The sequence below is a fragment of the Taurulus bubalis genome (genome assembly GCF_910589615.1).
Source record: "Taurulus bubalis genome assembly, chromosome: 6".
Classification (NCBI taxonomy): domain Eukaryota; kingdom Metazoa; phylum Chordata; class Actinopteri; order Perciformes; family Cottidae; genus Taurulus; species Taurulus bubalis.
In genome coordinates, this window is record NC_136594.1 from 23,088,953 (window position 1) to 23,161,041 (window position 72,089).

Below are 72,089 nucleotides of genomic sequence, written 5' to 3' on the forward strand. Positions count from 1 at the left end.
CCCTGCTGCTCCTGCGCCGCTGGCTGAAGAGGGTGTGTTTGTGTATGCATGTCCTGATTTATGCATGTCCTGATTTATGCATATCCTGATGTATGCACATCCTGATTGCTTATCGAAACAGGGTTAAAATATTGCAACTTTCGTCATGACAGGTCGACACTGGCTGCAATAAGGCGTAACCGTGTCATGCATGTCAATAAGTCTACATCACCAACCACATCATAAATCTTTTTCCTGTGAATGGGATCGTTCGTTTTAACCCTCCCACAGAAGGCAGAAGGTAAACATTAGTAATTTCCTCTGAGTGCTTCTCTTAGACTGAAGTCCAGAGGAGTGTCAAAGTGTGAGAATAAACCACCACTGTGACCCAGTTCTTTCTTCAAAACAAAAGAGGGAAAGCGTGGCTTCTTGTGAAGTTTACAGGGACGTTAAGGAACGAATGTTACAGGACTACATATTATACATACTTTCTCGAGGTACCTCATGCAGGTTAACAGTGATTTATAATGGACGCTTTGTAGTTATATTCCAGTTTCGGGTTATAGGTGTGATAAGATTAAAGTCTCGAGGTTCAATTAAATGGCCTCTGCAGTGATACTGAAAAGCATGAGCAGACAGCTGTCAGCGCTGCTCAGGAATGTGTAGTGTTGAAACTGTGCTGTGTTTCAACTTGTTAATGTGGATTCCTGCTCTGGAGTCTCCTGGAGGAACACACAGAAAGTCCTTCTCTCAGCTAACTGTGGAATCTGAATCAAAGATTAACCCAAGATTATATATTATAATTTAATTCTATCTACAGTATGTTTCGATTTACTTCTTCACTGTAGCGTCAAGTCAGTTGTCTGGTAATGTTCATATTAGGTTGACATTACATTTTCATTTTTAAATCATAACACAAGGCAATTATGATCTATTATTTTCTATAACTGATAGAAAACAAGGCTGTCCATTCAATCCTATGTCATATCAGGCTCATAAATGAGACACAGCAAAGTTCAACTCTGTGATGTACTCACCTTTCCAGCTTTGTATGGTTGGAGGTAAACCTTCCCTGATTTGGTCTGAGAGTCCATTTAGAAAGCAAATCTCTCCGGCTTCAGAAAGAAGAATGAGCTTTTCTTTCCTTTCTTTTTTTATCCTTTGGTGAACTGTAGAGTTGGGGCGTGGCCCACAGTGAGACATTCTTGAAATTTGATCCTCACCTGGTACATAAAGGTGACATGTGTGGAGGTGCAGCCGTGATTCCAAAAGTGAGGAGAACAGAAAAGTTTAAGGGGAATTCAATGTTTTAATTCACACTATGGCACCTGTATGCATCCATATCTACATATACATAGTTTGGACTAATCATTCTAATGAACAAACACATTTAACAAACACATAGTAAGGATTTGTACTTCATAGAACAGAAAAAAATAACGCCATACAATATAATTACAAACACAGCCTCAAACCCTCAATTAGGAACAATTATATACTCATTTCTGAAGTACTGGAAAAACTTGCTCCAGAGCAACTCCTTCAAGTTATTGAAGGGAATAATGTGTTTATTTAAATTTCACTCTGACTTTTTGCCAAAAACACAGAAACTGGATTAAGAGTCACGAATGTCAACCTTATGCAGGTTGACAGAGAGAACACTCCATCTTAGTCTTACTTAATATCAGCACTGCCTTTGATAATATTGATTACATCATTCTCATTGCTCTATGGTTTCTGTATTCTTTAGTGCATTGCACTTGTATGTATTCCTTCACGCTTAGTATAGTTTTTCTGTAGTGACGTTACTGGAAAGTGGGACGGGGATATTGACGAGAGAAAACAATCTAATATTTGAAAAAATGCTAAAGTTTATTAGCGGGGTCTTGCAAAACTTGTTCATGTGACGTATCTGTGCTACAGAGGAACTCCAGAGGCTCATAAAAGCAGAGGAGTCATGTCGGGGAATTCAAAATGTCCTGCAGTCAAGAGACACCATACACATGCAAAGAGACATTCAATAACGTAGTAACTTAAAAACACAGATCCTAGGATAGTGAAAAATGTATCTAATGTTTCGCTAGCTGTTGCTAAAATTAGCGCTCATCACTTCACTGTTTTGTTGTCGGTTAAGCCAGTCCCACTATAGATATTAGTTATATATCTATGAATCCAACAACCGTACGTAGTTAAGTTTAGAAATTAGTAGGTACATTAGGAACAAGGAAAATGACATCATCGACAAAAAGAATGATTGTGTTCCAAAAGCCAGCTGAAGGGTTGGAAACGCTATGCAGGAGAAAAGACTTCCAGGAAGATTGAAATTGGATGGCTTCATTTTATCATTTTTCCCAGAAGGGCACTCCACAAAAGGGCGAGCTGAAGACTTTCCCTTTGATGTCTGTGATTTCAAAAGAAACCAGATTGCTTCAGATGACCCTGTTGGGAGACTTCACCGGGAAACCAATCTGAAGCTAATTTAATTTTACATGAAAGAAGAAGTACCTTTAACACATCAAACCTCATCTGAAGTGGATCTATGTGTGCAGATGACTGGATGAAAGATCTGACGGTGACTTCAGCGAACAGGTTTGAGGTCATAGGAAACATATTTGTTATGAATGACAGGCCAGGTGGAAAGAGCTGGTGCTTAAAGATTAAACTTAAAGAAGGATCAAAACATAAGCACATGTATATCATAAAGCATCCATTGACTGTCACCCTAGTGTGTGTCAAAAACCTTCTATCTATATACTGTGGAAAACCAGGGGGCACTGGGGGCGGATCCCCAAACTCAGGTTGGGGGAGGGGATGAGGGAGTGTACTTCCCAGTGCAGGTGCTGCAGCCAATTGGCACATGACATTGGACACACCTGCAGCCCATCAAATAATTAGAGGGAGTATATCTTCTCAGAGCTGGGAAGCAGCAAGGGGGAGGGACTAATATGCACCGAGGCAGTGTCAGGCCTAGCAAGCGTAAGATCTATTCGTGCATGCAGTCTTCAAGACTATGAAGTCCTTCAGTCAGTCACACGAATAACCAGCCAGGGAGGTCAGGTTAGATGTATGTGGGTTCTAGCACATGTTGGGGTGAGTGGGAATGAGAGGGCGGACAAGATGGCAAAGAGGGCTTTAAAGAAAGGAAACATATAAATGAAGTATCAGTAAGGCGGAGGTCAAGTGTTTTAACTGGGAAAATGTCAACCAAATGTGGCAAAATAGGTGGGACAGAGAGAAGAAAGGGAGACATTTGTACCATATTCAAAAGAGCGTCAAAGTTAACAGGGTAGGAAGTTGGAACAACCTCTCTCCTCTGCTCTGCCCACACAGGAGCAAGGAACTGCCTCACGCCAGGCGAGAGACAGAGGCCAAAGACCCCCGACCGGGAGGAATCTTTCGTTGAGTTTGACCCCATCCCCCTTTACCCTAAACCTATTTATTAAAGGACACTTTTTGTTATAGTACTACTGTCTCTTGAGTCTCCTGTTTTATTGCTGGATCTTGCCACAACACCTATACTCATGTCTGTTGGTTTGAACCCCACCAGCTTCCAGGACCAGCTTGAGATTGTGTTGTTGCTCAAAATGATTAGGGAGCTGGTGGAAGTGTTCATTAATTGTTGGTGTTTCGGTTTTATGGAGTCATGCCTTTTTGATTACTATGGGAGTTAATAGTTTTCAAATTAATGTTCAAGTTACATATATGAGAACATGTTTACAAAATCTACAAGTTGATGTGTGGCCAGCTTCTCAGGCCACATATAAATGAAAGAATGTCATGTTTTATATTTAAATGTCTCAGTTGGTCTTAAATAAGTAGTTGAGTAAAGTACATTCTAATTTGAATCAGGTTTGCAAGTCAGGGTCACAATGAATAACAATACAGAATACATTTTTAATTCAAATATATAAGTGATTGTGTTATTGTCTCCCCCTCTCTGACATCACAGTACTTGGCAACACAGGTCATTCACTTGATGCGCTCGGTTCTGAAAGTAAAAGACTTACAAAGACAGGTTTTGTGTCCCAGTTTTAAAGCATATGCCATCACATGCTCCCCAAAGGGAGGCGTGAGGTTGTCACTAAACCAAAAAAATAAATAAACAAAAAATTGTATCTTTTTCACATTCATTTCTTTGCTGCACATTGATTACAGCTGCTTTTGAGCATGAGTTATGCAAAATGATCAGGATTATGAAACCGGCTGGAGGAAGGTCACTGCGAGACATAATAAGCATCCTGAGTGTACATGCAGAGCAACAAACTCTGGAGCGATATTCACGCTTCACCAAGGATGATTCCTCTTCTCTGAGAAGATTTATACTGAACAGCTGCTGAGGTAGATGATGGTGATGAAGCAGAAACCAATTATACAATGCATTGCAACTCAATACAACATGCCTGTAATAAATATACCTTCTTTAAAACGTGCCATGATGTGGTGTTGTTGGCAAAATAGGAATTCAACTATATGGCTGTATTCAGGACAGCCATATAGTTGCATTGGACTTCAATAAATCGTAATCAGTTTAAAATGTTCTGTTCAACTCGTGTGCAGGGACAAGATACAAGAAAGACCTCGGCAACATTTTTCTGTGTAGTGTGTGATGTGGGCGTGCGCTGTATGACAATAGAGAGCTAAAGAAGGGCGAAGGATCCAAATAACTTTAAAATCTTTTAATTATGTAATTGTTTTTAAGCATTTGGCCAAATCTTTTTAAATGTAATGACTAAATACACTGCTTGTCCGTGACCTCTAGAACAGTGGTTATCAAATGGGGGTACTTTGTAGTATTTTTTTAACCGGGAAACAAACACCTGTCTCCTGTGTTAAAATGTAAAATTCGGCATGTCATTTACTACGTCTCCTAGACGAGGCATTTGCTGAAACGACGCAGTTGTTCATCTTTGAAGGACAGCCTCGGTTTGGCCCACGATGAAAATACAAAACGCAAACCAAATCAACCTGAGAAGGTGAAGAACCGGGGCTCTGGCATGACAACTGTGATACAAATGTTTTGTAGTTTAGACTGGCCATTGACTATCCGGTGAAATAATAATCAATTGAATTAAACATATTGGTCCAGTCCTCCATTACTCAGTGTGGAGGCTACCAATCAGGGTCTCCACAGGGTCTCCACTCGTTGAGGGTTGTTCACACTAACCCTAAATATTGAGCTGGAAAAGAGAGAGGCTATCAAATCAGTCTCTCTCTTTTCCAGTTCAATATTTCGGGTTAGTGTGAACAACCCTCAACGGTTAAGAGGTCAACAAGCTGTTCCCAGGCTGAAGCGTTCACGTTCTTTTCTGCAGAACCACAACACTCCTCTTGATATGAAGACTGGCCGTGCTGCAGTAAAATGAGACTACAGAAGAATGTATTCTTTAAATGTACGACAAAAATATCTCAGCCATTTTCCCACTGCTTTGTCTTTTAAGGATGTATTACTAATTACATTTCCTGTGACTCAATTTGGATACTTCATTTAGTACACTTCCATAAAGTTTGTACATTGCTTTCTTACGTAGGACATGGATTTCGACAGGATAGTGTTCTCTCAAATCGAACATGGCGGTTGTGCACCTACCCAGAAATGCAGATTGCGTGACTGCTGCTGCCTCCGGATGGTGCATTACCGCCAACATTTGACCGCTAGAATATCTGCCGGCTTACTTGGAAACATGAGGATCATATTAAAGTTTAAAAAAAAATGTTATGCCAAAGTTAGCTGGCTAGCTAGCCACCATTTTGACGAGTTTGCTGGTACCTCCTTTTCCGCTACGTGGCCAAGATGGAAACCATTGAGGTGAGGAGTGTCGGGCGTTCCACACTCAACGTTTTGACAATTCGTACACCATCCGGGTATTCAGAGTGCACTGCTTTTCGTCATACTTGTCAGCTTGAACACACTCATGCACACAAGATAGGTTACGGGTGGCTACAGAAGAACAAAAATTGAGACACATAAAAATAATTAATAATTAATAGATGAATCCAGTGTATTCCTGTTGTGGTTGATGTCTAAGTAAAGCTTGAAGTTGTTCATAATTCAGCTTTTTATTCTCCGTCATCCAAACGCAGGTGAGGGACACAATAGTATGTCCCACCTATGAAGAAACATTACTTACTGACTTTTTTACACAAAATTCCACTGCATATAAATAAATTATATTTATAACTTAGTAGAAATCTTAAGGACGGTCAAATATTTGTGGCGATCTTGATTTCCTGTTCTGCCTGCCTGTCCCTATTTAAACCACCATTTTTGTTTCAACTTTGTATTGACCCATGACATTGATCCCTCTACAGTATATTGGGCTTCCTACCTATAGAGCCCTGGCTTCAAAATGTTAGTTTTTATTATGTTCCTCCACATTGAGCCAATTTGGCATGTCTACCCTTTGGGGCAAACATATGGTAGTTTCCTGGTGTGTGTGTGTGTGTGTGTGTGTGTGTGTGTGTGTGTGTGTGTGTGTGTGTGTGTGTGTGTGTCACAACCCCCCGTCTCTCTCCCTCTTTCTGTCTCTCATATTCACCCACCAACCCTCTCACTGACAGCTCTGCCTGTGTTTTCACCAGATTGAGCTGTTTTCTCGTGTTTGCCCTCTGGGGCAAATACAAGCTATTTCAGAAGCATTGCTGCTGTAGGCCAACGTAGCAAATGAATGCGCACAAGGTGTGTACTTGTGTGCCTACATGCTAGTGTATGTGATTGCATATGAGCCAAGAGCGAGTGTCTCTCATGGCTGTTCAAGGTGATTTTGTAGCCTTTTTTTCTAGAGGAAAGAAATCCCCTGTATATATATATTTTATAAATCCACATTCCTTTTGGCTTTAAGATACGCCTTCCATGTTACTCACACTGTAGTCATTTAATCCATTGTTAATATAAAAACATAAATAAGTGCAGCTTCAAAGAGAGATGGATGACATGTACAGGAAAGGGAATATTCTGCTTAATAATCAACATTAAATCCCATTTATACTTTTTAAGATATATTCAACCTTCTCTGGACTTAATAAAAATGCCCTTCTTACATGTTTACATTGATGTATATTGAAATAAAGGTTCAGAGCTAGAGTAGCCATCTGTGAGCTTTAAAATCTTCACAAAATTCCCACAATTTCTACGTACATGAATTCAAGTCAAAATATAGAGACATGTTAGGTCTGTCATCCAGTATTGCTGTGGTAGCAAACAGACTAACACTTTTGGACATAGGAGCCTGAGAGTGAGAGTATTTATATTCCTTTACTTTACTTTCCAAAATATGTAACCCAGCAATGTTGCAGCAATGTGTTGTTTCGTCATCTAGCATTCACACTGCAATTTCTTCAGAACCTGCTTGTCCAGTTGCTGATAAATCTTGACCCTGCACATGTTCTCATTGACAAATTGACTTGTTCTATTCTTGGGACTCTTAATGCACACAGGGGAATCTATGCCCAATTAAATTGTTCTGCATCAGGATAATTGGGGTCACTTTACCTTATGGCATTCTTTGTTTGTGTTACCTTTGGGTGACCTCTTTATAACATATGTATCCAGCTTAATTGCAAAGGCATATCATCATATACAGTTCTATAGGAAGCACATTTGTGAAAGAGCAGTTTCTCTCCAGTTAACTCTCTCTGGCACGAAGGAGGAGGCGGATTAGGCTTCACCTTAATTATATTGGGCAATTCAGCTTGAACTAAACAGTCTCTTTTATCAACATCCCATTAAAACAAAAACAAAAAGGTTAATTCAGTGTCTGGTTGACGAATGTGCTAGTTTTGCTTATACGCAAGATTTGACACCATGAGACTAATAAAGTGTTTTATTCTTCTTGCTTGCTGACTATTTAGAGATCAGAGCAGAACGTATTATAGTGCCACTGAATAGCCTCACTAATTGAAGAGGAGACAGGAAACAAGTTGGTTAAACTGTTTGTTTGGTGTGGCAGATCCTTCTCAATTGATTAGTAAAACAAAAGTAACTGAGGTTCTATTTCCTGAAAATACATTTAGAACTAATAGGAAACTGGTTCCCAAACCTTCCGGGTGCTTCTTCTCTCATCTTTGAACACAATTGAATGGATAAAAGTCAAACAATTAATTAAATTGATGAACAAGCTGATGCTAACTGGTCATATGCAATTATTTTCATTCATCCATGATACATCAGCATTAATTGTACTCATTTATTTACATGATACATGTTCTTCATTCATTTTATTCATAATGTATTAATTTGTCTGTTTGTCTGAGGTTTGTCCTTTTTTTCCCAAATTTGGCGGCCTGCTAAATTGAATCCAATTCCATGAAACATATAATAAATGACGTCGCTTCAAGTAATTGTGTCTGATAGCTGCAGCAGAGTTCCATCACTTCCCTTCACCTTTTACACTAATTCATGGGTGTACCGTTCATCATTTTGAGTTATGAATTATCATTATTATATTTAGTTATCAATTCATCACTCATTATTACATCCGTTCCCAGCAATAACGCAACACCCTTCTGCTGACACTGAGCTCCCCACCACCGCCAATGCACTGTAATACCCAGAAGCTAATCTCTAATTTATACCCCGCACATTAGTGGGCGGATGGGGGCTGAATGACAGCGGTGCAGAGTGCAGGCATCTCTAACGCTGAGTGTCACGCCGCCGCCTGCAGCCTCACACTCTCCTCCCCGGCCTCGTTCTCTCTGTGCAGACCTTTGTATGCCGTTCATGTTCATGTTCATGCTCTACACCCATGACTGCAACCCCGACTGTGAAGAGAACTCTGTTGTGACGTCTGCGCCTCATAGGCCGGATTAGCAAGGACGTCGGGACTTCATAGCGAGAGGAAATCCACAATCTTACAAAGGGAGGCTCAGAGAACGACCCACTGCTCCACATCAGCAAAAGCCAATAAGCTGATCCTTGGTTTAAGAAAAGAACAAGATGAAGGCACACGCCCCATGCCGACATCAATGGAGCTGATGAGCAGTTTTAGGCAGCAATAAGAACCTAGCATGGTCACATCTCAGGCGGTTCTCTCATATCCTGTTCACTACTGTCATAGACAGTATAAAATATGGACACAGTCTCCGTGACGTCACTCACAGTGTTCTAATGAGCCTTTGTGAAGCTCAAAGAGGGTAAACCAGCTGATCCAAACGTGGGCAAGAGAGGTGGATCGTGGACGGGTGGTGGTCAGCCTGACCTTCGACCTGGCCTGAGACTCAATGCAGCCAGGCCCTTAATTTTAACTTTGAGCCTCAATAGTGAGTTATTTAAGTATCTCTGGGTATTGTCTTTTGCCTTTTACAGCACTTCTTGCCATTTTTGGATCTTCCTCGTTGGTCTAATTTGTTTAGCACCATGGTTTCCATTTGTTTGTAGCTACACCTACAAAAAGTGATGCACTCATTTGTATGAAGCTCGTGGAATCAGAGTGACGAGCACCATGTAGGGAGGAGGTTGACTTGGCTGGGCGACTCCAAAAAACAATGTATTTTCTCCCATAGACTTCTATACAATCGGAGTTCTCATTGCAACGACGTGAGTCGCCCCCTGCTGGCTAAGAGAAAGGAGGCTAGTTGGCTTCACTTTTTAGAACTGGAGGTTGCCGCCTGATAAATTAACATCATTAATATTTTCAATCATCTTTTAAAGGTAAGTTCTGCCCAAAAACCTTAAAACACTGAAAGCAACAATGTTGTAGAAATCACATAAAAGATTTGTGTATAATTGTCAATTCATGCAGCTGATGAATTACAGCAGGCTCGTGTGGATTGTTTGGACGGGATGTAAGCAAAATGAGGCCGTGCAAAATGAAATAGCTGAGAATAGATCAATGAGCATAAATATGCACAATGTATATATAGAAATATTCAAAGACGTTGTTGAGCGTACTTAACACAGCATGTAAGTACTCAAACAGCTCTGTGTGCGTGCTGTGCTCCAGTTCTTTGCATCTGAAATGTAAACACTAAGACTAAGAAGGTGAAGAGAAGCCTGTCAGCTGTATCTTCAGGCTGTTTGCATCCACGTCTGATAAACCATGTAGAAAGTGGAGCTCTTTTTTTTTTAAATTCATTCTCCCATAGGGTAAAAACCACAACGAATATCACACTGTTCAACCAACACGAATGCCAGTGGTGGGAAGGCGCCACAATGTAGCACGACACTCCCCAAGCACTCACAGACCACAGTCACGGCCCTTTACCCAGCACTGAGGTCTCCGGGGTCTGGACCGGTGCTTTCTGACTACAAATACGTGGAATACAGTACACCAAAGATATTGTATACCGCCAAGATTACCGACATGTTCCCCATCTTTGCTTGAGTGCTTGTTTGAGTGTGTGGCAGCACTGGCGTGGTGAAGTGGATGATCTTTTCCTGTTCCTACAGAATATTTACTCAACAGCTTGAGGGAAGCGGACATGCAAAGCCTGTTTCCGATGTATGAATAGTTTAACTATTTTACTGCTTGTAGTTCAATGCCGATCATCCCCAGAAATACTGTATATCATCTCAGACATACTCTGACCGATAGCTTCTGTGTGGCCGCTCGATGCTGTTTAGCCCAGTCATTAGTTTCACTTTCAGGCTTTATAGCATGTAGATGAAGGGACTGAGAGAAAAAGAAAGAAAAAAGAAAGAGACTCAGTGATGAGATGGAGATGAGAGAGGAAATGCAGGTACTGAACATTAAAAGCTCACCTGATCCAACTCAGACTGTCATTACCACAGAAATATAGATGTGTTCTTTGTGTTAAACAGTGGAACCAACACACACACCTGGCATGATTCTATGCATTAACCTAGCGTTATTGTGTACACATCATTTTGTAAAAACATACATTTTGCTCACGTTTATGCGCCGTTTGAGACGTGTTTTAAAAAATATATTTAAATCCCTTCCTAAATTCCTTCACTAAAATATGAATTAAAGAAGGTGTTTTGTCAATAATTTTGAATACACTTTGGCAAACGAGGCAATTGAAGAAAAACGGACGGGCAGTGAACTGTATCGTGTGAATTAGCTTTCACTTAAACACTTGAATACAACACTGTCAACATTCATGTGCACGTTTGGAGATCATTTTAGCCTCTTCTGCATTATCCGATCATAGTGTGGGTCATTCATTGCAACACTTGATCTGATTTCATTTAGTACTGATGGATCATTTATACCAATTAACTTGTTAGCGGATTTTTGCTCTCCAAACATCTTCACAGTCACGTATGAAGATCAGGAAAATAATAAATGAAATGCCAATGGACATGCCCCCAATACCTCTACAGATAGGCCACGACTGTTTATCTGTTTATCCATCCTTGCCTTAGGGTGCTCTTGATGTAAATCTGATCTTGAACCCCCGCCTCTACAAGCCTACTTTGGCCACATATGGCAAACTGTCATCGACATAGGCTACTTTACAGCCATGAATCACAAACACATGTGACTCTGCGATGCTGCCTAACAGAGCAGAATAACAGACAGAGAGCATTACACAGATGGAGAAAGAACCCGAGAAGAAGAAGGGAAAGAATGTGAAAGGTTGACAGGATGGTGAGATACAGGGACACGCACACGGACAGAGAGAGAGAGAGAGAGAGAGAGAGAGAGAGAGAGAGAGAGAGAGAGAGAGAGAGAGAGAGAGAGCATGCGTAATAATGCATGGGTGGGTGTTAAATTATATCCAGCTCGATGGGCTTCTAATTTCAGATGCGATTCAACTGGAAAAATTAACAAGGCTGCAGCTGATTGGCCGAGCCGGCTGCCAGTCTTTGCCAATCCAGAGTGGGGGGCGGGTCTTCTCTCCATCCGAGCGCGCGGCGCTTCACGAGGGCAAGGATCGAGCTCAGAGCAGGAGTCTGAACAGCTGGCCTCCTCTTTTTTTATTTTGTTTTTTTTTATGTAACTGGTCTATTCTGTTGCTCTCTTGTTGTAGTTTTTTTCCCTTTCTGCTGATGGGAATGACGCGGACGCTCTGAGTTTGAGTGGACTTCCCGGTAAGGTATGTTTGGAGAGTCCTTCGCGGCGCTGGGAGCTTGAAGAGCTGCGAGGAGAGCAGAGGATCCGGAGCCTCTGCGGGGAGACATGAGGAGAAAGAGGCTCTCTGTCGCGGGCTTTTTACTCGCCTGGAAACTGATACTGTTACACGGGTAAGTAAAGTGCACTGCTGCGCTCATACCACAACGCGCGCGCGTGTTATTATGTATCTTATTTTTTGGGGGTCTAAATTGTGCAGTGACCTGCACCTGCTGGGACCGGTTGTGTCGTACAAGGGGCCAGAAGCCCCGACCGATATTGTCTTTGTTATGTGCCAAAATCAGCTTTAACTACATTGTTGTAACATCTAATTTCATTGCATTATTATCTTAAAGTTGAAAACAAACATTGTTTTTTTTGTGTGTGTTTGTATTCATCTGTAACCCTATTTAATTACCAGTGAAATACTCATTCAATTTACTTTATCTTTTCATCTTCTATTTTGTATGTTCTTCTGTAAAATCTTAGTTGCATTATTTTATTGGAAATGTTGTAATTTCAGGCTGCCATGAAACAATCTGGCCAGGGACAGCAGATGGAAATTAGCCTGTCTGGCTAACTCTGGCTCACTTACAGTTTAACTGTTGATAAGTGTGCATTGTCCCTGCAAAATAAACAAATAAAAACAAATAAAATACAATAACTCCATATAAACATATAACATTGTCCAAACATCCCTCCCAAAAATGCGTACATACTGTATATATATATATATATATATATATATATATATATATATATATATATATATATATATATATATATATATATATTGTAATATTACACATTTAGTTCCGGTCTAACATTCCAAATGGCTCAAAGGATGAGACAGCAGGGCGAGACCAATCGTACAAATGGGGTTAAGCGCTCACCCTCTCTCTATGTGGGCGTTCGTGTCTGGAAGAAGGGACAACATCTGCCCGCCAAAACCCACAAACAACAACCCATCACACTCATTCCAACAAGAACAACACATCTGCTCACGTTAAGGCAACAGCAGCAGCGATCTAATTACCAAGAAGGTTTTGTCTGTGGCTCAATTTGTCTGTTTGTACACGCAATATTTTATAAGTCATATAGGGCATTTCATTATTGCCACATTCATGTATTGTCTGAATAATTGGAAAATGAAGTTCCGGGCTGGGAAAATTCCTGCCAACTTGAGGGGGGCTCAAGTCAAAAACAGCTAAGAAGTGGTTTACGCAATAAAATACAACACATCTTCTTTGTAGTCGGAAGAACACGACAAAGTTGTAAGGACGACCTCCCAACTCAGGAAATGGGACCATCCAGTATTCTTGTGATCTGTCATTATGTTCGTGCCCAGCACAGACCTGTGGGTTTTTTAATCCGTGCTTGCATACCTTTCCAAAACTGTTGTGTCAGCCTGCTGCTGTTAGACATCAACCTCTGCTACAGCTGACTGTCTGATGGGTTTCGTGAAAGGTGCGCTGCTTAATGATGTTCAGTTTTATTCTGAAATCACGTAACAACGTTCACAAATAATTCTATGTCACCATACATAATGTTTTGTGTGTCTAAGTTCTTTCATTCTGAAAAATGCAATGCGTGTGTTCAGGGACGCATGACGCCGGGGATGGGAGGAGACGATAGGAAGCGATGAAAGTTGGGGGAATAATACCGACAAGAATTTTTAATCTACTTTCACTCCCAGCCTCCAAACCTATTTGTTCTGAACCGTTGATTGTCGGGGTCAGGTGAAGCACAACCGACACACGCTCCACCCTTTTCACCTGTCCTGTGTCCTGAAAAGTACCAAAAGTAAAAGCGTACTCATGGCCCATGAGTATGAACCATTTCACATAGTATAGGTAGGCATAGATCAATGAATTATATTCATTGATGCATAAATGTGTTCATCACTTTATACTTTAAATGTTCCTCCCAGTCCCTCGCATAGGGTGGAAGACAAAACTCATCCAGCTGTATAACCCTCGACCTGAAAGAACTCCTTTAGTTCTTGAGAACGAGGTCTGAGTGTCGCCCCATTGCCGTCACCAAGTAGCAACACGACTTGTGTGCAGCAACAGTTCAGATGGACGTGTAGCTGTCTGAGTCGGATAATATTGTGTTACCTTGTGTTACCTTATTATCACAATGTGGGAAATGTGTCTCCTTTGGACAGGAGGACTGCACAAGCCCCATTATTTCTTTGATTTAGATCAATGTTAATATCTCTGCCTGGGAGGAGATTGTGTTTTTCGTCGGATGTGTGTGTGTGTCTGTGCGTCCGCCACGACTAATCTCACACACCAATGGACCCATCAGCCTAATATCTTTTCTTTTCATTAATGACTGTATGCTAAAAGACCTCTCGTGTTTGCCGAGATTCAATACTGAAGTGTGTGTGCGTGTGTGTGTGTGTGTGTGTGTGTGTGTAGACAGGAAGTTGTGTCGTGGCAGGACATGTACCTGTGGGTTTACAGTGTGTCCATGAACACTGCAGCTCCTCATATCAAGGAGTTTGAGTCTTGTTTCCCAGCAGCTCGGCAAGAGTGAAAGGAGAACTTGTGGGATTATGAACCGGTCTGAGAGCAGCACGCTCTGCTCCACATAGTTACATGTAGATAAATATATTTATTCAGTGCCTTTTTATCTGGCGGTGGCCTCACTTTTCCCCGCGTACTGTGGTTAGTTTTCAATCAAACATGACGTTGCTGGTCGCTGCAGACACACCTGGCAGAGATCTGCACTCTAACTGAGTGTGCCATTATTTTTTTATCTTAAAAGGGGCTGCTTGAAAACCAAGGAGAGACTTAATTGCACCACAGTCTTTTTGGCTCCAGTAACACACAAACAGTGCAAGACACGCTCAGGAGAGAGAGTGTGGGGCGAGTCTCAATGCTCAGGGTATCCTCCATGTTGAAGTGGCCGTCGGTTTGACCGTCCTCACTGACAACGGACACGGCGCCTATTCTTTCCAGGTCGGCCTGTTGGACATCATGCTCCACACCTGCAGAAACAAAATGCCGATTTGAGTTTGTCGACTGTACTGAACTGAAACCCAAACAAGTTCTGAGCATTTTGAGAAATGGATTTGAAAAGACTCAACTTTCATTGGGGATTATATCTGACACTAATACTTTTATAATGTGTCATGGGATGGTGCACCTGCCTCCATACTGTACACTGTTACAGCTGTAATAGCTCCTAATGGATTTCTATTCACAGTTTGGAATAGAGTCACTGTAACTTTGGACCCATCAGGTTTTCATCTTCTTATCACTGGTGTCTGCCTCGGGTCATGTGAACTTGTCCGTATATTTATTATTTATTCATTTATTGTCTGTTGCAGATGTTATTTAGTGTGTGTTTTGATTATTATTATTATATTATTCATCCTACTTATGACATTTGGTTAAAAAGCTTCATAGCGAGCCGCTCTGTGTGTCAGCCACCCTTTGATAATGATATCCCTTTGAAGCTGTCAATGTTTGCACACACACACACACACATAAAATCACACGCAAAAGCTCAAAATTAAGTGTGACACATTTGGCTCTGGCCAACCCACACAACATGCGTAATGTGCCAGCACAAAAGAAAGCACAACCTGCTATCTTTGTGTTTTGGATTAAAAAATATAATGGTCTGTTTGAATGTCTTTAACAAATTCGGGTGGGATTAAACAATGCTGTGCTCAGTGTGTCTCGAGTCAGAAACATGGCCCATTAAATATAAGGCCGCAACCAGTCACATGTTTTACATTAAGTGGTATTAGTTGACCTGCAAACATGCAATGTCTTTTTAACTATTCTTAATATGTTGGTTATCATAAGATGTTGATGACACCTGTATCATTTATTTTGTGAGAGAGACCCAGCAGTTCTAGGTCAACAGTTAATCCATTATTGATCAGATGTTATGTGGCGTCTCTCTACATTACTTAACAATTGCTCCCTGATGTTTTAGAGGAGGAGAGCACAGAATAGAAAAAGGGAGGGACAGGAAGAAGGAGGAAATCATGGGCAGAGGTAGCGCAACAGCAACATAAGCGGCTTAGCAGCTGATCGGAGATGCTCTGAGCCGGCAATGCTGTGTGAGCGTGACTGTTCACTGTGCCGTCCACAGAAAGGTGGAACCAAAGGGACGGCACGGAAAGACTTGACCTATTAACTGATGAGAGGTTTGATGGAGGTGTCTCTGAGTGTTATCTGCAGCCACACGCAGCAGCAGCGGTCAGGGTAACCGAACATGTGGGGCTAATTAAGTGCAACACGTTGCATGGTGGGCCGCGTATTGCTCGTATACACGATTGATATTGCATACCATTCGCAGTTGCATCCACGGACAACTTCAAATTTAAGATTTTGTTTCCCCCTTCATCTGAAGATGATGACGGAGCTTGGGTCTTTGTGAGAAGAAATAAGCCTGTGGTGCACTTTCCATATTCTAAGCCAAATCTGCATCCACGACAGCACTTTCTGAAATTAATATTTTGTACAATGCTTATTACTTTGTGAGCACAGAAAAAGGCTACAGCTCCCAATACAATGTAGAAGGTATTTGTGCACGGTTGCTTGGTTTAATATTTCTAAAATTGTTTCACCATAATAACTGCCGTCTAAAACCTCTGTCTTGCTTTTATTACAAACACATCTGAGCTAATAAAAGAGCTCGACCGTGCACTCGCGTCTTTTGTTGAGTAATGGCATTAAGCCCGCGAAGGTTTTATGGGAAATGGTGTTTAAAGGCCACTAAAAACTGAATTAAATTAAATGAACTGATGTGAAGCACTAACTAGACATACTGTTGACACCGATGTTGCACACGGGACTTTGAGTGAGGATTTATTTCTTCTTTATTTATTGGCTCTCGATGATAGGAGACTAACAACTAGGTGGTTTATGTTTAGTTTCAGGATCACAAAGGTTACTGCTGCGTGTTCGTACTGTACGAATACCCCGGGGTTGTGTACATGCTTGTGTCATTGCCACTGCCACGTGTTGGTCAACCACGCTGCTGCAACTGGGGTCCAGCTTCATTCACATAGTGAACAAGCACTGGTTCGGACTAGTACCATTGTAATGTGTAGCGATTAAAAAAACAAAGTTGTGTATTCGTCTTCTCAACCAGGAAGTCTGTCTCAAACTCTCTCTCGTCTCCACACTTCCTCAGATGCAGTGAAAGCACAAAGAGGAATGCACAGAAAGGGTTTTTCATTACAGATGTGAGAAGACGTGGCTATAGATTATGTTCTTTAAATCGATAATGTTTAATGGCATGACGTATGACCTGACACTGAAGGAGTAGTGAGATGGGCCACCAAAATCATTAGCAATCTAATTTATTTGATTTATTGGGCTGTTGACACACACGTCATTATGAATCCCACTACTCTCCTTAGCAAAACCCGCCCTGCGTAGCTGATTGAGGACTATTGGTTCAGATTAGGCTTTGACCTTGAGTAGTTCGGGTCAAGATAGCCTCTTGGTCATGGGGTTAGGGCTCGAACAAACTGGGTTGCCAGTAGCTCGCCGAGAGGAGCGGCGGGGTTCTTAATAAACGCACACACACACACACACACACACACATGATGTTGTACATGACTCACACTGCCAGCACACACGTACACGTCCACGGGGAGACTCACACAGGGAGGAGATGGAGAGCGAGCGGGCGGTGCACCAACCAGGAAGCAGCTCTGCACTCCGGCTCCCAGCTGCGTGACTCCGTGTCTCTGCGACAGCAGGACAGAAGAGTGCGTGCACTCCCGAGCTGGATGACGTCAGACATTGACCATGACAACAGGTTTATTTCTGACGTTATATTTGATGAATAATAACAACATGGATTTGTTCTCGGCAGGGCCAGTGTTCTGAGATCTGAGGGCATATGAGATGTCAAGTTTGACTTATATTGGATTTGATGGGAACTGACTAATTGTAGGAGAAAGGGAATGGGATTTATTTTTTTGTACAAGCAGAACACATTGACCTTTTTATTTGGCATGCACTGTAGTTAAACTCAGCTCGACTCCAAGTCACCAGATCCCTCCTCCAGCTGTGTCTCTGCTCGCTGTCACTCCCGTCCTCCCAAAGCTCAATGCATATTAATGAGTACCGGCCGACTTGTCCTTTGTCGTCACCGCCAGTCACTGTGAGTGTGTGTTTAGAGAAGGTTAAATGAGGGAACTCACTGATGGTCTGGTCTCCGGATTGTATAAGGTTATTCTTCACTGCTGGGGGTAAATGGTGGCTGCTCGCAAATGTCAAAGTAAAGGTTGATGAGCCTGAAACTACGCTTGGATGTGCTGAATAATGTGTGTGTGTGTGTGTGTGTGTGTGTGTGTGTGTGTGTGTGTGTGTGTGTGTGTGTGTGTGTGTGTGTGTGTGTGTTCAACAGTGTGATCTTTGCAGTGAGCAGAGCTATTTTAGGACATTTATTCCAACTGACAAACAAACACACACACACACACACACACGCACACACACACACGCGCGCAAACGCACACACACGCACACACATACATAAATACATACATACATACATACATACATACATACATACATACATACATACACAAGCTTTACCTTAGCATTTAGAAGCTACTACCCAGTCACCCCAGATTAGATGTTTGTTTCTTTATTTACACATATAACATAAAAAAATATACCATATATAATTTACAAGGTAATGTGAAGGAGAAAAGCCTTCAAGCCTAAAACCCTCCAAAGTGGCACTCAGAGGCAGCATATTACTCCATAGCTAGTCCTCCACTTTGGACATGTCTTATTATTATATTATTATAATGTCTTATTCCTAGAAAGGTCAGCAAGGTCAAGACTCTTGAGTCAAAAGTGGCAAATGTGGTTTGTCCATTTTGTTGTGGTTGAGCTCAGAGTGACTGAGTTGCCTATATAAAAAGCAGAGTTCCTACTTTCCTAAATCATTCAACTCCTTGGATGAAAAACTTTAGATTCAAGAGATGCACCAATTGCAATGTTCTTGGCCAATTCTGATTTCCAATTTGGTTAAGTCTTACCTGCCGATTCTGAATTTCGCCAATCCCAATTTTCTTTCTAAGTACTATAATTGACAGCAGGGCTCCAGACTTGCCAACTGTGCCAAAACATAATTGTAACTGTCCCAAAGTCAGAATAAACCATCAAAAGTTTATATGTTAACCTTTTATTTTGTTATAGTAATCTGCAATGGTTATTTGAAGAAAGGCCCATCATTTACCTCCTTCTGCTTCATGGTTATCTGGATCATGGACCATGCCTACTACTCATTATATGAATAATTTCATATTCATTGAATGTGCTGTAACTCCGTTGCGTTATTCATTCTGGTCACATGACTATTGCTTCTGTCCATCTGGGGAGAGGGGTCCTCCTCTGTTGCTCTCCTGAAGGTTTCTTCCCCTTTTTTCCCTGTGAAAGGGTTTTTACTCTCTTTTTTTGGGAAGTTTTTCCTGATCCGATGTGAGGTCCCGGGACAGGATGTCATGTGTACAGATTGTAAAGCCCTCCGAGGCAAACGTGATGTTGGGCTATATCAAATAAACTGAATTGAATTGAATTTAAATGATTAGGAAATTCCTTATTATATTTATATTTAAATATTTGCTTAGATTTTTTTTTATATCGGCATTAGCAGTTTAACTATACATTATAAGCCGCTTAGAGCTAATGTCATTGTTAGGAAGTTAAACAGGTCATAATTCCATCTCTCACATCTATTTTATATTGCTGTGAAAAAAATCTCTGTGTTTATTACATTTTCTCATCAAAATATACATTTTACATGATAAGATTCGAGCACATTACAATTACCTATAATGTGTCATACCCGTTGTTACTGAATAGATGCCATGCAGCTCAAAGCAACCTCACGCTAGTTGTTTAGCTCTGTGCTGTGAACGCAGACGATCACGTGCGCTATCTGCTTTGTTTCTATCAGTGTGGGTCAGTGTAAGGAGCTGGACAATGTTCCGAGGACACGGCAGGCCCCGATGTCTCCCTCGGACTTTCTGGACAAACTGATGGGCCGGACGTCGGGATACGATGCCAGGATAAGACCGAACTTTAAAGGTACCTCGCTATCTATGGCTGTCTGTATTTCTTTCAGAAGAAGGAAGAACCTCTACTTCCTACAACGCCGTCGGCACGTCGAGAAACTCCCCGAACATTTTCAGAAAAGCCCTGAATTGTATTTTAATTGTTCGCCTGCGAATCTCGACATAAAACGCTTGATGCTGTAATACAAGAAAGAGCCTGTCAAAAATAAATACAGGGGCTCAAGTCTAGCTGAGACATAAGCAACAGGTCTTTATCGACCTCTGTGTTCACAAACAGAAGCTGTGTGAGTAGTTCAGTCGGACTGGACTGTGAAGCTACGTTCAGCTGGTTAAATGTCTGCTCTCTCCAGGTTACTGCACTGCATGACGAGGCCTTTCCCGTGTGCAATTGTTGACATCGTTGCCTTCAGCACAGCGTCGTTAGGAATGAGCGACGGTGAGATCCCATTCCTAACAGTGACACGATGACATCACTGGTCACAGGCTTTGGAGGATGTTGAATAGCCTCAATGCGTTTGATTGAGAGGGATTTGCCCTCTGCTGTGATCACATGACCCAGAAATGTGACTTTTCTCACTCACAGACTGTCAGCTGTGCTATCTGGAGCTCGGAGTCCATTTTCTCCTTTTCTCTCTCTTCTCTTTGATCACTTTCGTGTCGCCATTCGTGTCCCAAGCGATGCAGGTGTGCTGCATATCAGCAATGTCCTGTTTTATGCCATGGTCTAGTCTAGAGTCTCAGGTTCTCACCTCTCAACTCGTCTTTGCGCCGAGGTGGAATGCTGTATGCTCAGAGGCAGACAGCTAAGAAGGGAAGAGCACGGTTAGTGAAAGGTTAAAGATAAGTGAGAGCTGCAGGGAGTATATCCTGTAGTTAGCAGACTCATCTAAGGCCACAGGAAACGGTGTCAGGGTCCATAGGGCACACAGAGAGGAACGATTACCCTTTCCTTCACACCTCATTACAGAAACTTCTTATCTCCATTTAGGATGACGTTCAAGGTTTTGGTATGACAGACACCTTTCAGGAAAAAAATCTTATCTTAGGATATACGTGTAGCTTTTACAGAACCGTAATAGTTCAGTTAGGAATCCTAAATTAGGATGGCATAAACCTGTTCCTAAATCTAAATGACAGTGAAGATGTGGAACAACATGAACACATGAATGTAGCCATTGAATGGCTCCCCAAACCGCATGACGATGCTTTCAATGTCCCAGACAACGCATTATTTTATTTATATCTATTGCTAAGAGGATTAACTCAGGGTGTGATCAGACGAAGCTTATTTTGCAGGCGGAAAATGTGAGCTGCCTTTTGTTACCGGAACAGCATCTTTTCCACCTAAGGAGTGCATTAAAAAACAAAATGGCGATCTGTACGCTTCCTTTAGTAAATGGCACATCTTTCCCAAAGATATGAATGAAAACCACTCATTTGCCTCCAGGCCTGCTGCTGTGTGTTCTGATCATGGTAACTGAGGTCTGTAAAGTCCTCATAGCTCCAGGTATCAAGTGAAAGTCATCCCAATGAGGGAAACACTAATGCCATCAGGCACCTCTTCTCCCTTGAGTTTATTTTTTTTTTCAGCTCGAGGCATTCAGGGCTCATCTGCAAAGCACATTTCTCTTCAGCACAATGATTGGTTCCCGTTGTGTAGCTGGCAGGCCAAGCTCTTCTCATCCCACTGCATATATTTCATTTCATTTCATTTACACAGGAAATGGTTTCCTTATTTGTTCGGTGGAGGTCAAAACTTTGATGAGAGAGAGAGAGAGAGAGAGAGAGAGAGAGAGAGAGAGAGAGAGATCCTGGTTCTGTTGTCTCTTACTAAACAAGGATGACAACAACAGCTGGACACAGGAGAAAAGCACTGTCTGAACTGGGCCATGTCAGTAAATATGAAGAAACTGATGTCACGGTTAACGCCCCAGATGTCCAGAGAACAAACAGCAGGCTTCAAACTGTCGGCTCTGCTTGTGTGTGTGTGTGTGTGTGTGTGTGTGTGTGTGTGTGTGTGTGTGTGTGTGTGTGTGTGTGTGTGTGTGTGTGTGTGTGTGTGGCAAACAGACAAAGGCTCTCTGCACACAGCGGGGGGAAAGCGAGGCGATGGCACAATCCCTTCTCATCCGTCAGATACGACCGCTTTGCATCCGACAGAGCTTCAGCGGGCCTGGTGCCAATTGGTGTAATGCCAAGGGGCATCCCTTGGCATTACACCCTGTATGGGTTGCATAGCCTGAACACTGTCATTGGCATAGGCTGACGGACAGGATGGCTGGACCACAGCAAAGTTAGAAGAGTTATAAAAGTTATAAATATATGTTTTATATTTTATTTAACACCTTTAATTGATTCAATATAATGCACTACACCACCACTAAAATGTCCTCTTGTGTAACCTATCTGTGCAGAACGGTTTACTGAATACAGACGTTTATTTCAGTCATTAAATAGATTTAGCTCCCTCAAACTTCACAATATATCAGCTTTCTTTCCCCAGCTCTGACATTTTCATTTGCGATCGTATTCTTATTTTCATAAGAGATACTTTGAGAAAATAATCCCATTTCAGGGCTCCTGCCCTCTTGTGAAACTCACAGTGCCACATACTTCGTACTGTAAATTACTCAAGTTAGAGTGAAAATTGATTTTCTTAACTATGAATTTGAGTTAATTAATACCATTGATTTTTGGCCCAGCTCTAGTCGTTGCATTTGTTTACATAAATGATGCTTGGTGATCATAGTGTCATGATGATGGACAATGTTTCCCCGGCCAGCCAGACTTTCTGCCCAGAGAATTCATGCGAGCATTACATTTTGTTGCTGCTCATTCCTCTTGGTGCGAATAAAATGCACTACAGGAATTGTATGAGGACATCAGCACTTTTAGCACATACCCCCACCAGGGGAAACAACACTCTGAACTATGTTTACTAGAACTGAGGAGCTGAGGAGGAGCAAGTCCACAGTTCTACGTTGAGTATTTCTGATCACTTTTCCAACACTATTTAAACTTTTTGGAGCAATAAATGTTTCTATGAAGCATATTATTCCCCCTAGTGTGGCCTGGTACTGTACCTCATGTTCTCTACATATTGTTAGTGAGGCTTTCATTACATGTGTTGGTACACCTTAAGACATCGTGCTACAATTGTATTTTTATATTATGTCCATCTCCTGTAACCTATCCTCTATCTCTCACTCTGCAGGTCCTCCAGTGAATGTTTCCTGTAACATTTTCATCAACAGCTTTGGGTCCATTGCTGAAACCACCATGGTAAGTAAAAGAGACGCTGCATGAAACTAACCCTCTTAACTTAAAGGCCACATTTTATATGGATGTTGATGTAGTCCACTGCAGCCATGAGTTCCTTGTGCGTGATATCTTGGCCGAGAAGTCGGAGTCCTCCTGCTCCTGATGCGAGCTGCTGTGTATCCGAGGTGCGCATGTACTCGTGATCAAATACAAACACAGAGGCTCTGTCGTTATGAAACGGCGTGAAAGAAGACAGCAACAATTCTGCTTTTACACATCATTGCAACTCAACAAAAATGCTCCCGGTAGCGTGAGGTGACAAAAGAATCCCTCAGCAGTCATCTGCCCTCTCGGCCCCGCAGGTCTTGGTTGTCTTTTCCAGTTAATCCTCAGGATCCTGGAGGTCTGCAGCACACCACGGTCATGGAGCCGCACTGTGGCGTCCATCAAAAACTGCCGACACTGACATTCTTTACAGCAGAATTATTCCGTCTCTGTTGGCCTCGGAGGGCATTTTATTTATACTCTGGCTAGAATAAATGCAGCTGAATAGTCAGACAAAACCCTGTGAAATGTATCCGCGTCCATAACACGGCACATATATTTGGGAAATTTTCCCCAGAACATTCCCTGTAAAAAACAACTGAATGTATCATCAGCGAGACAGTAAACGTGGCAATTGTATATGCATTAAAGGTTCAATTAAATGTGTCACATTCCTTGTGATTTTTGAACATCATCTTGTTTCAGACAAACTTACATTTGAAACAAAATACATATATTTGTCAATCCTGTCCATTAAATAAGTACATCTTAAGAGTTTAGTGTAGAAGGCTTAATAATTGCTCTGTGCACAGACAGAATAATAGCAAGTTTCAGCCCTTCAGCTTCACACCCGCCCAGTGTGGGTAAGGCGCTGGAAGACAGATGTCCACGCAAGACAAAATAAAAGAGCTGAGCATCGAAGCAATCTGAGCCAGACATTTCATTAATTCAAATCAAATTGAACAACACCATATTAACCTTAGCAAGCAGCAGGTTTTTTATTCAAATTTATATCCAATTTATTACAGCTGCCTATCCCATCGGAAGAGCAGTCTCAGTGTTAGGAGATTACGCAGACACCCTCGAGGATGAGCCAAAGTGGACTTTGAATGTACAAAATACAAACCAGTTTCTTTTGGGGTGGAGGGGTTAACAATACAATTAAGATTCATGGTTCCAGAAATGATTAATGCAAAAAGTGAATAAGCTCGCTCTAGGACTTTAAAAGAAAGCTAAAAAAGAACAAAGAACCCAGAGAGCGAACAAAAAGCCCTTTGGCCAAAAAGCCCTGATTCTTTGTTTCCTCGCCCCATTCAGACATCTTTACTTGGAGCATCTTTTGCCTCCAGGTCCAAATATGGTCGACAGCTAAACTTTTTCCAAATCATTGGATAGTACTGACAGATAGTACTGACAGACTTCTTCTTTAAGTCAACTCTTACTTCTTAACCTACGTTTGAAGGTTGCTGTGTGTCCTTCCTGGGTGGAGCATCAGCCAGGAAGTCTCTTTAGCGGTCACCTATGTGGCAGAGTCTCTGACAATGAGCTAAACCAAGATCACATGATGTACTTCAATCTTCACCATTCACATAGGGTTACACATTGATAAATAAAGGAAAATCTCTTAAAAGCTATCATCATTAAATGAACACAGTGTAATTATGAAATGTAAAGAAGAAAGAACAAAAATCCTGTCAGATTCAAAGTCATTCTTAGCTCAGTTAAGGTAAGAAATCAACAGTCACTTATTTAGCCGAATCAAACGTCAATGTAAAAGTAAATAGGACTTTGACATCCTGCTCATTAGACTCTGTGGCTAAAGGGTTTCAAGAGCCAAGCTGCTTCTAGCTATTTGTTTAATCTTCAATAAATCAATAACTGAATTGATTCTTTTATGGAAGTGAATACAGGTTTGTTCGGATGTGTCTCGTACATTTTAGGTTGATACCTCAACAAAGTCGTTGCTCCCTTGCTCAGTGTGAAGGGTGGAGATTCTTCATCTGTGATACAAATGTAGATTGCAGTATATATTGAGGTTATGTTTTTAGTTTAGCTAATATTGTAGAAGCCAAATTCACACTTTCATAAGTGATGTATGATATTTGAAAGGATTCTTGATTGAGAATGACACTTTGCTTGCAGTTTTGAAAACCATGAAAAAATCGCGGATAGTTCAGATAATAAAGGTATTAAAAGTATAACCATGTAAATTATTATTAAGCCTCAAAATCTGCTGTAAATTATTGAACAGTTTCAGAGTTTTTCACATCTTGGCAAGATTGAAGTTGCTATTGGCAGCCAATCCCAAAATTTGAGTCATTCATGTATTCATTATTATATCAATGTGAGAGCAAAACTAGTTGACGCCATCGATTGAAAGGAAGATAGCACTATTCAGTACGTGTCTGTGTGTGAAATGATGGAACAAACACGTCTGAGACGCTTCACCACCCTCCAACACCACTTCCCTTTCTGTCGCCTGTCTCTTGCATCGTGAGCTGGCAGAGCAGAACTGGTTGTGATCAGTGAAGCCTCCTCTGAAGATGTTGGATGGACGAGTGGATGGATGATTGAAGCGACGAGGTCTAAGTGCTCTCTGCACCAGCGGGAGCTGTTCTGACGGATATGCCATTTGTATGTGCGTGTGTGTTGGCGGTGGGTTCGCCTGCCTCGCACGAGCTGTCATGTCTAATTTCAGAATTTACAATATTTCAGGAGGCCTTTTGGCTCGTTTGAGCCGAGTTTGTGTGATTTTTCTTTCTGTATCGTCTGTTTGTAGTGCATAACTTGGGGAATTATGATTTCTCATTTTTATTCGTTAATTTCTTTTAACTTGGATGCCAAATCCACTGGAGTTTTATTCAGTTTTCAAAATGCCTTTTCAGTTTATATTTTGAGCATTTATTTTATCATTAGTGCCTTTAAGTGTGTTAGTGCTGGCTTTTTCAGATGTTTGATAGTCTATGATAGTCTGAGATTCTGGTTGTATTGAAAAATGGATCGGCAGTTCGATCCCCAGCTCCACTAGTCCATGTTGATGTGTCTTTTGGAAAGACACCAAATGGCTCCCGCAGGCTGTTCCTGCAGTGTGTGAGTGGGTGTTAATGTTAGTGAGTCTTGATGGGCACCTTGCGTGGCAGCCCCTGCCATCAGTGTATGAATGGGTGAATGTGCGCTCTGAGTGGTTGGAAGTACAAATCCATTCACCAATTGTAACTTGTTTACCCTATTGAGTAAAGTGTGCGTCTATATATCACGGCACAACATTCAGTTTCTTCTCTTGTGTCCATTAGAGCCGCTTGTGCTCAGTTCTACTTCCTTGCCCAGGGAATAGCTAACGGCTAGTGTTGGAGGGAGGGAAGGTTGTGACCGTACGAGCATATCAGGCCTCTGTTAAAGGTCCTACTCTGAGAGCTGTAGAGAGCGGGGAGCACTTAGAGGTATGTGTATGCACGTCCATATGTCACATTAGGATTAAGACCTTTCTCTCTTCTCACCATCTGTTGTCTCATCTCCCGACTCCTCACTTCATTTTAAGAGACAAGCGAGTGCCATGAAATAACCTAAACGCATGAATAACACATTTCAAATAGGCTTTAGTGACATGACAGGAAGTCCAACTGTCGCTGGATATAATTTCACACACATTTTTTACAATAGGAGGTAAATAACGGCTTTATGGATAGACTGATGAACAGTGTCTTTACGTTCTAGACAGTTGGATGTCTTACTGTGTGTCTGCGACGACCACTGCTGTATTGTGTGATCGAATGAACACAACCCACAATTGGCTAACCCCCCTTGTAGTCGCAAAACACACACTCGAAAACAAGCGGTGACGTATGCAGGCTTTGGGCTCGAAGTCGTCGCATTAGATGCATCATGCAATCTTGCCAAAAACGAAATGAAACTCGCTGAACTGTCTGACGCAACTAATAGGCTTTAAGCGTTGTAAAACACTTTAAAACAAGCAAAAGTGTATCAGCCAATCTGTGCGAAATGATCTTCACGTGTTAGCGGTTAGCCAAACATACCGTCGCAGAGCCGCAACCAAAACTAGCATATCTTCTGAACATGAGGAGCCCAGTTCTCACTGGGTGTCACAACTCCTCCCTGATCCCTCAGCATTCATTCAGCCTGCTGAGTACTTTGCATTCCTGAAGCCTTGTTCTACTCCTTCTATACGCTAATGCTCGTAGCAATCCGCTACGTTCGTAGCCGCCTTTCCCACCGGTTTTCCCTCCTGACCTGCTCCACCCACCCACTCACCTGCTTGTCATTCTCCTAACTACCCTGGCAGTTTAAACACTGGCCTCGATCACCTCCCCTTCGCCAGACTTTGCCCCCGCCTACTGCGTACTATTGACGAGCGCAGCATGTAGCATGTAGCATGTAGTAAATACTGCCCACTGCATTTAGCAGTAGACTGCAGTGTGAAACTGTTAAATCAATTTATTTTGCAGTACAAAGCCGGGCTTAGCCTAGTTGCAAGTTTTTAAAGCACGAGAAGAAGAAAAAACTCATACCACTGTTGAAATACTATATTAAAATCTTATTGAGCATATCATTGTTTATGTTTCTGACCAATGGTTGTTGACTATATAAGGTACCGCATGGCGTAGCTCCCCCACCCTTTAACCAATATCTTTTAACAGCTCGTGGTGAAGTAACACATCAATATTATGTATTTGCAAAAGTCGCTAAGGCTGCTTTTTCCGGTTCAGCAACAAAATACTGGACAAATGTTGGAGCGTATTAGTTTTAGTCGGTTAACAACGCTCAGGTTGTCTCAACAAGTATTCCTCTGCCCTGTCGGAGAGGCTGCTCTCCCCCTTGACACCACCTGCTCCTCGGTAGCCGGTCTGTGAGCTGCGAGCAGGCAGATTGGGAAGCTTTTCAACTCCATAAAGGCAGAACAATCACTCTGATAGGAACATTTGTGTCGCGATAGTTAAACCAACCGTCAACAGGGAAAGAACCCTGATTAGCGGAACCGGTTAGACTTCCCGTATTCTGATTTCTGCCGACTGCCAACCTTGTTATTTTGCCTCTTGCTTATTGGCCCCCTGTATTTGTAATTCAACTTGGGATTTTGGAGCATACTTCTGGGCCCAGATGCCATTACACAGGTGGTGAGAGAGATGAAGGTCTCGGAAGTTGTATAATACATAATATTGTGTGAATGGATGTTGTGATGTCGTGCAGTTTAGTCACTTAAGTTCACTCTAATCCCTCTTGTTTCCAGAGCTTATCTCAACCAGACATGATCAGAGGGCACATTTAGAGAGCTTGTATTTTTTTTTTCCAAAGAACAATTAAATGGTTTATAATAATAATTATGGTAAAACAAGGAAGGGAAAACCTTGTCACAAAACAATAAGCATTATATAATAATTATTATTGTCATATAATGCTTATTGTTTTCCCTTCTTTGTTTTCCCATTACATCACTGAAAGAGAGGAGACAGATAGACGGGAGGAAATCATGATCAGTGTCACATATGCAGTTCACACACACACACACGCACACACACACACACACGCACACACACACACACGCACACACACACACACACACACACACACACACACACACACACACACACACACACACACACACACACACACAGGGCTTATGGCCAGGTTGGTTTATTCTGGTCTTTACACGCTTTCTATGTTAAACAGATTAACTACTGTAAGACTTTTTTTTTCATTTGTTCACTCAATCGCTCCATCCCTCTTAATCCATTCTCCATCTGTGTGGCGGCAGGGTTTATTTGATCTGGTTGCACAGAGACGTGCTCGTGCCACAGGTTTTGTCCTCATACAATGACTGTTCAAATGTGGGCTCGATTCTAGTTTAGCTGTTTTCTTGTTAGCTGTGTACTTGTGTCCAGTTGGTTGTGACGGTTCTTTAAAGCTGCATTATTTTTTTTATTTTTTTGGGTTTTGACTTAGGAGGAGTGGAACAGGCTGTGAATGCAACATTGAAATAATGTAATCTTATAAAGTTCGAATGGGAAATTTGTTAGCAAACAATTTTCTGGTTTACATTTTTTTGCAAAAAGGGACTTTTATTTCACTCACTAACTTACTAACTAATACATCTTTATTCACTCTCATTTTACTTAAATAAATGACTTAATGTCTTAGAAACCAAGCTGCATTTGACCACCTCCAAATATTCTCTTTTCTGTAGACAAAAAAACAAACAGAGGATTGTGTATTTAATGCTTGAACACTGTGGTCACCCAGAAAGCACCAGTCACGATTGAGAACTGAACAACGGCTGCAACGGTCCGTATGATGTCCGATGTGAAGTTACTCCTCGTTTCTCATGGGTATTTAAATACATACGATCTTTTCAAAATAAACTTTCAGGAAACTCAAACTACATGGCTAGGTTTAGGCAACAACATGTTTTAGTTAGGTTTAGGAACAGTTCGTTGTTTAAAATAACCACGGAAGTACATACGTTAGGAGACTTATGAACTGCGGTCTGCTGGCTGGAAGATTTCTATTTGTTGCACCCATCCACTTTTGAGGGGTAACATTATTTTAGGGGGCATTATTTGAGGTATTAATGCTACGAATGCTGAATGAGAGCAGCCTGATCGCTGAAATGAAGCCCTCTCTACCTGCCAACAGGAATCACATCTTGAGGTATAGACACTCAGGGTAACCCCAGGCAGGCAGTGAATCACTGTGCAGTGAAGTTTATTTCCAGCTTGGATGAGGTTTGTGCATCAGTGAGTACTGAAATGTAATGAATCTGTCGCATGACTCCCGTGCAGGAAAGATAATTACATGTTTGTTCTCTTCTGAATGAGGCAACCTATTGCGTAAAAGGTAATGCAAAAATACAGAATTAAAGTGTATAAACAGTCAGATATATTTATATATATATATATATATATATATATATAACTGGGATAATGCATTATGTAATTTGCACCACTGCTTCTTAAAGGGTCTCTTGTTGCACCATAAGTGCAGAGAAGGCTCATGTAGGCCTGTAGTTAGTATTACTGTCAGGCTCAGAGCAAACAGCTGTCTGTGGTGAAACACAATAATATCTAATAACTTGTAAAGTTGTTATGAGTGGGAAAGAGAGGCACAGCCTGCTTCTGTCTTAGATACTGGATCTCTGCTGAAAGGCAATCCATTTCCCTCTGGGATAGTCTCACCTCCTAGGTGCACATCAACAGATGTAGAGCTGGAGAGAATAACTCAAGTCCCAGCCTTCTTTTTGTCCATTCAGTTAACAAACAATTGCGTCGCCATCCTTCGAAAACTGCGTTAGTGGACGAGCAACTTGACTCAGACCTCACCAGACCTTCCAAAAACAGAAGCCTGGCCCCTGGGAGGCCGACATGGAAAAGTCTGAGCCAGAGATAAGATCCCTGGCTGGCTTGAAATAGATGCAGCAGACATCACAGCACTGTGTCCAATCCTTCCTTCCCACGTGGAGATCCGTGAGGGAGAACATGCATGTGGCTAAGCCGGAGATGAGGTTAGGGAACGCATCAGTAGCTCGTCTGGAAATGCAGCAGCTGACATCCCTCCTGCATCCCTGTGTGGAGACTGGAGTAATACAGCCAGACGTCCCACCATCCCACATCCCACCATTAAACAGGTGAACCATTCTCATGCCCTTGTGCCCACAAAGAGAGAGTGGAAAACACAAAGCTTGCAATGTGGTCTGTGAACACACCATTGCCGTCTCACCGTCGAATACGATCTTCAAAGCCTCTATACGGGGTACGGTGTGATTGGAGTGATCAGAAATGTGCCACCGGCTGTGATGGCTTGTATTAGCATGATTGTTCCGGCCCACTGACTCCTTCATCAGAGGTGTGCGGGGACGGTCGTGTGTGTGTCCTGAAACGTCATATTCAGTTTGGAATATATTTTCATATACATTGAATTTACATAACAATAAGCACAGTGCAATAGTATATAATAGTATGTTTGGCCAGAGTGAGGGTTGTGGAGTTTGAGTTGGTTGCATCTGGGAAGTAGAATGAGCTGAGTTATAATTCTCCATATGTTGGACCAGGTTTTGATGTGACGCATGATTGGAGTTTTTTGGCAGCCAGTGGAGTTGATTTGGAGCGGGTCCATGTCGATGGGTCCTCGGGCAAAACACGTAACCTTACGGCTGTCCCATTGGTGTGTAATTGGGTTTGAATGGTTAACTAGATGGATGATGATGGAACGTGGCACCTTCCATGGTCGCCTGTCATCAGTATATGAACGAGCAAATGACACACGGTGTGAAAGCGCCTTGAGTAGTCGGATGACTAGAAAGGCGCTATACAAGTCCTGTGGTAGGTGAAAGGTAGTAGTGCATATAGAGGACAGACAGGACGGCACCTTGTGGGACACCAGCTTCAGGAGAGGGTCAGGAAATTGGTGCCATAGGTCACCTTTCCTGTTGACAAATCCTCCGGGAATAGATGATGATTTGCTATTTGTTATATATATATATATATATATATATATATATATATATATATATATATAAGCAAATCATCATCTATCTATGTATGTATATATATACATACATATATATATATATGTATATATATATATATATATGTATGTATATATATATATATATATATATATATATATATATATATATATATATATATATATAACAAATAGCAAATCATCATCTATTCCTGGAGGATTTGTCAACAGGAAAGGTAGGAAATATATATATATATATATATATATTCCCCTGTGGTAACCTGCTCCTCCAAATAGTTTGTATTGTTTAATGTTTTACTATTTGATGGTATATACAGTGTGACAGTAAAAGTGATCCACCAGTAGAGATTTCTCAATACGTATTGTGAGATCTCTCAAATTCAGCTGCTTGGCAAAGTAGATTTGATCAGACATGGAGGTTGGTGCCTGGATGGGATGTCTGGAGGGTCATATGTGGGTGAGAGTATTGAAGCGCATCGCTAGTGCATGCGCAGAATAGCAAGCATCCCTCTGGACCACACGGACTATCTTTTAGCACCAAGAGACACGGAGGACGACATGTGAAGTTGTAAATACGCCGCAGGCCTCTCAACTTTTTTTTAAATGAAAGATGATAAAACCCTGAAGGAAAAGTCAAGTATTTTAATGAACTGACTAATGAACTGCACATCACTATGAATTTATATTTATTACAGTTTTTGATGGTTGTCATCCAAATGTAGAACATGTTCCATGATACCTGGAATGAGCTGCTCAGACTGAACAATGTGTTTGCAGAGGTCAACCATTTCCTCCAGGTTCCTCTAAGTGTCCCTGTGAGTAATGTTATTATGCATGTTATTCTCTGTGTTTGCAGGACTACCGTGTAAATATCTTCCTCCGCCAGCAGTGGAACGACCCCAGACTCGCCTATTCTGAATACCCAGATGATTCTCTGGACTTGGACCCCTCTATGTTGGACTCCATTTGGAAACCGGACCTGTTCTTTGCCAATGAGAAGGGGGCTCACTTTCACGAAGTCACGACAGATAACAAACTGCTCAGGATATTTAAGAACGGGAATGTGTTGTACTCTATAAGGTGAGTGTGGGACAGTCCCTGCTTAGAAAATACTTTTGGCATTTTCATGACATTTGGAAGAATACATTATCATCATAAGTACTCTATTTTTTTAATTTCTCACTTAAATTTGTATTAATTGAAATATACTACCATTAAACATACATACAAATTAGGTTTGTCAGACAATAATAAAGTACAGAAAAGTACATAAAACAGCAGACAAACAAAACAAAACAAAAACAAACACAAGTACTTTTTTTACGATAGTGCACCATTCTGACATTCTGTCTTTTTTTTGTACACAACATGTTTTTTCATTTTCAATATCTTCTGATGCCATTCTTATTTAATTTGCAGTGCATGAACCAACATGATGCACACTGAATAATACAACCCAAAATAATGTGGGTTGTATGATCTCTCCTACTAAAATTATATATATTCTTTTCCAAATATCCTAATCAAATAAAAAGTTACAGCTACATTCAGAGCTCTGTCCCTTTCAACACGAGATGCTGATAGAAATTGTGTATTGCTGCATGCAACTTTCTATGTATGTCTTTAATATATTTGCCAACCTTCTGGTTGTACTCTGTACAGTGGATGTGATAGACAGCGAGAGAAAACATGGCAGTTGTGTATCATAGCTATTATGTAGATGTCGTCCCGTCTGGGCGCCTTAAAGATATATTCATGGATGACATTAAACCGTGCCTCTCTTTGACTCCCTAGTCACTTGTTCTCTCTTCTGTCTTTGCTTTCAGATTAACATTAACTCTCTCATGTCCCATGGATCTTAAGAACTTCCCTATGGATGTTCAGACCTGTATCATGCAGCTGGAGAGCTGTAAGTATAAACACACACACACACACACACACACACACACACACACACACACACACACACACACACTTGTAGTTCTATACTCTACATACATTTGTTTGCCCCTTACTATGACCATCAACATCAAAGCTAAATGCCCAAACCCGTAACAGAACCTAAACCTAGTTCTAATCATGAGCTAGAAACTAACTATATTCGATAATTTCATTTAATTTACATTTGTACTTTTTTCTTTTGTAATTTGCTCACATAGCGTGTCTGGGATTAATTGTGCACTTTTTGCTGAGTGATATTTCTGAGCCTCTTTCAACAATCGCTCTTACAAAGGAAAGTGTCCCGTTGGTCCCGGGACATCTGAGACTACTTATGCCATTTGGTGGGCCACCATTTGGGGTTGCCTCATATGTCAGAAAATATACGCAGCGTCAGTCGGGAGCGTTTTCAAACTCCTTTGTTTTAGGGGCTCTAAAACTACAGAGTAGTGTGGACGCTTGGTGTAAACGTAGCAAAAGATATGCGTTTCATACTGGAAACATAAATGAGTATTATTGAATGATCGGATTACATTGTTCTTTTAGAAACATTTCTGGAAATATTTTTTATATCACAGTAAGCATAATAGTCATGATAGTTTGGGTCAAGGTTAACGCATCCATCTTCCTGGACCATCCAGCTGTCACTACATTGATTGTGTGTTAGACTGTGAGCCCTGTCAAAAGGACTGTCCGTGCAGCAGTACGGTCAGGTGCTGTGCTTGAAGACATTGTTATTGTACTTGTGCTAATCTGGAGCTCTTCCATTTCTTGCTTCTTTATACAATAGTTATCTATAGTGGCATTACAGACCAAAAACCCACATGATGCTGCTTACAAACTAGATGATGACTTGCTGTTCTTTCAAGTATAAAGTAATTAATCTTCTCCTCCTCAGACATTGATGTTCTGCTGACACATTAATGCATCTCTTCTCCATGACCTTTATCTTGCCCAATTTTTTTATTACTGGTGATAATCAAATTGTCCTGTGGTTTGCTTTTTTTCCAGTTGGCTACACCATGAATGACCTGATCTTCGAGTGGCAGGAGAATGGATCAGTCCAAATGGCCGAAGGCCTCACGCTGCCGCAGTTTCTCCTAAAAGATGAATCAGATCTCAGATACTGCACCAAGCACTACAACACAGGTAACACACACACAGTAAGCATCGTGACTGGAACGTGCACGCTGGTTGGTGACGTAACGGACTAGTGTTGATCTGTGATCCGTACGGATCACTCCTCATGGTTCAGTAGACAGATAAATTACACAGTTTAGCGTTAACCATCACAGTGTGAAATAACATTTTACTGACGATATCCTCCAATATTCAGTAAAATATGCAATTGGGACATCATTTATGTTTTTCTAGTCTCTGATAATGTTACATTGTAAACAACCAATCTGTGTTTAAATCAACAGGAGAACAAAGGTTCAGTTCGGTTACATTATGATGCATTCAGGCTCTGTTCAGTGAAAATTAGTATTGGCTGAAGGTAAATTATAATGTTATGATTCACAGCAACATAAAAAGATATTAGAGATGAATTATGATCTGTTTACACTGAACTCTCAGCCAATTATGATCCATCATTAAAACTACTCATGGCAAGATGTGTTTGTATGTCAATGATCTGCAATTAGTATCAGCGGCAAATAAACGTAATCATTGATCTGTAAAAGATATATTTGCTCCCTTTCTTCATTTGTGCTGATCCGATCCAAACCGTAAATTCTGTGATCCGATCACGCTGATTTCATCAATCATGTGCTGCTGGAAGATGGGAGAAACAAACAATAACATTATTCACAATTAACATTAGTGACAATAATCCAGGCATTAATTGTCTTTTTATTAAAGGACAATTATAACTGCTAAAGATATAGTGGAGTCTACCTGAGCAGAGGATGATGTCGCTCTCCCTCGGCGAGTTTTGTTAGCTGAGCTTCTTCTTGCTTTGTTGACAAAACCAGAGCGGCCGTGTGTGCTTTGAGTGCATGATAGTGCATGTGAGCGTGGCCCACGGCCTGGTGAAGCCTTGGTGGAAGCACAGGTAAATCCACCTTCTGGTACTTCCATAACTGTGCCCCATCTTTGTTGCTGATCACCACGCTTCAGAAAGGTCATCATCAATATGCAAATGTTATTTTAAGCGCGCCTCCCTCTTTGTTGCAGGTAAATTTACTTGCATTGAAGTGCGGTTCCACCTGGAGCGTCAGATGGGTTACTACCTGATCCAGATGTACATCCCTTCTCTGCTCATCGTCATCCTGTCCTGGGTCTCCTTCTGGATCAACATGGACGCTGCTCCAGCCAGAGTGGCACTGGGCATCACCACTGTCCTCACAATGACCACACAGAGTTCAGGATCCCGCACGTCACTGCCTAAGGTCCTTTTTCAATTATTTGTTATTTTAAATGTTAAATTAATTTAATCGAAAGCATCTTGAGAGAAAACCCTTTTTTTCCGAGGGAGATCTGGCCAAGACGGCACACAAGTTACAATTTAAATAGAAATAAACACAACTGTAACATGTCGGCTGAAACATAGTGGATATGATTTTAGTGTACCTTTTATATTTTAGGTTCCCATATCCCAAACACATGAAGGTTAGGTAAATTAGAGGCTCTTAACTTGCAATTTGAATGTGAGTATGAATGGTTGTCGCTGGTTTTCTCGGCCAACGTGAACATGGTCGCTCTACCTCGAGCTGGATGCTACTAACATGTTTAAGGGCCAATTTAGAATGTATTGTCATGTTTCCTCTCCACAGACCTTCAATAACACACACAAACTATCTGTATATGAATGAATAGAGATAACTAGAGCATTTTCAGTCTTCTGTTATTACTGTTATTTACAGTTAGTTTTTTCTGCTAACGTGCTAACGTGGAGACACAGGTGTGTCCACCGCTATACTCGTGATGTTGTCAGAAAACCCACCTCTCCAGGTCTAGCGCATTTGAAGAACATTATTTTCCCGCAAGGTGACAATGATGCATTCATGGACCTCCTTGCCGGCTCAGTCTTTTCCACTTTACTCCCCATCTTTTTTTTATGGATCGGTGAGCGCAAATCTCTCCCCTGGGTTACCAGTGGGATGTCTGGCTGTGTTACCTTGAGGGGAATACAACACACGCTAGTTAAACACTGGAGGTGGTCTGTTCCTCCTTCATGTATCTCCACGGAGGGAGAGGGAAAGACACAGGGATGCTGCTTTCACAGGCGAACCGGTGTGATGCCTTCACAGACCTCATGTCTGGCTCAACCATTTCCGTGTTCTCCCTCACGGACCTCAGCACAGGAAAGGAGAGGGACTGCAGCAAATTCCTTCACAGAATAGATATGAAGGTCGTTTGGAAGATGAAACCAAGATGAACTTCAACCAGAATGATGGGAGGAGAAAAGTGTAGAGAAGGAAAGGAACGGCTGCTGATCCGAAGCGAACCACATCACCTGCTCTCCATGGTGGAGGCGGTGCTGTGACATGGCTCCAATGGAACCGGGCCACTGGTGGTCATTGATGATGTCACAGCTGATAGAAGTAGCAGGATGAGTCTTGAGGTGTTTAGGGCGATACTATCTGCTCAGATTCAGCCAAATGCTGCAATCATTGTATGATCAAGTATTAAAAATGATAATTATATTCACTATTATGTTCATTATTATTGTCCAATTACTAAACAGTTAATTCCTAAACAGTGAATGCCATATTTGTGTTCTATCCATTGAAATAAAACTGAAAGTCGACACTTCAACCACACAGTGACTGCTTTGTTTAAAATCCATTGCAGTCGTATAAATGGGCAAAATAAGAATAATTGTGTCATAGTCCAAATACTTCTGGCCCTGACTGATTGGCATAAAACCTTCTGAAGATTGTATTCATCCCATTGGGTGAATTTGTTGGCTTCCCTGCTGAGTCCTTACTTAGATGTGTGTTGGTTCTTTCGTATTTACTCTATGTATCAGTCATTTATTTTCATTATTCATAATTTCCTATATTTGGATGTAGATTTATTTTTTCCTAGTTAAGCTTCTTCTTCTTTTTCCTTTCCTTTTTTTTGTTATAAACGGAGAATGAAATGATTCTCTTAAAACGTCCCTGTTGCCCACAGAAGGGTTGGCGATGGCTTTGAGGGATCATTTATTTCCAGGAAGGATGCCCACTCTGTTTTAATGAGACAATCACAAACGGAGGGTCTTTGAGAAGAGATGAAGTGAAGCGCCATCTGGTGATGGGTTGATGCAGGCTATTTCTGCTCCATGTAAATATTAGGGGAGCACGGTCGCTTACAGTGATAGGATGGATCCTTGAATCTGAAATATTAAATGTACTTTAATTGCTGGTGAATTACACTATTATTGTTTCCGTGGACTGCCAGGTATGTTTATTGTTTGAGAAATATTTAAGATGGATGAAAAAAGGGATGGGTCGGCAGTATTTGGGCCATAAACGTACCAGATTGTGATTGGGCTTTGGTTGATAGTTTTATCATTGTATTCATATCAATCTGTCATGGTGGAGCTTTGGACAAATACAACTTTGTTACTGATTAAAATATATTATTTTGATGAGAATTTGTTGAAGTCGTTTCTCGTATCAAACGTCTATCAGCTTGAAGTTTGGGCAGATGATTCCAAACCTTTATTTATTTTTGCCCTAATCACACGGATGTTCCAGGTTATGAATTTGAGTGATCGGGTTGTTATCGGCTGAACATTAATGTTGATGAAGGTGATAAAACAAACGGTGCAGTTCAGGACACATACTGTAAAGTACAGTGAGACATAGGAGCAATAATATATAATAATCCTTATTGGGTATAATAATTATTAAGATGACTGAAATGGGGAGAGATGGGGCGGAGGATCTATGTGTGCAACAAACAGCTTCTTTGTGTGAGACTCTTTGATTCACCAACCACCCTCCACATAATATATATTTTCTGTGTTTTGTTATGCAGCACTATGGGACTATACTACTATACACTCTGCATTTCAGTGAGCAACCCTGTTGTAGAATGACAGAAGAAAAAAAAGAGAAGAATCTTCAGTATTAACCTTGTAAAGTTCCAACTGCTTTGCCCAGTGTGTGTGTGTGTGTGTGTGTGTGTGTGTGTGTGTGTGTGTGTGTGTGTGTGTGTGTGTGTGTGTGTGTGTGTGTGTGTGTGTTGACATTTCATGCTGAATGCACAACCCCCTTCAAGAGAATATGATTCATGGAGTCCAGCTGAGGGCTCTGCTTCTAGAACCTGGATTACAATGTTGTAACCTTCATTATGTCAGGGTTTTAACTTCCATGTACACAACAGTGTGTAACATGCAGTTTAGAGACACACCTTTGGGAACTGTGTGAAATGCATTTTGTGTCAAAGCGATCTCACGGTTAGTGAGCATTAACTAAGTTTTGAAAAGCATGTGTACTCTGTATGAAGAAATGTGAGCTTGCAATTGTCAAACTCTATTTATTTATGTATTTTGTGTACATTTTTAGTATATAATAAGCCACCAGTGTCCCCGTCATTTTTCCGGTGGTCAGTGCAATGTTGCCATGGAGTCAGGTTAGCTGTGAGCTACACGTGTACCCAATTTGTTAATTTGTTTTTCATATTTAGTATTGATATTAAGTAATTTCATGTTTGTACTGTAACCATGATGCACGGACATATTTTGTCCATCTGGTTCAAAAGGTGTGTGTGTGTGTGTGTGTGTGTGTGTGTGTGTGTGTGTGTGTGTGTGTGTGTGTGTGTGTGTGTGTGTGTGTGTGTGTGTGTGGCCGAATTGACTTATTCCCTCTCCTCCGACCTGAAATCTTTCTCTGTTTTCATCGGGGCATGTTTTTCCTGGGCGAGCTCAAGTGTGTGTTGGTTTCAGACATCGTGTTTCTGCTCCGTGTGGAGGGACGAGTCCCTGAACCTCCTTCTGATATCTCGTATGCATGAGGGAAAGAAATCACAAATGGAGCACACATTTACATAACCCTTATGAGCTCACACATCCTTATCACACACACACTGTGTGTGTGTGTGTGTGTGTGTGTGTGTGTGTGTGTGTGTGTGTTTTCAGAGGTTAGGAGGTTTCTCATGTTTCCAGTGCTGAACAGAACATTGCACTCCAGTATGTAGCACACGTTTGAATAAGTCATTATTTCATAAAGAAATGTTGCACCATCTCGACACCACAAGCATCCGCGTGTGCGTGAGCGTGTTTTACTAGTTCTGTGGTGACATAAATCTGATTACACAGTCACACTGTGGGGACTTGCCTACCTTTTAGGAACACAATTGCACTTCCCGGTAATATAAATCTTAAGTGATGAAGAAGTCATTTAAGTCAAAGTAATGCAACCAAAAGTCATAGAGTGTGTGTGTGTGTGTGTGTGTGTGTGTGTGTGTGTGTGTGTGTGTGTGTGTGTGTGTGTGTGTGTGTGTGTGTGTGTGCAAAGAGCAGTAGCTACAACCCTCAAACATTGTCTGTAATTATGAAAAATATTCAAACTTTTTTTGTGGAAATTTTTCAAGGATCATCCTTACCAAGTCTGACAAGAAAGCCTCTGGTAGGGGAATCACACTGAACTTATGTGTGTGTGTGTGTGTGTGTGTGTGTGTGTGTGTGTGTGTGTGTGTGTGTGTGTGTGTGTGTGTGTGTGTGTGTGTGTGTGTCTAAAGGTCTCTTATGTCAAGGCCATAGACATCTGGATGGCGGTGTGTCTTCTCTTCGTCTTCTCCGCCCTGTTGGAGTATGCCGCCGTCAACTTCGTGTCCAGGCAGCATAAAGACCTGCTGCGCTTCAGGCGGCCTCCCAAGAGCAAGAGCAAGGTACTGAAGCCCCGCCTCCGCATGCTGCTTACCACCCGTACCGCACACAGACGTGTGCATGTGGCCGTGCATGTTTGAGTCTCCTGAAACACCACGCATCCCTTTCACTGTGTGAGTGCATGATGCACAGCGGCTGTCCTTGTGGTTCACAGTTGTGTTATTTCTCTGACAATCCAAACAGAGCAGTAGTGCGTAGTCGATGCATGATTAGCATGTCTGTGGCTCAGGGAAAGGATCGACTCTGCATTCATTCAACTCACGCTCACAAACAGCATTTACTTGAAAGGAAGCCGGAAATCAGAAATGCTTTTATGTCTCGGTCAGAAGGGGTAATTCAGAAAAAATAATTAAACTTGTAGAATCTGAATTGAATTTTTTATTCGTGGACAGTATTGTTATCTGGCCAAAAACTGTGTATCTCCTCAGTTTAAAGAGTTATGAAAAAAAAAATAACAAGCATCATAACTGAGTTGGTCGGATGCCCCGAACATCTCTGATCATCTTTTATCACATGGAACGTTAGCGGATCAGTAGAGAATGCGATATTAACAAAAAAACACTAAACACACCTGAGAAAATGGTTAGTCTGTTGATGAAAGAATAAGCAAAATGTATGTATATTTAAGGTATGACTGAATATTATAATGGATCACCTGTCGGCGCAACATAGCAACACATAAGAGACCATTTTTATATAATAGCTTTTTCTCCTCAGAAAGTTTACTGAAGTTTGTGATTTCAAAATTCATATTAATTGCCATTCTCTGAAGGTAACTGCTGAGGGAATTTAGACAAGAAAACCCAAATAAAATGTATTAGGCAGCTTTTAACAAACACTTTCAACATGTAGCTTGACTGAATGAATGTGTGTCCCAACTCCATGTTTTTAGATGCTATTGTTTCATTTTTGTTGTTGGTCCTTTTGGTTTCTGTGTGTTGATTACTGGTGTGCATGCTGTCAACTGGTAGATCAGTGGAGGTGCTGTTGATCCAGAGGAGCTAGCTTATTCCCTTCGCCGTGTTAATGTTGACAACGGAAAACCAACAGGCCCTCCTAATGGATCAATGACCAACGTCTACACCAGCAACCACCGGGTAAAGGCACAGTGCATACGTCTGTGTGTGTGTGTGTGTGTGTGTGTGTGTGTGTGTGTGTGTGTGTGTGTGTGTGTGTGTGTGTGTGTGTGTGTGTGTGTGTGCGTGTGTGTTTTTGCATGTATTTGTGATTCACCTGCATGTTCCAACCACATCCCCATCCGCCTGCTGGTTCAGCATAGACATGGACAGGAACACCGGGGGAGGATCACACAGGTTGGGAGCGACTGGGTCATAACAATTATATGCTAGATTGTAGATGGAGAAAGGTTATATCTTAAGAAACCTTTACCATTTAGAGCCAGCTCAGAAAATGTTCCATACTGGCCATTATTAACCTATTGAATCATCCTCGTTTGCAGAAGATGCATAGTGGATTGTAAGATTATGACATAACGTGGGGCGTTTACAAAGGGAATAAGTGTTAAAGCGTGATAAGGCCAATTTAAACTTTAAAAGTATGAAATCATGTGTGAAATGAATCTTTTCTGGACTAACTAATCCAATCCAAGGCCAATCTTATGTACAACCAAAGCAGCAAACCAGTGTAACCCTCGTTCAGTGCCGTGCTCAAGGGCCCGTCAGCGGCAGGTGCAGTGACATACTAAAGGGGAACTAGTACCTGATGTGAGTCCTCCCTCTCCTCCGTTGTCCCTCCAAACAGGAGGGGGAAGCGCACAGACAGACCTCTGCAGCGGCCGTGACCTCCACCGCAAGCAACAGAAAGGGCTCGAAGGGCGGAGCCAACAACGCCGTCGCCGTGACGAACGCTCCGGGGGCCGCAGTAGGAAACGCTGCCAAGAAGCCCCCCGGGGGTAAAAGCATTGAAGAGATGAGGAAGTTATTTATCGACAGAGCCAAGAAGATTGACACTGTGTCGAGGGCGGGCTTCCCTCTGGCCTTTCTCTTCTTCAATATATTCTACTGGGTTCTTTATAAGATCCTTCGACGTGAAGACGTGCATATGCGGTAGAGAAAGAAAGCACAGAGATTATTTATATACACAGTATGTGTGCACACATCCTCGTATTCATACGAGGACACTTCATTAACTACCTTCATTCCCCTTTTCCTTCACCCTGAATCCATCTTCAAAAAGGCCACGATTCTGGAAGCTGGTCTCAGTTCTCACGAATACTGAAGAAACAGGAAAGGACCAAGAATTAGCGACTGGAGGAGGACGAGCTCTGCAGGGCCGCAGGGATGAGGCTGATTATTGGGTAGACTATAGAATATCTGAGGGGTTGATTGTGGACACAGTGTCTGGAATATGTGTATACATTTATACAGCGTAATGATACGTCTTATAAATTCAGAATTCAAAAATAACCTCCCACTATTGAGTGAAGTGGCCGATCTGACTCATAATCTATCGCTTAAATATCAACATCATCAACGTGATGAGGAACGGAAGACGGTGAAAATGAGGAAACACTTAATAACTGCACGCTATGAAGCTTTGTTCACTACATTAATTCACATCTATACATGTTTTATTGTTGATTAATAAGCTCATCCTTATTGTTTTATTTTTTTGGTCCTATTTTATAAACAAAGGATTCTCCATTTTTGGAATTATACAAATCACAAACCAACTATCTAGAGTTGTCAATAGTTCCTTAGATCATTTATAAAGTAAATGATTGAGACGTTATTTAGGTGTACATTTATGCATGCATTTATACATTTCATGATTCAGACATGCACTAATGGTTAGAGAGCGTGTTAATATATATTTTAGAAACACAATCTAATAATGCAATTCATGATTCATTCAGGTAGTTACTAGTCGTTAGTTAAGTATTTTGTGAGGCCTCATTTAAACTATCTGCCTCACTAAGTATTTACAAATGACTGCAATACCTCAAAACTCACAACAGTCTGAGTTATCTTCTGCAGTTATCCACAGAAAAATATAATAGACACAAAAACATAGAAATATTTATTGCAAGATGCAAAAACTGTACTGGTAGAAACATACCCATCATCCTTTCATTCATTTACAAAGGCAAACATCCACAGATTCTCCTCCAGGATATAAAACATGTGTAACTGTAACACTGTACTTTTGATTTCAAAGGAAGAATATACCTCAGCATACTCATGTCAAATCAAAATGATGTCACTAGAGTGCCAAAATACCACAAATACAATCTTTTCAAAAGAATGATATCATAAAATACTTCACAGTATCAAAGTTCAACAACTAAAATCCTATCTTGCAAACATTTGAGAGTAGCATTGCAGATCGAGGCCACGTTTTATTTCTTCCATGTTTTTAAACTTCAGAGGAGATGTGAGAACCTTCAGCTCTCTGACCTCCTCTGTGTTCCCGTCCACCCTGGACAGGCTTGAAAGCAGCAGACATGGTCCCGCCTTTAACAAACTGCCACACACACACACACACACACACACACACACACACACACACACACACACACAAACCATGCGGAATGTAGGCTTGCTAGTTTCAATCAACAGCGAGATCAGGATGGGTGCAACTGAGAGGCCTACGTGATGGTTTACAGCTCATTCCTCTCTGTCCAGAATGTGACGTGTCAAGGTAGAACTGGTTAGTTAGCTCCATCTGCTAGTTAGCACACGCAACGCCACGTCATGTGGGCCAGAGGAAGAGTTTTATGGCCGAGCGAAGCATGAGGACAAACAACCCAGCACCGGTCATGTTTTAACCCTTCTGACGGGTCTTTGGTTCCATTTCCTTGGACTTCTTCTTTTTCTTCTGCTTCTGCTTCTCCCCCTCTAACGAGGATGTTTAAGAGGAGGAGTCAGACGTAGTATCAGAGGAAGAGTCCACTGAGCTTTTACAAGAGGAAGATGAAGACAGGTGAACTGCCTTAGTGGAACATGTGTCCTCTTTTTTTAAGCAAATATACAAGGCTTACAGCACATGTGGCCCAAAGGAACACAATAGATCATCCTACTTGAGTCCAGAGATAAATTCACATTATAGGACCCAACTGTACTATAATTTGACTACACACCTGTTTGGAGACTTACCCGATGCCAACTGTTCTCTCAGATAGTCTCTCTGCTTGGTCAGCTCGTCAATCTTCTCCTGTTGCCACGAGGTACATCTCTTTTTCTTTCTTTTTCTTTTTGCAAAGCATGAGCAGATTCACCTGGAGAAAGAGGATTGTTAATGTGGTTTTTTAAACACCCTGAATTCGAGCTTCAGAAGAGGAGATTGCAAAAAACTAAAAGTAAGATGCAGAAAAGGTCGTCGGGGACAGGAAGCTGAAGAAACGGAAAGCAGTGAAGATGGATGTGGTATGAACTAAGTGATTAAATAAGTAAATGTAGAGTACTATGCAACGCTGCTGGCTGTGTGTTGATGTGTGTGTGGTGTGCAGGGCGTTGGGGCGTATAGAATCGCATGAAGCCCCTTTCTAACAAACATATTTTATGTCACTGTTCTTTTTTAAATGGACAAGCAGCACATGGGAGGAGCCAAACTAACATGTCAGGCACAAGTCACAACATCTGTCCTAACTGGATGCAATTCATGTACAAGTAGCAATAATAATAACGATAATAGCATAAACACGTAAGTCATAGGCTCACGACATTCCAGTTCCTTTTTCAATTTGCATAAAATATGCAAAATAATGTATATGACTTTTTGTCAATGATTTTAGAGACACCTAAACGTTACGTTCTTTTTATTTGCCTCTGAAGGTTTTCTCAGGGTCTACGGTTACGGCAGATTGGCATGATGGATGACAGCATTGTAGCCAGTTCAGCAACTCTTAGTTAAACGGTTCAAAAATAAAAAGTAATAAATAAATAACGCTCTCCTGCTCTCGGGTACAACCAACAGTCCACAGCAGGTGGTAGAGATCCACACATGAGTGGAATGAACGTCTCCCAAAGAAACCCTGTGATGGTGTATTTGGCATATTGGTTCATGACATTTAAAGAAAGTACAATAATCATATTTAGTGTAAAGGAGCTGAGAGCAAGAATGTGTGTCTTTCTATCGGAGACGGCTGAGACAAACTCCAAAGAATCACTGGAGCTGAAGTTTTTGTAGCGTCATTAAATGTATATTTCATGTATTATTTGATCATGTGTTGAGAGTATTTCTTTTTTTCTGTCTCAAATGAATAAATATGTATAAATAAATGTTTATAGAACTTTGGTTGAGAAAAGGTTTGAGTCTTGAGCTGCTGCTGGAATCAGGTATTTACATCCTTTCAATGTAGATGAAGTCATACAAAATACTGAACGGACTAGTAACTACATGAATTAATCATTAATGTCAGTAGTAATACGTGTTTATAAAACATCTATTAACACACTCCTCATTAGTGCATCTCTAAATATTTGTACAAATGTCTAAATGCACGCATAACTGTACAATTATTAAATACTTTACAATGATCTTATGGATTGTTGAAACTTCTAAATATTTTTATTTTATTGATGTAATACTTTTGAAATGTGGAAAAAATACAATCATTAAACACGTCATAGATTAGCTTATTAGTAAAGAATAAAACATCTATAGATATGTTTATGAATTGAACAGTAATAAATAGTAGAAGTATTAAATAAATGTAGGATTTATGATGATTTATAAAGGATTATTAAGGATTTACTGTATTGCTTCAAATCGTATAGTTATTATAAAGTGTTACCAAGTACACGCAACATTAGGTTTTGTAAAAATATACTCAAACTTCAACATTCAACTTCAAGAAGTTTGTGCTAAGAAGTGAGTCTATGTCGTATAATCTGGAAAATATGCTCTGCCATCTCTCCTCCACTTTTTTTCTTTTGACATAATTTATTCTAACTTCCACTCAGTCACGTGAGGCTGATGACGCCTGAGCATCGGGTTTAAAATGAGCTCCATCATTTCATTTCCTACCCGAAACATTTCGCCTAATCGATCATTCCCCGTATTCAAAAGACCCCATAATCATATTCTGGGTTATCAAATGATGATTTCGCTCTCAGAATATCAATAAACACAGACGCACATAATGAACAAATATAACAAGCTCAATATGCAGTACAAATACTCCCTCCCCTCCCTGCAGGACACAGAGCGCAGTACAAATACACAATGCAGGATGTTGATCAGGTGACCGGTGCTTTGCGCGTCCACGACAACTGTGTGTCTCTATTCATATATTAGCACAGTGCGCGCGCGTGTGCAGACACAAACTCGATCAACAGCCTCTTCCAGCTGTTGAAGCGACTGACAGCTGATCCAGCTGCGCTGCTCCGCCGCGTCGTCATCAGAAACAGACGTCGCTTCACATGACGCTCCCGAGGAAAAGACGTCTCTTCTTCTCTTAAAAAAACAACAACACACACTTCCTCGTTTCCTCTCTCCTCGCGTGGTTTCCTTGCGTAAAAGGCGCAAATTGCGAGGAAACGTGCAAATCGAGAGCCTTTATGGGATGCACGCGCAGGACGGCTGCCTGGGGAAGTGATGCTGAACAACAAACTGACATCATCAAAAGGCGACTCTCACACCCAGAAGAGCCCAAAACATTTTAGAGGACATCAGAAAACCCAAACAAGACGGACAGAGTGAGTGAAACACTCACCGGCCACACATCGGTGCGTGGATCTGTTCATGCACGTGCACCGCAGCAGCAGCAGCAGCAGCAGCAGCAGCAGCAGCAGTCTGCCGCGCGCATCTGTCCGCCCGAGCAGCAGCAGAGACAGACGGGCCCGACGATGATGATGATGGCGGACTGCGTTGGCTTCCAGGCGCAGATCGCCTCGATCATCGAGATCCTGGCCAACTCGGCCGTGGCGGAGATCTGCAAGCTGGTGGACGACGGGTACGCCGCGCTGCGCTCCCAGATGGACCGGGAGCGGGAGAAGAGCGAACGGGAGAACGACGCGCTGCGCAGGAAGCTGCGGGAGAGCGACGTGAAGATGCGCAGCCACGAGAGGAAGATGAGGAGACGGAGTCCGCGGGAGGAGACGCACGCCGTTCATTTTAGGCCATCCGAAGGTGCGGTGGTGACAGATGAAGGTAAAGAAAACGTGACAAACTATTTTATTTTTTGTAAACAGAACTGCAGCGTTGCACCACTCACACTTATCCTGCTACACGAGGGAGTCATGACACACACAGATGTCTTTAATCTCAATGAGACCACACAGTTGCTCTAACTTCATCCAGCTCTGCTGTCATGACTGATCTTACACACACACACACACACACACACACACACACACACACACACACACACACACACACACACACACACACACACACACACAACACACATACAAAGCTAAATGTCCAAACCCGTAAAAGAACCTAAACCTAGTTCTACTCATAAGCTTGAAACCAACTGTATACTATAGTTTGAAATCATGGAAAGGTTTTCCTCATTTGTATTCTTTCAATTACATCAGATGACTATTACTACGTTATTAACAATCATTCTTTACGAAGAAACGTATCACACACACACATACACACACACACACACACACACACACTCACGCTGCGCCCCGTGGCTCCTGTACTACTGTGGCCCTCAGCCTCATACGGGCCCTTACACCACATGTCAATGCCCCGTGTAGCTTTTAGGTTATTGTAGTGGAAGTCACATGCACTGGATGTGTTATTGGCGGCTCCTGTTCAAACTGAAGCTAATATGAGGAGGTGGCAGTCTGACTTAATTCCTCATTTCATCATTTGTAAATGAAGTAGTGTATGTTATTATAAAGTGTTACCGAGCCAGAGGACCAGAGACAGACTTCTCTCGGCCACGGCTGCCTCCAACATGACCAAATATTACACAGACAAACCAAAATATACAGTAACACTTTATAATAATAACTGCTTGCTATGAAGCATTATATAATACTTCATTTACAAATGGTGAATCCATCATTTATAAAGTGTGGAACAATGCTTTATAAATGATGAATTGTAAATTTAAAAAAATGCTTACTCATACTTAACTAATGCTTCATAGCGTGCAGTTATTATAAAGCGTTACCAATTGTTTTCCTTGATTTGCATATCCATCAGATGTGTGAAGTTGTGCCAGAAATCCAGTTTCTGTTCTGACATATACAAACAAATACTTGGATCAGTAGTTTATTTGCCATTATCAGCAGCTTTAGGACACTCTCTGCTCCCATCAGCTGGTGGTGGAGGTTTGCCAGATGTACTATATCAAACCAGCATCGTGCTCCTACTTGTCACTACATTGTTGTCTTTGACTGTTCTGTCTTTGACTGTTCTCAAGAACCAAAATGGAAGGATTATTATGTCATAAAGATGTCAGTGTGAACCTGTATGAGACACTTAACACTGTAATATAGAACTATGTGGCCTACCATGCCACTGGCCAATGTACAGTAAAAGAGAAGTAAGTAGGCTACTCACTTCTTAAGTTACCTGTTCACTTTTGTATTGATTTACTATTTACCTTTTATTTTTATTCATTTTTCTGTGCAGAACTTTTACATAACCAATCAAGTTGTTGTGTTTTAACAGCTTTGCTTAGTTACACTGGCATTCTGTGACTGTTCTTTTATCTTTTACTTTTTTATTTTTGAACCATCTCTGACGGGTTGTTGGGGGTAAATGATGACACATGGCTCAAGCTCCAAAGACAAGCTGTGAACAAGACTAGCTCAGTGTTCTGTGCTATTTTTTCAGGAGCTGACATCCATCAGCCTGTGGCGGCGCCTCTTTCGGACACGTCTATAGACAAACCCTTCCATCACATTTCAAAGGTAAATCAGCAGAATGATTTTCAGAAGGAGCACTTCACAGCCATTTCAAGGTTATGCTGTATTCTATGTGTGTCAGACATGCTATTCTCTGAGAACATATAACTGAAGGCAGTAGAGATGACACATACTTGGTTGTGACCTGGAAACGCTAAAATCACATCAACACACTCAACACCGGTGTTGTTATACAAGTTCATCATGCTTCCTACGAATTCTGCTCAGCACATGGTGTAGTGGAGGATGTGTAACTTCAACACGGTCTGCAATGACATCATGGATTTCGTGTAGCCTTCATGGAGGAACATGGTCCACGGTTTGCGTTATAGTATTTGGGTGGAATACAATTTTAAAACTGTCATTACACAGAACGTAGTTTTTGAGAGGAATGAACCTTTAAAACAGAAAAAAAGTATTTTGGATGGAAAACAAAACTCATTCTGAACTTCCTGTGAGGATAGAGTAAGTTTATGGGTCTTTTATTTTGAAAAAAACATGCTCTTCTTTTCATTGCAGCAGTTCCTCTCTGGGGCTTTTAATTTGAAGGGGTAGGGGGTTGAGAGGAGTAGAGAGACAGAGACAGCCTGATGTCCGGTTCTTCATAAGAAGTGGGTATGATAGAGAGAGGCCCTTTAGCTTGCTGACTTCTGGAAGTGTGCGATGGATGATGTAATAACCTGATGAATGCAGAACGGGCTATGTCATGTCGAGCAGGAGGACAGCATGCTGGTGCCTCTGGTGAAGCAGGAGAAGGTGGAGGGAGATGACTGCAACCTGGACCTCAAGGTGGAGGTCAACATCAGGGCCGAGTGTGACCTGTCCACTGGTGAGTGTGATTGATCACTCTTATGGTTTCAGTGTTTACTCTGGTTTTAATACAAACAAAGAATATGAAAAATAAACTACAGTGAAGCCTGTGAGTGTTTACACCTCGTCTGGACTTTAGAGAAAAAGTATTTGGATGGGAAAACAAGGAGGAGTTGTTTTCTGAGAGGGGTCTAAGGTTCAAGGAGATCAGGCAGGTAGGAAGGGGGTGTTCATTTCCAAATTCAAGTCTGATCCGACATAGATAGGTAGCCAATGAAGAGAAGTTAAGAATGGTGTAATAGGTCCTTTTTACAGAAGCCATGTTGACATGTAACTGCAAAAAAAAGGTTTATTTTCAATCATGAAACCATGCTTTAAAGCAATATGCTTTGCTTGAAACTAGAGATTGAGACATAAACTCATGTTTACAATGTTTACTGAGGGAATAAATCAAGAGAGAAGTAGAGTCTAGACTTTTTAGAGTTTTCCCATAGACAATCAGACTTATATTGTTAAATGTTTAATGTTATGCACCTCCACACAGGACAAATTCCTTGTATGTGAAAACATACAAGGAATAAATGGTTCTGATTCTGATTTGTGACCAGAGGGATTGCCTCCTGCTGGTCAGCAGAGAGAATGCAAGTTTAAGACACTTCTGCATTGCTGCACTCTGCTGAACCGGAGGTTTCCACCTGACTCACAGGCAGACCTGGAGGTGCCGACCAATCCGAGCCGGATGGGCTTTTTTGGGAGGGGGGCTTAAAGAGACAGGCGCTGACTCAGAACCTTTCAGTCTGAAATCAGAACTTCTTGTCTAATTGTGAATGGCACAAAATGGCAGCCACATCTATCCATAGAAAAAAAGTCACAACTTTCTAATCTGTAGTGGGAGTTTGTTACTACAGTAAATGTGCAAAAATCCCTTTAAAAATGCCCCAGATTTATTGACGACCTGTTTTTGTCACCTAGATTTGACTGAACTTTTAGATTTTGACTTTACTTACGATTATTCTTTAATTAAGTCGACAACTTGAGGAAACGGACATGCAGTTGAATCCATGCCCAGCCTGATTCAGATATATAGATAGTTTATTAACTACTGCACTGTCATTCATACCCAGACAGACATCATCTGTGTGGTCACTCTATATTACATTCACGCTCATTCCTTTACAGCTTATGCATGTGTGTTCTCTCCTCACAGAGACAGACACAAGTGAAACAACTCTCAAACAAAGCTCAGCTTTAGGGAGGGAGGAGAGAAGGGACAGGAGGAGGAGCCTGAGAGAAAAAGAAAGACAGAAGGTGATGGAGATGAGAGAGGAGGCACAGGTATTAAACTCTGTGCCCAGTATAGGAGTCGCATGATGTACAAACAACAACTCACCTCATCCAACTCTAACTGTCATTACCACAGAAATATGTTCTTTGGACCATACAGTGGAACCTATAGGCTGAATAAAACACCTTTCAGACTTTCTGCTGTCCTGATGTCAAAGGGGAGCTCATTCCACCATTGAGGAGCCAGGGCAGCAAACAGTCGTGACTTTGTTGAGTGTTTAGCTCCAGTCTCGGTACTGTAGAGCTCTAAAACCAGACCAATAGTTATCAAAAACTGCTGTAAGCAATCTGTTGAGATAACTGTATATATAACTGTCTCTAACACCTTAGATATTAACGATATTTGTCTTAATAGGTCAGTCTTTGCGAGGGTGAGCGGTTTAAAGCGGGTCGTATAGTTGCCCGTTTAAAGTTGGAGGGAGAAATAGCATCATGATTGATGAAATGCAGGGACTGACAGGGACTGACAGGGTGCAGTACATTGTTTATAAGTTTAGGGTGAATAATATTGAGCTGGGGAAATGATTTAATCTGAGAGACAGTGGTTTCAGGGAAATTGGCTGAAATTGGGTCAGCACTGCACAGCGAAATGGGGACAAATGGGACATACATGTCTGAAACAATCAGAGTCCTGGTATCCTCCAACTTTTTCGAATAATAAATTTGAAACCCCTTGTGGTGTTGGTGGCGTGGTTATGCTCAGCTGCAGAGGGGTGTGGTTGTGGGTGGCTCGGGGGATGGTGCCTGGAAGAGGCCTGATTGGCCTTTAGCTGGACTGATTGTTTTGTCCCAACATAAGGAGGGGCAGACCAACACAAGGGGGAAAGAGCAGGAACCAACAATAAACCGGTTAAGAACCTTCAACCGTGGTGTGCTGTGCTGTGTCTTTGTGCTGAGGTAACGGGAGATCGTTACACTGGCGCCCAACGTGGGGCCCCTTAAAAAAACAAGCACATGGAGAGCGATGGGCACCACCCGGGTCTGCCGACCCAGCCAATGATTGTGCTGGGGCAGATGCTGGGGGGAATTGGGACCAGGCAGAGGCGAACCGGCAGTTCCTGGAGGCGCTCCAGGCTCAGACAGAGCGGCAGACTCACGCCCTGGAACAGCTCGCCGCCCGGTCCGCTTCGGCGGCGCCGGTACCGAACACCTCCACCATGGCGGGGGTGGCACTACAGAAAATGACAACGGCGGACGACGTCCAGTCTTTTTTGGAGATGTTCGAGGCGGTGGCGGAGGCGTGCGCTTGGCCTGCGGCGGAGTGGGCGGTCCGTCTCCTGCCTTTGCTCACCGGGGAGTCACAGACAGCGGCCCTTGGGCTTCCCCCGGCAGCCTGGCACAGTTACGCGGACGTGCGTAAAGCCGTCACGGATCGGCTGGGCCTGACCCCGGAGGACCACAGACGGAGGTTCCGCGACGCCACGCTCGGGGCCGACGACCGACCTTTTGCGTACGCGCAACGGCTGAGGGATGCCGCAACTAGGTGGTTGCAGCCCGGGAGCCCAGGAGGGGCTCCGACGGTGGCGGAGAAGGTCGTCCTTGAACAGTTCGTGGGGGGGCTGCCGGCCAGAACGTCGGCGTGGGTTCGCTGCCACCGTCCGGCTTTGCTGGAGACCACCATCACCCTGGCGGAGGATCACCCTGGCGGAGGATCACCCTGGCGGAGGATCACCTGGCGGCTCATCCCAGCGATCAAGGGGACCGCGATCGCACACCGGTTTCAGGCCGGCCGATGCCAGGGGGGTACACATCAGGCAATGGTGGATTCGGGCGCAGTCTATGATCCACCAGAGCCTGGTTCGACCCGGGGCATTGGTGGAGGCATTGTGGGTAAAGATTAGGTGTGTGCATGTGGATATTCACAAGAGGTGAGGAGAAACAGGCTGATCTCGATGGTTTATGATGTGACTCTGATGTTAAGGGAGACTAATAACCTCTTAGCCTTTAATAAACATACGGCTCTTCTGCAGTGTCTCTTGAGGGCGAGTGTGCTCATTGAGTCATGGATAAGCAAAATTAGGATTTTTCTTTCTGATTTGGAGAGGAGCAATATGGCCCGAGGAGTGGGGGGCAGATACATTTGAAAGAGTTAGCCATGGCATCAGGACACTGTTCCTACATTAAAGAGCTCGAGGTTAGGTTTTTTTAATTATTATTTTTTTAAAAAAAGCTCAGAAAATGTATGAACACTATTAAGCTTAAGGCGTGTTTATAAGAGATACAGAGGAAGGGAACTGAACCACAAAGCAGCAGAACAGGGGACAACATCACGAGGAGTGAGCCAAATCTCAGTATCCATAAAGAAATGTCCATGGATAAGATGCATAATCATTGCAAATACGGTGGTGGCACTGCGGTGCAGTGGTTTGCCACTGTCGCACCGCAGGGTTGATCCCCAGTTCAATCCGGGCCGGGCCTTGGTGTGGAGCTTTGCATGTTGGCTTCCCGCCACAGTTTCCATTGCAAAGTCAAGCAACGTAGAAGAAGAACAGGTGTACTGGGGCATAATGTCACACAGCCGACTCAATTAGTGTTGTGGAAAAAAACATTGGCAGACAACATGCGAGAGCCCGGTCGGTTTTGGACGTGGACGGTCCCTTTGAAAAAGCATAGCGCATAGGCTTTATAGACGGTTAAAGTCATTAAAATCCATGGATGTGACCTACAGTGGAGCTGCAGGAGTCTGGTGACGCTCCCTACTCTGTGGCCAGAGTGGGACAGACTGAGAATTTTGAGAACAGACCGGGGGATAGTGACCATCAACGCTGACGTAGCGGCCGCTAAGGAACAAGGCTTTAGCAGACGGAGTCACAGATCGTCAGCATCTCAAGGCCCTGATCACACGGAGCGGGTTTCAGCTGCCTGGGGCGGCTTTTTGTAATCGTTTAATGAGTGAGAAGCATTTTGTGCGATTCTGTATCGTTGCTGAGCGTCTTGCCTTCATCTTATCAAGCATTACAGAACCAACATTTGTTCATTTTTGGGGTTATTTATTGAATTTGACATTATGCCAACATCTGAGTGCCTTCACGGTTTAATAAAAGGAACATTGGCCAATGAGCAACTGATAACTGAAGGTTGGACGTTTTAAAAATAAATAAAGAGTTTTGCACCTGCTAAACACACTCTGAGGAGTGCTGTGCTCCCGGTTCCATGTGGCGGCGCCTTACGGGAAGAATGAGGGGGAACCAGCAACCCCACCTAGGGCGTAGGGGCCTCACCACATGTGTCTAGCCTCCAGCAATGGCACTCTACTTCTACTAAAGCAAAAGGAACTAGTACCAAAAACAACATGCTGGAACCGAAGGCATTCAACTACGGCAAGTTTATTTGTATCGCACATTTCAACAACAAGGCGATTCAAAGTGCTTCACATAAAACCATTAAAAGCATCAAAACATAATGCAGAACAATTTTAAAACAGGATTTAAAAACAGTTATGCTGCGCTTACTGGCAGTAGGGCAGCGTTCCCCTGGAGCTCGCCCAGGGGCAACGCCTTCGGTGAGATAGAGGTGCTCGCGGCTCCCGTAGATCATCAGGGTAATTTGTTAAAAAAAAATATATACACTCTTATTTTCCCAAAATGACTTCATCAGTAAATACAAATGGTAACCAGGGACCGGAGGAGCTTTTCTTTTATCTTTTCTGAGGCAAGGGACACTGATGTACACTGGAGAATATTCTGGGTTGTGATTGAACCAAGATTTGTCCCCATGTCGGTTTGATTTATAGTTTCCCCAAATTCATACTCTTCCTGTCAATGCTCATCAGCCCTCTCTGTCCGGCCAATCCGGACAGCAAAAAAAATGTTTTAATGATTCTCTTTAAACGATTCTCTCTCTCTTTTCTTCTTCTTTGACTCCACTCAGCCTGTTCTCCTGTGGCTGTCTGTCCATCTTCAGCCATGGAGTCCGGGGAGGAAGAGCCCCCGAGTGATATTGTTCCTGACACGGGTCTCACCAACATCACCTGCACCACCCTGCCCTCCTCTTCGCCGACTGATTCCACGATGGACCTGACCTGCAGGCCTCGAGCCAAAAGTAAAGCCACCACGCCTCTGGGCGACAGCCTGACAGCCGGTGGTGTGGAGGACCTCGGAGGCGACCTGACAGATGTTGATCTGAAGCCAGAGCTCCAGACAGGTGACGCTACGCAAGATGGACTCCATCCCTCCCAGCTGTCCGCCCCTGTAGACCCCGATGACCCGAGCCCCGACCGCCTCAACAGTCTGGGCCTGGACCTGGCCTGGATGCAGGAGAGGGTCAGCCATCTTGGTGCAGCGTATGCAGTAGCACAGCTGGGTTTGGGGAACACAGAGAACGGCCACCCCTTGGCCTCCTTCCCCTCCCAGGGCGGAGACAGCCTCGACGGCCCTCCAACCATGCTCTTCCCAGGCGGCACCCATGAAATGGCTGCTTTCGCTGCGTCCTTCGACTTGACCGCCGCCGCCGCGCCTCCTCCACCTCCTCCCCCAGCAGCTCCTTCTGCCACCACGACCAGCCAGAAGCGGCTCTACAAGAGTGGCTCTGCTGTCGCCGCCGCCGCCATCGTCGCCAAAGAGCCCGCGGCGTGTGCCGTGTGCGGGTGCATCTTCCCCAGCGGCGCTGCCCTGGAGCTGCACCAACGGGTGCACACGGGCGAGAGGCCCTACTCCTGCCCACACTGCGGTAAGGGCTTTGCCCAGCCCAACAACCTGCGGGTGCACCTCCTCATCCACACGGGGGAGCGGCGCTACCGGTGCACGCTGTGCGGCAAGAGCTTCATCTCGTCCAGCCACCTGAAGAGGCACCGCACGGTCCACACGCAGGAGAAGCCCTACAGCTGCTCGCGATGCGGACAGTCCTTCAGCCAAATGTGTAGCGTTCGCAGACACCGGCAGCAGTCCCAGTGCGGCCTGTGATCCTCACACAGTTTGGGCTCTGAAGGGTGAAAGATTAAAATATTCAGCGAGGGAACAGCAGCTTATGTGTGCCAGAACCAGGAAGCAAGGCTGTGTCCTGTGATATCCTGGCAAGTGCAGTACATATTTGTCCTTGATCATAGCAGTAATGTGTGAATTCTGTTTTTTTTAGAGGCGAACAAAAGAATTCACTGAAACCTTCTTGGTCGTTACTTACTCCTGAGAGAGGATCACAGAGTGGACTGTAAAAGAGTGCCTGAGAGAGTGTTTTTAACACTTAATCCATCAGTTTGTCGTTTATGGTTTGGTTTGTGTTCACGTAGCTAACGCACTTGGGGTCGGTCTCATTTCCCGATTGTTGTGCCTCCCCGATTCCTTTCCTCACCTTAGTCTACGCCCAAGAGAGATGCGAGCGGAGGAGGAGACGAGGCGACGGGAATTTAACAAATAAGACGTCCTCGCCTCGGACCGTCAATTAAATATGCTGCATCAGCTGTCCATTGTTGAGTGACACCACTGTACTTCCTGATCGCTGTCGAATGAGCACGACGGTGTTCATGACAACTTCTATATTTACCAGTAATTCAGTTCACAACGTGGCAAAATGTGACGAGAATATTCGGATGTCGTGCATTTTATTTTTTATTTAACCCACACATTATAGACTTTATATATGTTATTGTGTGAAGCGCTACAAATGTTCATACGAAAAGCACTATACAAATAAAGAGTGACGTATATTATATATGACTTATTGATATATATATATATATACACACACACACAGTCCTATCTTTCTATATGACGACATGAAATATGGCAAATTACTGCTGAATGTAAGAGAATGTTGATGTAATAATTTGCACTTGTAAATAGGAATGTAGTAGTTGACTTGGATGGATCTCACATTCAGTAGAAAGAAGTATCAGGTGAATGTCATGAATGTGGTGAGAACAGAGCATTATGAGGAGCTGCACACACTGTGAACGGCAGAAAGTCTCTTTAACATCTTGAATAAATAGAGTTCATGAAAAGGAAAAGGAACGGTTACATTTCAGCCGTACGGGTGCCGTAAAAAAATAAAACTTCCGCGAAGGATACACTTGCGTTTCCTCGCTCGCTGGATCCTCGAGATGCCTTTTAAAAATTGGGACGTTCTTCACGATGGAACCCCGAGGACGACTTCCGGGGAACGAGGAACCGAGGTGGCACAAAATGTTGAAATGAGAAAGACCCCCGGGCTGACCCAGGAGGAGAGGCTCATGTTTCTCTTGGATCATCTTGGTTGACTTATGATGGCAAGCAGCCATCGTCACAGTGTACCTGCACTGACCACCGAGTGAAACAGCGCTGTAGTTTTTAGGCCTTTATAATGTGGTGGCTCATAAAAGTGAGTTTAAATACATTTACAGTTCATCAAATGTCAAGTGTATGTTATTAACACAGATTGAATCATGCCTTTTCCTGCTGTGATTTCTTATGCTAGATTCAAATTTCCAAACACTTCCAGCTTTTGTTGCTTCTGTCAGGACTGCTGACTCGGCGCGTTTTTAATGTCTCGATATCAAAGGATGCGGAGATGTCCTTGATACAGTTATGACTGAAGTATTTATGTTTTTTGGTCTCAAAGCTGGAGGAACCTGCTGGCGTGCTGAAAGGGGAGCTACACATTCCAACACCTCTACACCTGTCTTAGTGCATGTTGTTGTATTTCATGTAGTCAGACATACGTAGTGATGGAAAATAGGATCGCTTTTGCTGAGCGAAACCATGTCAGCACAGAGCGTTTCTTAGGTTTTAATTCGGAAAACGTGATTGTCTTCAGAGAGACTGCACATACTACTCATGTGGTATTGATTTCTTTAAATAAATATATCCATAGTAGAATTATATAAAGACAAATGTGGGTTGCTGCATCACTTCCACGCGTTTTCACCACTTTTGTATGATGTTTGGTGCCGAAACAGCTGTGACGTGTTTAGCTGTGTTTTTCTTCCACAAGTCATAACCCAGAAACCCAGCCGAGTGTAGTCGCACACTTCCACAAAAATGCCGGAGAATATCAGAAAGGATGGAATTGTGTTGTACTGCGAACTTTCGCCTAGAGATGAAAATGCAGCAGGATGCGCTATTTCATGACAATATAGTGCCACAACACACCCTGAAAGTTATAAGGAGGCTTTTCATTTCATCATAGTATTCCTGTCAAATATTGGAGTATTTTTTACAATAAGTGGCACAAACGTTTTATTTAAATGTACTCTAACTTGCTTTTGTAATAAATTTGTTATCAATGGTCGGTATACATCATGTGATTTGCCTTTGAGTGTCAAAAACAAAACCATTCCATTTAAGAAGTGATCAGTATTGTTATCTGTGACATTACAATTGGGACAAAAAGAATAAAATCAACGAAACCCCCAAATATCGACAAAATCGCAACAACATGCAGCCATAACGACAACAACATACATGCCTTCCCTGATCAAGGCAACTCATGAGCACTATCTTACTGTCAATGAACCCCAGCTTGAGACGTATTGGGGACTTTTTAGCAAATAAGATGCAACATAAAAATGTCTGTGTCATACAGTGGAACCTATAGACTCAATTTAACAGCACAAACTCCTAGCATAATTGTAATAATAATAAATAAAATACTATTATTGTATCTCATTATAAAATACATTTTTTTCTGTGTTTGTGTGATTTTTTTAGACATTCAGATCCAAAATGTTGCAAACTCAAACACAAGATGAAATAAAGAAGGTTTATATGATTTTTGTAAATTGGCAAGGGAGACAAGTGAGGAGTCTCCGAAAAAGGGACAGGCAGTGCATACAGAGGGTAAGAGAGCAGGGTATGACACCACACTAATTCACTTCTATCAACATTCATTAACAGAAGGGTTGTACTCTATCCTTGTAGTGTGGCTCATTTCACCTGATTCTCATGTCTGACTGACAGATCATTTATACTAATGCCCACCAATATGATTTTAAAACATCCATTTTTTCTCTCCAAATTCTTATATTTATTATATATATATGGATCAAGGGAATCAGATTTTTGTTTGGGCGTATGCACCTGATCCCCCTTAAAAAGCTAAATTGTTTTACCTGTATTTGTGAAATCCTTCACACAGCCAGCTCCGCTTGTGTGACAGATACATGAGTAAGTAAGTAAGTGAAGTAAGTTTATTTGTAATAAACGTTTCACAGTCAAAGGTCACAAAGTGATGTAGGAAAAAAAAACGTGTTATAAACCAGACTGACAATAACAGGGGCCAAAAACATTACAACGGTTAAGAGACACAGTAAAATACACATTAAAAGATGGAGCAGTAAAAAACACAATAAAACAAATAGTGGAAATAAATAAATAAAAACAAATAAAAAGCAGCTCATAGAGCATGTATTCAACCAAACGCCAGTGTAAACAAACAGGTGTGTTTTTAGTTGTTGAACGAGAAAGAAGGGTCAAAGTTGAAGGCGCGGTGTTATGACGAAGTAGTACGTCTCTATTGTGGACACAATGCATGCGACAGCACGTACTGTAAGGGTATATGCATGACGTATTATTGAAATAAAAATATATGTTTTTTATTTGCCATTTGGAACGTACCGGAAGTGTTTCAGTAGCCGGAAATGACGCGATGTGTTTGCTGTCGTCGCTTGCGGAAAGAGAAGAAGCTGCTTTAGCTTAGCCTTCTCTTACCTGCTCAACATTAAACACGTAGAGTTTATACTCCGGCTGTAATGCTTTGACCAAGCCTCCAACAGCCAGCTAACCCCGCAAGAGGAGTATACCGCTTATTTTCACAAACGACGAAGCGGCTCGCGAGCCACCGAGTGCCGGGAGAATGTCCAGCCGCCTGGCCTTCCAGACCCAGATGGCCTCCATCATGGAGGTGCTGGCTAACGCAGCGGTGGCGGAGATATGCAAGCTGGTCGACGACGACTACGCGGTGGTGAGTTTACAGATGTCTCAGTGCCAGAGAGAGAACAAAGCCCTGAAGAGGAAGGTGCATCTGCTGGAGCTGAAGATGGCGCGGGGAAACGCCGAGAGGCGGCTTCGGGAGAGCGCCATGAACGGCAGCCGAGCGAGGGTGCAGATCCCCGGCGGCGACAGACTCCGGGAGTCGTCGCCTTCCACCGGTGAGATCACAATAACAGGGCAGGGCGGCACTTTACGTGTACATACATACACATCTGCCTTGGCGATCAAACACACAATACTAGGCTATTTTCTTTGTGTATTTCCAACAAGCACGCCTCTGTGGGTCAGGGGTTTCTAGGTTACCTGGTTTCTAGGTTACCTGGTTTATGCTCGCGTGCGTGAGGCAGATGTGTCGTAGTAGCGGCCTTTCAGGACCCGTGTTGACTAACCAGGAAATACATGTCGATGGTTTAGCCTCTCTGTCACATTGTTTTATAAAGACTATAAACAGATCAGTTTGCTGTGAAAGCCACTCTCTGTTCGTGAGGCTGCGGTGGAGACGCAGAGGAATAGGTGACTCTGTAGATGCCTGTTAAATATACAGTCAATACGTCCTTTACAAAACGCTCTTTTCAGTCTATGTATGTCATACAGCATTATCGTTGAGACCAGTTTACTCTTCATACAGTGTGAAACAAAGTGAAACGGGCAGACCGTGTTTACACGCAGCAAACTGTGATCCGCTCAGATTAACTTGTGATACAACACTGTGCGCCGTCTCACATCGCTTATGTTTTATATTCAAGACTACGGACATACACCTCTCATCATAACGATATTCTACCCTGTGCAGCGGTTAACTGTCATTGTGTTACTATACGGACCTACATTGAAGCACTACATACAGGATTCAGCCAGGCCGAGCTCCTCTTTGTGGCACTGGCATCACAGTGGCAAGTGTCAGTCAGGTGTCAAGTCTCAGACTACAGTCGAATAGTCCCTTTTGGTTAGGAACCTTCCTAACTGAGTGGAATGACCCGGAAGTACCTAAGTGGCCACCATGATAAGTGCCGGTTGAATTATCTAAACGCAAAGGAAAGGAGCTTCAATGCGTCCTAACGTAGCTCCTTTAGCTTAGGAACCACTGGACCTGCCTTTACGAAAGGAAAGGAGAGAATGCCGACCCACAATTCCTTGCGACGGCAACATTTAAAGTGACGTATCATTCGGCCGTGAACAAACGATCATGACCGACAAATGCAGATCATTTAAATAACATTAGCATAACTTGGACATACTGTCAATAATATGTTAAACAGGCTAGCAAACTACGCACGTTACATTGCTGTTGCTGACAACTGCTGTAAAGTGATTAAGCTGCTGTACTTGATATTCTCTCTGGTGTTGAACTGCAGCTCAGTATCAGCAAGGGGTGGGAATCACCAGAGGTCCCACGATTCGACTTGGGTCCCGAATCGATACTATCACGATTCTGCGATATATTGAGTATTGTGATTTTATTCCCGTTTTCAGTCTGTTCATCTCACTTCAATCATTTTATTGCAGCAAAATGTGATTGTCAAGCAGGCAAACTGACCAACACTTTCATAAATGTTGCACCTGACGAACTGAACTGCTTGTGTTACAGTCTGCATTGTCGCGTCATTCGAGCTGGACGCACCAGAGAGGGGGCGGGGCTTATCTCTATGGTTTAGAGTTTCCATTTCTGCCGTCCACCATGAAAACAACTACTATTTCTGCTTTATACTTGTTGTGGAAATCCCAAAGAGGTCGGGGCATCAAACGCCATCGTGTCTGGGTTCATAATATGACTTCTTCAGGAACTGCGTCGGGATGACTGTGTTACGGATTAACAGGCGGTCGTGTTAACTGGCGACTTTCGGCCGGAAGTCACCAGTTAACACGGTCACGTGTTAATCCGTAACACCGGCTGCTTCCAGCGCTACGAGAGTACCAGCAGCCAGTTTGATTTATGCTTGAGTTAAGTCTTTGACCAGCGCCGTGTCGCAGACTTTGTCCTGTGCGCTGTGTAACAGCTGTGCAGCAGCGCCGCTACCAGTGACAGGAAGTCCAGATGTTTGATTTACACGCGGACGGCGCATTTCTCATTTCTTTCTCCGATGCCTCCCATAATTGATTACATTAAAAAAAATCGATACTTGGCTTCCGTGTATCGATACAATATCGCCACGCAAACTATCACGATACTATGCTGAATCGATTTCCCCCCCCCACCCCTAGTATCAGCCCTCATTCTTTTATTTGACTTCAGCTACAGAAGATTTGAGGAAAGTGTTAAACTGGACGAGCTCTTCAGTCTTGAGTCATATTTCTGATTATGATTGTGTCACATTACAATAAAACACTATCAAGTCAACACAGGTCACACTGAGTTGTTTCATAAACTGTTGTCTGCATATTCTTATGCTCAGATTATAGTCTGCATATAAACCATACAACATAAAGGGATATGAGACATTGTTAGCGTGAGAACCTATTTAATTCAGCATGTTTGAAACTGAACAAAGAGACAGTTTAGTAGCTTTGTACTCTGTGAAAAATACCTTGGTTTCACTTTCATATTCCTTCTTTCGCTTCTATTCCAACCTCGTTAATATAGTAACACTTTGAACCGGGTTGTTTATGTTGTTAATAAAGTAATACTATTAACCGGGTTGTTTATGTTGTTAATAAAGTAATACTATGAACCGGGTTGTTTATGTTGTTAATAAAGAAAAGCCATGAACCGGGTCGTTTAAATCGTCTGCATGATGCAACACTGTAAGAACACAGACAAAGTATTTAAGATGCGCTTTATTGTAGTCCGCGGTGGACTACAATGCAGACCGACGTCACTAAAACATCTCCTGTCGTTGCGTGATAACTACGTCCTTGGTGAAAGTGGAGTCGGATATACTAAACACCGCGGTTGTCTTTTCCTAACTACATATAAGAAGAGGACAAGTGGAGATATCATTCCACTTGTATTTAAAAACGTTTTGATGAATATTTGTATTATATTAAAAGGGTGATTGTTATAAATTACTATAAAGTAGTTACTTGGACATTGTATATTTTGTTTTTCATACATAAAAATCATACATAAATGAATGATGAACACAAAAGTAAGAACGTGGGCTCAGTTGACTCAATATTATAGGACACAGGTAGTTTCCAAGCCAGGTCCCCACAGACCGAGCTACCGCTGCAGTGTACCCGATCACCATCTTGACATTTAGGACTTGCAGCCTTTGGCCTGTCGGGCATAACCGACAAGTCAACCACAATCATTACATTATCATGTCTTGAAATCGTTTAGCAGTGTTTGGATTCTGTCACTTATTTGTGCTTGTTAAAACAAAACACAGGTCTGAAAATGTGAGAACAATGCAGACATCATACGGTTCTGGATTCTCATTTCAGGCAGGTATCAGTACAGACATATTGGCATTAGGGGTATGCAGTGGTTGTATAGCTTTTGTCACAGAACTTAAAAAAACATCCTGCTCTGTTCTGTATCATGTAATAGTGATTTTTGTGGAGGTAAAGCCATACTGTTTTTAAGTGTCTGATACACCTACGATCTTTTTTTCATGCCATAGTGAAAACTAGAAATGTAACATCCAAATAATCCAATATTGACACATCTGCTAGCAAGACCTTTTGGCTCCAGATAAACCTGTACTCGCATAGACTTTTCTCAGCGGACTTGTAATCTAGAGAGTCTTTATGCACTTTGAGAAAGTTGGTGTCAAGCCCGTCGGCATCCTTTTAGCTTTTTGAGCTTTTCAGTGCACTGATAATGTGGGCCACTTCTGGTTCTGTCCTCTATTTTCAAAATAGACTGTGCCTAGTTAATGGGGATATGGGTAACATCAGATAAAAAGCTGTTCATTATTCATTTTGAGTTCTAATTATTTATTTTCCTGTTTGTTTTGTCTTCTGATTAGTTTGTTAATAATACTTTGTTTTTTATTATTATCTCCATTCCCTTTTGCAACTTCAATAATGCTCATTAAAAAATTGCTTTGACTTCACGCTTAGTCTGCAATTGTTGTCGCTGTCATCAAACCAGATAAAACATGTTTACGCTTTTAATAATTGCCTACATTCATCATTCAGCCAGGGCATAATGTTCCACTTTTCTTTTCTTTTGACTCCCACTTCTAGTAAAGGATGACATCACGCCATTTCGTATTGTAGTCCAAATTTGAAGCCCATCACATTAAGATTGGAGTTTGTAAAAGTACAGCCAGTAAACAAAAAACTGGAATGGGTGAGGCTAAAACATAGAGGGCGGGTCCTCAGGCCTTTGCCGTTAGGAGGCATGTTAAGTTTGGGCCAGATGTAACCAAGTACAGGCGAGTTACAACGGCTTGTTTTTTAATGGGGAATCATTTAAAATGGCCACCAAACCACACCCACCCAGTTTCATGAAACCTCAAGCTTTTAATAACCCTTCATCGCACATGCCTCTAGATTGTACTGACCAAATTGGATGTTCATCTGATGAACAGCACCTGGAAATTAGAAATTCACACAAAATTCAAAATTGCAGATGTGCTGTTGGTTTTAGATTGTGGGCCCAATATACTTTTTTTTTTTTTAAGGTCTACTTGTGAGACATCTGCCTCCCAAATGTTATACATCTAGGTGAAACTGACCTGGATCAGTCCAATCTCTGACATGCTGATTAACACTCCTTTGAAACAATTTGGACACTTATTTAACGACCACTGTGTGATGTTGTGGTATTTCCCCAGCTCTGCTTCCACCGTAGCAACAGTCGGTGCTGACCATTGAAATTTACACTGAGTGATTCTCAACAGACATTCTTCTTGTTCTTGTGTAGTTGGTGCCTTTGAGCAGCGGATGGCCGTGGCCCTCTGGTCTGCTAGAGCTGCTGCAGGGGTCGCCGACAGCGAGCCGATCCATTCCGACAGAATGCAGAGTAAGGTAAGCACTCGACAAGGGAGCCGATTTGTGTAGACTCGAATGGATGTTGAAAGTCCGAGCTCTGGAAACAAGCACACAGGGGTGGGGCGGGTTGGCTGGGAAACAATGCGACGTAGAAACGTAACCCCGGAAGTTGTCTGAGGGTTGTGTTTGTGCCGAGCTGTTCCGGGTGAACTCGTCTACTGTAGCTGCATGAATATAAAAATAAAAAGAACTGGTTCTGTGCTGACCGAGCTGACAAACCCGCCTTGTTGTGCAGTCTCCAGATGTGGAGCTGGTGGAGCCGGATGCAGTGCTGGTGAAGGAGGAAATGGTGGAGGCAAACATGTCACAAGTCGATATAACGGTGGAGGATATGCCGATTATAGGAGATGATGGTGAGTACTGTTGCTTGTGTACACAACTCTCCTGTGTGTAAGGCTTAGTATTAAATATCAATGCCGTCTGTAACATGAAAAAACTGTTGAGCGCTGAAAATTGACATTGAATACTCCACTGATTTTACACATGGTCTGAATATTGTCTTCTTTAGCCTCCGAGAAGTTAATACAGTCTGAGAATTTGTTTTATTTGTTCCGTAAGGAGAGACAAAGTATACTTTTTATGGTCAAATGTGTTCAACTCCTCATGCATGAATTGGTGCTTTTGCTAGAAATAAAAACTTTTTCAACCATTCTATTCTTTTTTTCCTTTTTTCCCGCCCTGCATCATCTCTCTAAAGGAGTGCTGCAGTGCGTCCCTCGAGGAACTGCAGGACAGAGACCCAGCCTCGACCTGCAGGACACCCAGTCCACCTCCAGTCAGTCCCAGTCCCAGTCCCAGAGCAGCAGGATGAGGTGCACCGGCAGCAGCAGAGGAGCGGAGGTCAGTGACTCCTCTCCTCTCCTTAAATATGAACACAGTGCCTTTGTTGAGGGCAGAGACGCAATGCAGGAAATGATAAACCCCCAGCAGTATATTGATGGCGGCAGCAGTGATTCGCAGTTTGACGTGTTGTGCGACAACAATAGAAGCGCGTTGGTCGGGGAGTTTTTTGACAAGCACCCCGTGATTGAAATGGAAGGAATGAGGCCGTCGTGTTCGTACACGATGGCGGCGACCGATTTCCCATCGACCTCGTCCAGCGCTAACGGCCGCTACCGTTGCGGCCCCGCTTTACCCCCGTCCCAGCCCTTCAGCGACGGCAGCAAAGTGAACCGCCGAACGGGCGCCAAGGAAAGGCTGTTTGTCTGCAGCTACTGCGGCAAGGCGTTTAACCGCCCCAAGAAGGTGGAGATTCACCAACGCGTCCACACGGGGGAGAAGCCTTTCAGCTGCTCCACATGCGGGAAGATGTTCTCCGAGGCCGGGAACCTGAGGAAACACCAGAGAGTTCACACCGGAGAGAAACCATATAGCTGTGGTATGTGTGGCAAGGGATTCGCCTGGATAAGAAACCTGAAAACGCACCAGCAAAAGAGCCACCCGTAAAAAAAAAAAAATACTGAAGAGGAGACCTGGGACTAGATCTGAACTGTCCTCTACTGGACACCTACTGTAGGATTTCATGATCCAGGAAAGACTGTGTTGGCAGTAAAGCAAATAGACACTCTGCTCAACAGAATGAAAATAATTTGTGAAAAGGACCATAAAAAACGTCTAACTCGTTTTTACATGCTTCCCATAAAAGTTAACAAGGTTTTTATATATATATATATATATATATATATATATATATATATATATATATATATATATATATATGACTTACAAATATGTATTAGTATGATTTATTAGTTCCTCAACCAAAGCCATGCTGAAGAGAAGCATCTCTCTACACAATGTCTTGGTCTTTTGAAGTTTTCAGACATATCGGTCGCGTATAGACCTGAAATGTGTAACATCGTCCAACCAGGACCAGTGGGCCCCATTTCCCAAAAACATTTTCAAGGAGAAAGCGCGCAGACTCAAGCCCACAATGTGTTGGTGTGTGTCTCAGTACTTTCTGATTGTTGTAAAAACACCTCACACATATATAGTTTACTTTCTAAAAATGTTGAGTATTTGCTTGCAACAGCTGGTCACTGTAGTTTTTTTTTAATTAGAATTTATTAAAATACTCTTGGGGAATTTGAATTGTTTCACTCTTTTGTTATTTCCATTAGACACACACGTGCATGAAGGCCTCCCTCAAAGCAATAAATGACGTGCCTCAACATGTCAATGTGTGCTCCTGTGGCGCACTGCGGGCATCAGGTTTAAAATGCCAACGGCACAGAACCAGAGGTACTTTAAGAAAAGGTTCTTCTTGAGGCAACATGCTGTATATTACAGATTCCCCTTTACACGTTATCTCTCTTTTAAATATTGATATGAATGATAGATAATGTGCTATTGGCACACACGATCCACTAGATGCAAGACTATTGCTCTGTTGGAGTAAATTCATTTATTTTAATTCTCTGCAATTCCATTTTATTTGTATATCCCTGTGTCACACATTTGCGACAAATGGCTTCACGGTCCCGGCATAACTACGATCCATGTAAACCTGTGAGGAAAGAAAGCACAAAGACTCTGGAGAAGAAGCAGAGTTAGTAATGTGCATCAATGGGACATGAATATATACAGATGGAGAGAGAGTAGCTCAGTGTATGCTAGGACGTCCCCCAGTAGTCTAGACCTACAGCGGCATAACTAGGGGCTGGTCCAAGGCAAACCTGAGTCGGCCCCAACTATAGGCCTGAGTCGGCCCCAACTATAGGCCTGAGTCGGCCCCAACTATAGGCCTGAGTCGGCCCCAACTATAGGCCTGAGTCGGCCAGATCCAACTTTAAACCTGAGCCAGGCCTAACTACAAGCTTTATCAGAAAGAAGTCTTGTGCCTACTCCTAAAAGCGATGAGGGTGTCTGCCCACAGACTGAAAGTGGAAGCTGGTTCCACAGGAGCTCGGTAGCTGAAGGCTCTGGCTCCCATCCTACTTTTGTAAACTCGAGGAGCCACCAGTAGCCCTGCATCCTGGGCTCTAGAGGGGTAATGGGGTACTATGAGCTCCTTAAGATATGAGGCTGTCTGACCACTTTGAGCTTTGTAGGTGAGGAGGAATTTAAATTAAATTTCTGATTTTACAGGGAGCCAATGCAGAGATGCAATTACAGGAGTAATATCTCGTAGAGGTGTCCTGGTAGTTTGACGCATCATGAGGCCTTAAGGGTGCGCTGGCCATTAAAACAAAACGAGAACCACCCGGTTCTAAAAGGGTTGGACGAGTGATTCAGGAGAAATTGCCACATTCGCCAATTTTCTCTTCGGTACGAACACATTTTGCCAGACCTGCCATATGAGCATTGTGCAAATATTAGTTTTTCACTAATGGATTGCATATATTTCACTACTTTGAAGCAATTTGCATTTGAAAATCTGACACAAATGACACGTCATAATTATGTTTTAGTTTTTGACTGCAATTTGATTCATAATATGATTCAAAATTGATCAATATGGACATCTGAAGATGAAAAACTACAAAATAAATGAAGTTAATGCGTCTCTGTATATAATCACGTCAGTGAGAAGTGTAACCAGACGTGTCATGTCTGACTTACGGCGTCCTCATGGCAGAGACGTGTTCACGTTCACGTGCACGTGAGATGCAAGTCGGAGTCCAGGGCAACGTCTTCCGTTACGAGGCGTGTCATCACATATGACGGCACATATTCTTGAAGCCATTCAAGCCTTTTCAGAGATGACTCCGGTGACGGTCTGACCCTCGGGTGACACGGCGTTAACAGCGCTCAGACTTTCTCCCACTCCGTGGCTTAATTCTGCTGCTGTTGCGTTTAGAATAAATCCTCCCAAGCTTGTAAAGTTCTGCTTTTAATCCTTGGTGCCATGTTGATGGATGAACACCTATGGGGCAGGAAGCTGAGTATGTGGTGCAGTTGGGGCGTTAATTATTCTCATTTGCACGCAGGTGGCACTCACCTGAAGTTTGGCGCGTTCGCTGAATCTGGCGCGGCTCACTCTTCCAAAAAGATAATAGGAAAAATGTTGGCGCACAAGGCCCAATGGTATTTCCTCCATACCATACTCCACGTTTGGGCCTTTTAGCTGCGAAGAGATCCAGTCGGCTTTCCGTGACGTGGTCTGCTCCGCTGCAACCCTCTGGTTCCCCGAGCCAAGTCCCCACGGACTGAGCAATTGCCCCCCTTATCTAATTGACCTCAAACCAGATTGAATTAGTTTTGTGGACGATGTGTGTGGGATTGAGTCGAGATGAATTACATTGTTCACGGTGATGAAGGAACATTGGCCATTAAAGTATGGTGTGGCCTCCACAGCACTCTCTCTTATAGCCGGTACATTAAAATGGTCACGGCCACATGTTGTAAACACACCGGCTGAGACTGTGCTGTTCAGCTTAAGGCACACGTCTCTTAAGCTAAGCTCCAATGTAGTTGCAAGTTTAACGATTACAATATTACACGAACATCACTCTGTAGCAGGTCAGAGGTGACCGGCTGGTTTAAAATACGCTTTCTCGAGTGATCTGTGTGTGGCACGTTATGTTGCTTTTATTGGTTCTGGAGTTTGAATACTGGATGATTTCCAACACGTGTATTTATTTATTTCGTCTCTCACTCGGTGTGAAAATGGTATCCATGTAGTCTGTGTTTTATAGTTCAGATATTTCACATTTTGCATGCACATTGTGGAATAAAATGTGCTTGTTACCACTGAAAAGTCTTTTATTTTAAAGAGTGAAGTTGTTGACTTTGAATGCCAGAATGCAATTAGATTTGTATTGCTGTGATTATACACAAGCAGGGAAAAGCGGAGGTTTATATATTTGTATATTAAAAAAACAACAACAATGACCAACAACAGTGTTTACAATTTACAGAAACACCTGATCTGTATGCAAACAATACAAACAGTGCAGAGGAATATATATATATATATATATATATATATATATATATATATATATATATATATATATATATATATATTGGCATGAAGTGGGTGGTTATGCACATTACATGTATGTTTATGCCTCTCCCATGTTGGACAATATGTACAGCGGATAAAATAAGTATTGAACATTTCTCTCAGTAATTATAGTTCTAAAGATGCTATTGACATATTTTCACCAGATGTCGGTAACAACCCAAGTAATCCATACATACAAAGAAAACCAAACAAATAATTTCAGAAATCAAGTTATGTCTTATAAAATGGAATGACACAGGGAAAAAGTAAAAAAATCAGTGGAGCCTCTGCTTCCTGTGTGTGCGCGTTGACATACAAACTGTATGTCAATCAGTTAGCGTAGTGCCATCCATCCCAGGTCCACTACGCTCTCTGTCGACACTGTGGAGCTGCGACCCGCTGCTCAGCTGCCGCCATGTTGAGAGCCACTGGAGACACCTTTAGCCTTCAGGGCTCTCAATATAAGGCAGGTTCAAATCAGTGATCGACTGAAGGAAGATGTGTAGGCCGGTTCCTCTGAACCCTCCCTCACATTGTTGTGTCTCATGTTACCTTGTGAGTACCTGAAGACCGGGGCCCCTACATTAGAACCCATGACTGCATCAGGTTCGGAGCGAGTGATTGCAGACCTGCTAAGAGACGTCGGCTTCTTCTCAGTGCCGTTTGCTCTGTGTGTGTATGTGTGTGTGTGTGCGCAGAAGAAGGAGGAGCCACTCGTCGTGCTGGTGAAGCTGGAGGAGGTGGAGTCAGCGTCGGGCGCCCAGAGCCGGACCGGCCTCAGCATACAAGAGGGTGAGTGGACACATCCGACCTCCGTCTGAAGCGGCGGTCACACCATGAGATATTAATAAGATGATTGACATCAGCAGAGTCAGGATGGGGTCGAGTCAGGATTTCTCTTACCAAGCATTTCTCTTGCTTTGTACTGACTATTTGTAATCAATTTTAAAAAATAAAATGCCCTCTTCCTGTACCAACATGGGCACGATATCAGTAATAAGATACCAGTTCATGTATTTCTCATGTAAAAAGATCAAAGGCCAAACCACTGAGCATCTTTGTCTTTGTGTGCAGGGTTGGTGGAGTCGAGCACCGACGACTACAGAGCGGCCTTGCCATTCGACGAAATCCCACAAACGTCCACCAATCCGCTGTGTGACGTGCAGGAGTCTGAGCCGGGCTTCTCAGAGGTCAGCTATGGGCGTTCTTCGCTGTGGACCAATGGTGGGGGTAGTTATTGTCCTGACGATATCCTCCCGGGGCCGTCCTCGCACTGCGCCACCCTCCCGTACCTGCCCAGCGCACTCATTGGAGCAGAGCCCGGCGGTCCCGGGAGGGGATCGGCTGTCGAGCATTCGGCGGGGAAGGGGCTGGCGGCTGAGAGCCCGAGAGGCTTCCACTCCTCGCTGTCCTTTCAGCAGCAGACGGCTGTTATCGATCTGTCAGGGGAGTCCAGCCCCGTTCAGGATTTAGGTCAGATACAGGATCCGCTGCAGTTCCTGGACCCGGGTCAAAGCCAGGGTCAGGACGGTTGCCGGGGTCAGAGCAGCGCTCTCATGCAGCAGCACATCCCCAGGAGGAGGGGCTGCATCTGTAGCTTCTGCGGCAAGGGGTTCACCTCGCCGGCAAATTTAGAATCCCACCTCCGGACTCACACGGGGGAGAAGCCCTTTGGCTGCAGCATATGTGGCAAA

General features: G+C 42.7%; 1 protein-coding gene across 2 annotated transcripts; it reads left to right on the top strand.

Annotated features, from left to right (window-relative positions):
* Window positions 1-12,059: 12,059 nt before the first annotated feature.
* Window positions 12,060-42,688, top strand: LOC306737905 (glycine receptor subunit alpha-1-like; the record flags this gene model as incomplete). 2 transcript variants are annotated; one of them, XM_079219712.1, is made up of 10 exons in its annotated part: window positions 12,060-12,124; window positions 19,938-20,068; window positions 23,270-23,337; window positions 32,714-32,937; window positions 33,684-33,766; window positions 34,807-34,944; window positions 35,974-36,188; window positions 40,471-40,620; window positions 41,590-41,715; window positions 42,380-42,688. In XM_079219712.1, the coding sequence occupies 10 exons, from the start codon at window positions 12,060-12,062 to the stop codon at window positions 42,686-42,688; spliced, it is 1,509 nt and encodes a 502-aa protein (XP_079075838.1). The 2 variants fall into 2 exon arrangements, with proteins under 2 accessions (XP_079075838.1, XP_079075839.1); XM_079219713.1 differs by lacking the exons at window positions 12,060-12,124; window positions 41,590-41,715 and having other exon boundaries at window positions 19,990-20,068.
* Window positions 42,689-72,089: the final 29,401 nt, after the last annotated feature.